The sequence below is a fragment of the Corvus moneduloides genome, chromosome 4 (genome assembly GCF_009650955.1).
Source record: "Corvus moneduloides isolate bCorMon1 chromosome 4, bCorMon1.pri, whole genome shotgun sequence".
NCBI classification, from domain to species: domain Eukaryota; kingdom Metazoa; phylum Chordata; class Aves; order Passeriformes; family Corvidae; genus Corvus; species Corvus moneduloides.
The window spans coordinates 55,558,589-55,630,677 of record NC_045479.1 but is presented as its reverse complement, the minus strand read 5'-3'; the positions used below and the strand labels follow the sequence as shown (position 1 = coordinate 55,630,677).

The 72,089-nt window shown below is 38.0% G+C and overlaps 1 long non-coding RNA gene across 2 annotated transcripts; it reads right to left on the bottom strand.

The window, feature by feature from the left end:
* Nucleotides 1-14,922: 14,922 nt before the first annotated feature.
* On the bottom strand, nt 14,923-35,973 carry LOC116443505. 2 transcript variants are annotated; one of them, XR_004239940.1, is made up of 7 exons: nt 35,888-35,973; nt 34,306-34,401; nt 31,056-31,130; nt 23,158-23,261; nt 22,363-22,449; nt 15,542-15,795; nt 14,923-15,131 (listed from the first exon to the last, which is right to left on the bottom strand). It is a non-coding gene; the product is annotated as an uncharacterized LOC116443505 (long non-coding RNA). The 2 variants fall into 2 exon arrangements; XR_004239939.1 differs by having other exon boundaries at nt 22,363-23,261.
* Nucleotides 35,974-72,089: the final 36,116 nt, after the last annotated feature.

Sequence of the window (72,089 nt, the reverse complement as noted above, 5' to 3'; positions counted from 1 at the left end):
TGTTTTTTTTTTTTCCTTCTTAAACCTATGTTCTATTTCATCTTAATAAAATAAAAACTGTGAAAAAAAATCTAAACTTTACATATAGGAAGCATATCTAATGTGAGTGCTGTAGGATTATAATCATTACAATTTCCATTGGAATCCTTTGTTGTTGGACATACTAATATGAGTCTAGATATGCTGACACACTTGAACACTGTAAGCTATTATTTTCTCCAGAATGCCTTGCAAATGCCCTGATTTTGAGAATTTTTAAGGAAAACTGTAATATTGAAGGGGAACACTGATAATTTTATTCATGCAATTAACTGGATAAGGCTGTTGCCATTATAGCCAATCGGCATAGCAAATCCCAGTTTTCATCAGGTCAGCAAATTGATCTCAGCTTGGATCTTTTAATTCCTGTTGATGGAATACTTTAACACTATTCAACTAAATACCAGGGTCATCCTGATCTCAAATTATGTGGTTATTTCCAAAGTACAAGCTGTTTCAAGGGAAGCCTAGCCTGTTTATTTACTGGTGCATGTCTAGATGTGCTTTTCAGACTTTAAAGAATTGAATCAGAAGCAATTCACAAAAGTTCAACATGAATAATTTATCCAGTTCTTACACATTTTTAAGAGGAGAAGAGACTCTATATGTTAGCATTTTGCCAATGCAATAAAAAACATTGCTAACTGGGATCTGTGTCATAAGTGTTTTGGTCACTGGGTTTGTCATGCTTGCACAATAGATGTTTCATTATTCAAAGGTATTCCAGATTGTCAAAACTCACTGAGGAGGCCAGAAAATCTGGATGCCTGCTGATTTGTGAGTGCCTTCAGTAATTTTCTTTCCCAGCCACTGCTGGCTTTGGAGAAAGTCTAATATTTTCAATACAGACGAAAATGTTCGAAATAGCGACTGCTCTGTTGTGAGATGACACGTTTACAAGATAGCTTATTTCTTTTGTGAGTTCATATACTGAACATGTAAATATTGATGCACGCAAATTCACAGATTGGAACAGGCCCTAAGGCTCCACATACTCAAGCACCCTCTTGTTAGCGCAGCACACAAGGCTAAGCAAGGGGGCAGAACAGGGGAGCCAAAATCTGATTAGTTTCACCCAGCATTATGCAGTGTCTGTACAAAACTGTAAGCCACTGTTCAAGGAGGAAGAGATTGTCTGTCTGAGAAGGTAGCATGTGTCATCCTGTACTACTAAAATCTTTCTGGGAGCACAGACCAGCACCAAATCCTGGCTGCATGTTCAGGAAAAATGAATGGGGCAGGTACTGAAATAAGCAGCTAGCATGAAGAAGGGAATGGAGAACATTTCTCCTGAGAGGGATATATAATAGTCTCCTTTATGTAGCCTAACAAAATAAAAACCAAAAGTAACATCACTGCTGCCTATAAAGGCACCAAGCAGGCAAATGCCTGGGATGAACAAAAGTCACTTAAGTCTAAGCATTAAGTTGGCACAAAAACAAAACACAAAAAGCATTCAAATATTTTGGCTACAAATTAGAAAGAGATTTCTAACAATTAAAGCACAGATGTTCAGCAATAACAGCCTTTTAATAAGAGAATTAGCACCTTTTTAAGTAGAACCTGATAAATTTACATACCCTGACAAATTTATGATGTGCCTAAGTAGGGATTAATGAGTCAAAAACTTGACCACAAGCTATAGCTCTTTTTCTGACCATGTATATACAGAAAAGGATACTTCTTATGGGATTATTCACATTATAAAGAACCTCAGGAAGTCCAACATGAAGTTGAGTCTTGAAGACCCTTAAAGAGGAAAAGAGACTGCATCATCTCTCTGAGTAACTTTTTCCAATGTTTGGCTGTATTCTTGAGAAAAAAGTTTCTCCTTACATCCATCTGGATCTCCCTGGGTTCAGTTTATGTCATTCTCTCACTGTATAATTTTGGGCAGGCTTCACTAGCTGACTCTACTTCAGCAGACATGCTGGCCTATATAATTGAGGTGTGTCTCTTCCAATTTTAATGATTTTCAGATTCTCTGATTCTATACACTTCTGGAAAAGCTTGGGTCCATCTTTTTAATAGCCTCCCCATAGGTATTTAGTGATGGGATTCTGTTTCCTCAAAGTTAGCTATTCTTCAGGGTGGACAACCCCTCTCCCTCAGCCTCTCTTCACAGGACAAGTGCTCTAGGCCTGAGCCATCATGGTGGCCAGGAGCTGAACTGACTCCAGATATTGATGACTATCTTGTACTGGGGGGACTAAAACCGATGAGAACTAAGCAGAGGGGCTAATCCCTCCTTTTTATGTACTGTTTTTGATCCTGTTAATGCAGTCCAAGAGGCTGTTGTGCCAGGGTACTGCTGGCTCATGCTCCCCTTGCTGTCCAGCAGATCGTAAGTTCCCTTTCCACAGAGCTTCTCCCCAGATCTCTGTCCTTAGCCTGTATCATCTTCCTCCCTAGGTACAGGAATTTGCATATGCCCTCTATGAATTTCATAAGATTCCCATCAGTCCATTGCTCCAGCCTATCTAGGTCCCTCAGAGAGTGCTCCTGCACTTGAGCATCTTGACTGGTCCTCCACAGTTTGGTGTCATCTACAGACTTAATAAAATTGCACATAATGCTTCCTCCAGGTCACTGATAAAAGATTATAGTGGACTCTTTGAGATCCTCCACTTGTTACCAAACTCCAGGTAGATAATCAACCATTAACCACTGTCCTCTGAGCCCAATCATGGAAAGAGTTTTTTACCCGTATGGTTGTCCACACATCAATACCGTAACATCTGAACTTGATATAATGTCATGACTTGATTTATGGCTCTACCTTCCTAGTCCTCATTTCAATTCTCTTGTTCCACACTGATAATTTGTAATTTATTGAAATTTCTAAGAAATATTTTAAGTAATGATGGGTCTAGGGATTAGAGCTAGTTCCAATTTCAGAGCTGAAATAGAAAGACAACCTTACTGCTAAGGTGATTTGACTAGGAAAGAGTCCCAAGGTATGGGTTTCTCTCACCTCATACTAGGTGTTTAAGGAGCAACCAGGCATCCTGGACTCCTGTGATAGCCAATGAAGAGAAATAGGTTCCATGAGAGAGTGATAAGTTTGATCTGTTTCAGACTTAGGAAGAAATGAATCATTGGCTCTATACCCTTATTTCTCTCCACGGACCAAAGAGTGAGTTCTCTAAATGCCTGAATTAGGACAGATTAATCTACTTTCCCATTTCCTATATAACCCAGCTATTCCTGATAGATGATCCCAATATTCTATCCCTCACTCATGAACTATATGTGCACATAATGTGTATAAAAGGCCCAAGCCATGGTAGAGAGCAATAATTTAATTGCGATAAATAGAATTTAAAGTTTGAAATTTTATAAACTGGTTGTAACAGTTAAGATGCAAGAGTGGGGATATAAATGAAGTGAACCATATTCATAATTATTCTATATTTTTCTGCCTGTTATAATGACAAGTTACCAAGACACTCCTTTTCCCCAGTGCATATGGTATGATCATCTGAAGTTTCCACAGAGTAATTAATTAAGATACTCTGTTTCATTATTAATTTTTATAAATATTCCTGTTAGCAATTCTTTGATCAAAATAAATGCTTGTCCTTCCCGTAGTCTCCAAGATGATGCTGGTTTAGATTAATTGCTTATTTTGTTAAAAAGGATTTACCAATTAAGAAATGCAGTAGAAAAAAGTTGCTGACTTCATTAAAATATTCTGCAATGTTTATGTAGCAGGGAGAATGGTATCAATATTACTGTCATGTAAAGATCAGTGTAATCTATACATTGATTTCTGAATTTACAACCTTCTTGGACTGTTGTGAAGTGCTAAGATTTTTGTTTATGTCTTGAACTTTGCTTAAAAACTTATTCCTCTTGATGGTTTGTCTTAGGATTTTCATGTTTTTTCAGCATGTTTCATTCGTATCTTGCTTTGATTTTGGTTTCAGCCAGAAGTAAAGCTACCGTTACCTTACAGAATTAAGCCCATTACCTTTTCATGAACAAAACTCAAGATGCATAAACATAACTTCTGTACATGTAGGCCAATACTTTCAGTGTACAGGGGGATAATATCAAAACATTAGCATATCAGATCTAATGTCTAAATGCATATTATTTTGCTGAATTTTAATATGTTATATTGCTTACAGATTTTGACAAAACATTTGAGTAGAAATATGTTGCAGATCTGTCTAACAGGGTGGAAATTGGGAATGAAAAACCTGCCAGCACAAAGAAATTGCCAGGCACCGGTAGAAACCATAGGGAATACATCTGAGGCACATCTTGCAAAGAGAAAGCTGTTTATGTCTCTTTATCAATGACACCCCAGAATAGCCACTTTTCTTCTATGAAAGCTCTATATATAACAGAAAAATTACATTAATCCAATTTTTTATACTTTCTGGGTTATTTCTTCCTACTGAACTGGCATGGCCCCACCTGGACATGCATGTTTTTCTGACTGAGAAAAAAATGCTTCAGCTGTGACACCAAACACACAGTGGGAAGGAGTCTATTATCATTACAGAGTATACCACATGAAATCTTGAGGGAGTCATATGAACTTCATAGCCACCCTTTTAAATATCTCACAGTAATGCCATTTGAGTTGGCATTTCTTTAATGACAAAGTTTGTGCATGCAGTTCACTATACTCAGAAAGTAGTTTTGGAAGCCATAGTTACCTCTTGAAGTGTTGTGCTCATTAGCTTGGTGAGTCAACCAGAAGGGAACAGCACAAATGTCCAGCATTTTTATTTCAGAAAATGTTATGAAATATAGAAAAACATTTGCTACAGAAAGTATGGCTAAACTTAATTATTAAAAGTATTATTAGTAATATATTATAGAATGTCATTTTAGAGACTGCCACTGAAGATCATAAGCTAAATAAAAATTTACATTAAGATCTTTTGTAGTCCTCACCTCCTCATTAAGGCTAAACACTGGAGGCTTTCCTATCCTTTTGGGCAACATGTCAAATTCTGTTCCTTATTTTGTGGCTTGATTACTCTGTCACTGATGCATGCAATCTTACCATGCACACAGCCATCCATGAAGCAGCTATCAAAAACATTCTTACAGCCTTCAGTTTAGACTGCACATCTGGTGCAAATTCTTCACAACTTCTCTGCTGCATTGAAGAAAGGGTACTTACTTGTTTCCACTCTTTGTAATGTCTCCTGTTGTTTTTACCATTTATTCTTTTTGTGGGAGTCCACCATCATTTTTCTTGTCTGAGCTTTCTTCCATACTCCCTGCAAGCCTCCACAAACATTCTTTTTTTTTTTTTGTTTTCCCTCTTTATACTCTCTATAACTGTAATACATATAAAAACCCTATAACTGCTAAACTCCAAATATGCCAAGGACAAGACCGGATCACTGTTTTTTTCTGCTTCTCTGTTAACTTGTATTTCCATTTTTCTGTTATAGGTAATAGGATGTAAAGGTAGGGATCCTAAAAGTGCTTCAGAGACCATTTATCTGCTCTGTATTTCTGCACTGACAAACACCATAGGGTCATAATGTGCCTCGGGTTCTGAACAGTGTCATGATCATAAAAAATTACAGCCAGCAACACTATTAGGAATTAAATGCAAAGCCATCTCAGTTTAGGTAGTTTTAAACCTAAAAACAAACAAACCTTGGGGATAGGAAAATAGCCCCTAAATCTATCCCTTCTGATTTTTTTGCCTATAAATGTAAGGGAATTTTGTCTGTCTAGGAAAATTTTGCCTCTCAGGCAAAATACCTATACAATATAATATTTCCATGTTGCTGCCTGTTCCAAGCTTCCCCTCCCCCCTCCCAAAGACATGTACTCCGAGCTCCTTTGTTCCAAGCACGGGCAAAGCCAAATGTAACTCAGACTCTTCAGCAGTGTCTGATTGGCCGCTCACCCCGGGTCCGCCCCCAGTCCTCCCCTTTCCCCTTCTCCTAATAAAAGATGGTCGAGGGGAGGCAAACGCTCTCTCACTCAGCTCAGCGACTTTCCTGTGAACATCTCTGGTCGTCTGTCTCATTTGAAAGCTTCTAACTGCAGGGAATTGAGCGGGCAGGGAGCTATATTTCTCCCTCTTTGCTTCTGCTGATGGTATTTGCTCTGCAGCTGATTCAGGTACCGATTCTAGAGCTATTAAAGTGCTAGATCGCCCTTGCTACCTCTCAAGGCTGCTCGAGGCTTTCTAAGGCATTGAAATACAAGCGCTAGCCGGTATAAAGCTGAAAAGATACCTTCCACATTTCCATATAATAGAAAGGATAGTGAGAGTTATTTGGTTTGGATTGTTTACAAACAGAAGTTTCTATGTTTTCTTGAATGAATAAAGGGGAAAACTCCACAGCATTATCAGGATACCAAGAAATAATAATAAGCAGAGAAATCAGTGAAGAACAATTTCTGAGTGCATTCAGTAGGTGTGTCTAATTGCCCACTCAACAGGATAAAAGTGTTTCCCTTCTACACATTTTTGAGATTATACATTGTAATATTTATATCAGCCTTTTTTTTACATTTGTGATTGCAGGCTTCCAGAAATAGTCATTCAACAAGGAATATTATTAAACATTTAATTTTTTCTTTTTCACTTGCACAATAATATTCTTCCCAAAGAGGGAATTCTCTTTCTTCTCTGATACAGTGTTGCTAATAACTATTTTCTTTCCTTTTCAGAGCTGCAGACTCATTATAAAAATGTGAGTAGCTAGCACTTAGACTTCTAAATGAAAGCCACTTATAGGCATTAGATCTATGAACCCTGAACTCCTGTGCACTCTTAGCATTGTTAATCTACAAAGAAACTGTCTTATGGTGTTGGTAGGGATATCCACAAAGCTTCTTTGTGCCACTACAGAACCCATTTTATACATAATTACATGTTATGAGAGACAGAGAACATGAAATGATTGTAGAGGACAGGCCATCCAATATTTGTAAATTCTGAAAGAGCAAGCGATAAAATTTTGTCCAGTAAATTCTAATGGCTTAAATGCCAATAATAATAAGTGCTTCTTCCTGTGATCAATAAAGATTGACAGCAAGAATAAACTAAACCAATACATAAGTGAAAGAAAGGAAAATTGTCACCATGAACTATATTGGTGAAGTTGAGAGTAAACCTGTTATCTTCTAGGTGCTCAGGCAAAAAAAAAAAATCACCAAGTGAAACTGGGAGACAAGAATTTTACAGGGCATTGTGCCAGAATACTGGTTGTTTCTGCAGAATTTACACTATCTTGGCAGAGAAGAAGATATTAAGTGGGGAGTGTAGGGACCCAGCCTTTAAGCAACTAAACCAAATTAAGACCAATATAAGATTTTTCATTGAGATTTCTTTTCCATTTAGAGGAAGTAAACAAAATCTGTCTTGTATTCAAGTGTAACAGATAAAATCACTGTTTTTTACAAGCATTTCATTCTGTCAAGTGCATACAATTATTTCCCTCTCTGATACTGTGGATAAGACACTTATAATGAATCCCTAGAATATTTCAGTCAAATTATCACCTAGGGATTACATGAAACTACATGTTATCCAGATTAAGTTAATGCATTGCACTGGATAGAAATATACCATGGATAATTTGATGCTCATTGAAGAATTTTATTTCAAGCCAAGTAGGTGAGACAGAAATGCTTTTTGCACTCTGGAAGGACTGAGCAAAAGCTCTCATGATGAACAGGTTGAAGTAACAAGGCAGTGCAGTGCTGCTGATCACTCAAAGGATTCTTCTTGGGTGGATCCCTCATCCTGTTACAAACTTGTTCTTTTCTGTTAAAGGGCAGGCATCGTAAGGTTCATGCAGCTATCTCAGAGCACGGTCAGAGAGCATGAACTCCCTCCCATCAGCCATTGCAGTGGCGGAGGTGTAGCTGCCCTAAATAATTTCAAGGGGAAAAAAGTTAACTTGTCATTTATGAATTCAGTAATGTTATATACAATAATTAACAGACCTCCTTCCATAGCATTTATGCTTTTCCCCCCTCCAAAAAAAACAACCAACCAAAAGCAAACCCTATGTTATGATAATTCCTGGCTATTCTGACAAAAGAAATCATTTAAATACTTTGTGGAAATCAATGAAAGTGTATAATACTAAAATCTCACTACTGCATTTCCACAAGATACTTTTGGCCTATTCATTGTCAGCACTCCATGCAGCTCAGTCTTTCCCTAGCCAATGCAGTGGTGAGTGCACATGTAATGGCTGTGCTACTGAAGCCTGTCGATTAGAATTTATCTGAGCAGTCCAAACAAATGCAGAGCAGAGAACATTTTTTCTGCTGAGCTACACAGGAACACTGCAGCTCCACTTAGTTCTTCCTGCTGATTGCTGCATAAATACTAACCAGCTGGAGAGCAAACTACATTCCTCAAGGACAGACAGCAGAGACCTGCACCTATGGTGTGTGGATGTCTGAAATAAAGGATCACTCTCGCAAGCACTCTTTTGAACACAGTGCCCTGCTGCTTAGGGAAAGAGTATGCTGGTTCCTGACTTTTCCTCAGTAAAGGAACAGTTCAGCACAGGATTGGGATTTTTGGTCTAAAGAGTTTCAGAGTTCTCCAATCCCAGTGCATTCATGTAGTCTCTTCTGGTTCCCAGACTGGCTCTGGTCACAGAGATGCAGTATCTATCAATAATAAGACAGAAAAAATTTTACTGCCTACATTTTTCAGAGGAAAGGACAAAATTAGGCTTTTGAATGCACTCATTAGGATAAGATTGGCTCCTTACCTACCACTACCTCAAGGGCTGATTTGTGCATAAGCACTTATAGAGTAAATGGTTAATACTTCTGCAGATGGTTCTAAAATCATAGTAGAAAACAAAAAAGGAAGTAAAACCAAACTGATGGTGACTTGAGATGTGAAAGCAATCAGTTAATCAGAGGATGAGCACAGTATAGAGCCAGATAAGTAAACTAGATGGAGCAAAAGCATAGAGAGAAAATAAAGAATATAAATTAGCAGTCTGACCCAGTGGATGGAAAAATCACAAAGTATTGTGACTATGCTAGTGAATAGTCATGCAATTTTAAGGCTGCTCTGTAATACACAAGTGCACAGGGATAGAATTCAAGTAGTGACATTCTTCTGTTTCAGAAATTACGGTTTTTAATTTTCATGTTTTTTTAATGTGGCAGGATTTCTTTGGAGATTTTGTATATAATTTATATGAGTCTCAGTAACTTATCAATTTATAATCTTGGTGCAGAGAGTTCAGAATAATAAAATGCAAATCACTTCCAAACTAGTGCCACTGTCATTCAGCCATTTTTCTTCCAAATCCCTCCTCAAACATCATTTCTCACATAAAAATTATATATTCTAACTTATTCAACTCTTTCTTTCAAAGAATGACTTGGCTACCTCTAACAGAATGAGGCCTTTATGACCCTACTGTTCTTTGTCTTGTAAATGGCAATATGCAGTCATTAAAGTCTTTAAAATTTGATGCAAATATATCTGCAATTGTTATTCAATCAGATGAAATTTTAACAGAGTATGAATCTGGATCTTGGCTAGCTGATTTTAACAGTTCTGAATTTTCAGATCCATTCATGATAATTCATAACTTCAAAATAATCTATTATTATATATCTTAATAATTTTTAGTGAAAGCACCTGAGCCTGGAAAATTCATCTGGAAATATTACCAAAGAAAAAAATCCAGTATATCCTGGTGTCTTCCTGGCACATTAAATTCTGTGCAGGTCCAAAGATGCCCAAAGGTACAGCAATGACATTTTAATCCCAAGATGAAGGATCATATAATAAGGTCCCCAAATAATAAGGAATTAAAAAATAAAGCAACCCCAAACAAACTGCTACAAACATAAAATGTTAGACTTTATGTTTAAGGTTGGAACATTTGAGTGATGTCTTGGCTTCCATCAGTTTGCCTGTTTCAACTTGGAAACTTCTCTTAAGAGTTGAACAAGCAATAACTTTTATGAAGGGAAATGTAGGCATAAAATCAGTTGCAATCATGACTTCAAGACTCAGCACATTCCCCTTCTCACAAAACGCTGCACCCTTGCAGCAAGCCATAGAGTCTAGACGGTAATCCCCAGCTCTTAGCAATATTTTTTCACAACAAGAGGCATTCAGCATTCAGTCAGAAAGTGTCTATTTTAGATTAGAAAAGAGCAAAAATAAAAGTTAAGCTTAGTTATGTTTCTCTCTCCTGTAATGATTTCTTGATAATAAAATTGAATCAAAATCCTGCAGACATTATGAAGTCTTAATATTAAATGGATGAACCTCTAGTGATCTCTGAATGCTGTAGCAAAAAAATACTAAATTGTAGATCCAGAAGACAATAGGGTCTAATAGAGGTGACTCTAGAATGTAGTCCAATTTTCTCTCCTTTCTTGCAGGGAGTGTCAGGAATTAAAAAAAGAAAAAAAAACTAAATTGACCAATGCTCTAAAAATATATAATAGCAATTAGTGGAAGGACTATAATTAAGATTTTTTATTGCAATACCTTTGTGTCATAAGACATTAATATGACAATCCCATCATTATATTAAATCATAAGACATTAATATGATAATCCCATCATTATATTAAAGTTTTTGTTTGCAGTAATATAACTTGCAGAAGCACTATCATGTGGCTACTTTCTTTAATTTCTTTTATCTGTATTATAACACTGCTTTTATTCATAGTGAAAGGGACCATATAATTTGAAGAGTCCTTGACGTGCTCATAGAAACAGAAAGATGTGTTCAGAAGCAGTCTCACTGATTCACTGGCCACTCAAGACCGAAATAATTAGCCAATTGAAATATATTTTACAGTTTTATCTAGAGGAGATATTTCTTCTATATTAACATTTACTTGGCCTCTCTTACAAAGATGAGAACTATTTGGAGAGAACTGAATTGAGGGAACCAAACATGATCAGAGGTTAATGAACCCATGATCTGCAGTGAAGAAGAGAGAAAGCAAATCATAAGGTAGCTTCATATATTTCTATTCTTTCAGCTGTTATGCTGATCATCTGGACTATTTGAATTCCCTCTCTGGTAAGGGGCTAGTTACAACATGCTTTTAACAATCCTCATTACTGGATTTCTCAAAAAGACGTTATCAGGCTTAACATAAAATTGTGCGTAATATTGTAAGTATTACATACCTGCCCTTATGTAAACAGGAGTTTGGGGGTACTTAAAATATGTTCTCAAAGGTCTAGCAAAGTAACACAGATCTTCTGTATTCACTGAATCATTGATAAAGCCCTCTAATATTTTCATCAAGTTCAACATTCTTAACTATTCTGCAGCATGGACAATTGACGAATTTCAAAATACTTCAAATATAATTAAGCAATACAGCATCTCATGAGTAAAGGAATGTATCTCTCTCTCTCTTTCATAGATAAGAAAGATCACATGGATTGATTAAGAAGAAATCCTACAAGAAAATACCAGGTTGGTTTCTATTATCTTGGTAAATAGTAAAACAAGAGAGGGGGTTGTTACAGAGATACTTTAAGAAATTAAGGAAGATGAAAACGCACACTAAAAGTCATATATGATATTCATAGCAGAAGTTGGACAATTTTTTTTTTTTAAAAAAGGGCTTTTTTTCCTAAGGTTGGGGGTAATAAGACAGCTTTTATTTAGCAACATACTTTGGAAAATGCTTCTCTAGAATAAAGGATTTGTGTGGTAGCAACATACTAATCTGGTGGATAAATATATTACTTAAACTGCAATATTTTTAAAAAGTATAAAACTCCAAATACAAATGCTGAATCTAGTGCTGTAAAGAGAGAACCACAAAAGTCAAAGACAAAATGAGAAAAAGATATTTTCAAACTTCAACACCCTGAAAAAACCAAAGTCACTATTCCTCCAAATATATCTGTATACATACATGTATGTTTATGCATGTTCCTCCAAATATATGTTTTATCTTCACTGTGGTAAAGCTAATGACTAAAATGTCACACCTTGTAGCACAACAACATGGATTTGGGATATGACAAAAGACTATAGCAATCTTCTCCATTGCTTCACAGTGTGTGCAGTAAACTATCCACAGTGATACCCACTGCGGATAAAAACAAATGTACCCGACACTTTTCAGATATGCAGTGGAGTAAATAAGTCAGTGTGTAGTAAGTGGAAAGTAATGCCAAAGAGCACTGCAGAGCTTGTGTTTCCCTCATCTCCTACTTCCCCTTCCCTTTAACACTGGCTGAGATTCACTTCTTCCCTGTCAGCTCTGCACAGCCCTTGGGTGTTGTACTGATCCTTGTAAATTCTCTCATAATTTGGAGCCTTGAATAAATACGTGGAACAGCCTCTGGCATACAGTCATTTTTATTTGCTTGTTTATTTATTTATTGGTAGTAATATAAATAACCTCCTCTCAATCACCATGCAGACTCAGTGAAGCACAACCAATGCTCCATTTATATTCAGTGGGAAAATAGGTGACAAATGTGTATGAATAAAGCAGAAAAAAACTCTTTGATTCCTCATGATCTTATTATGAAAAAAACAAAACATATGAACTCAACCAAGGAAAACGTGAGACAGGGAAATTTCATTACAGTGATGTGGGTATCTTTGTTATATTGCATTCCTTGTATAGAAGCATTTCTACTCAGTCACACACTATTTTAAGAATCTGCTACATTAATGGTACCATTTCCTTTCCCTTAGTTTTTAGAAGCTTCATAGAAGTCTTTACTTATGATTCTTTTCCTTTTGACTCTAGAGTTTTATTGTGAATTTCACAGGGAATCCTTAGTCAGGAATAGTAATTATTTTAATAAATATTTACTAAAATACCGCATTTGATTCTTTAGTAGCATCAGTCCAAAACACTTCCATGCTGCAAATTGAATGAATGTTCTGTTGCTACTGCTGGTTGTTATAATAGCTCTTCCACAAAAATGCATGCCAGTGGTTTTTTCCCCTGCTCAAAGAGTCAAAAAATATTCTCTCCTCTTGTTTCTCCATTCCTGAGTCAAAATTCTGAGGAGGTTCATTCTGCAGTTAACTTTGTCAAATCACTTCTAACAAGACTGGGCACAACTTCCTACTCATTAGTACAGATGCAACCAATCATTAATTTTACCATTGAATTTGGAGCAAATGTACACTTATTTCCAAAAATAATAATGAATTTCAAGGGCTCATAGTACAGAGGTAGTACAGCCAGTTCCAAAATAGGATCATAACTTACTCGAGAATTTTCATACTTAATGACCTACTGAGATGTGCATGTTGTGCTTCCTTTCATTCATACATGTGGTCGTGAATAAAAGGCAATGCCCTCATATCGGTGTAGTTTTTTCACATTCCTTCAGAGGAATTTCTTTCTGGTATACTGTATTTCTATTTTCTTTTTTCATACCTGTCAAGTAGTATATTCTAAAGCGTCACCACAGAACTAATAGCTTTGTAGCATGAACTCACAGACACCATTTGAAAACATCTAGTCCCAGACTAGACAGATATTGACTGAATCACATTAGTTCAAAATTGAGAAAACTTTAAATAACCCTTACAAGTAAAATCAAGCAATCTCTCAAATCTGTCCATAAATCAGCCAATCTCCTAACATTCAGGAGGAAACTATGGACTAAGGGAAAAATTAACTCTAGACTTTTCACAGGCAGAAGCTGACCACCTTACCACCAAAAGACTTTGAAGTGAGACCTTTACAGAGTTGTATTTCTAGTGGAGCCTCTATCCTGGAAGCTGTACAGTTAGAGAGGCTCTTATACCTTACAATTTACTTTTATTCTTGTCCTCCCAGTTGCTGCTACTGACACAGACTGAAGAAAATTTTTTTTGTCTACAGTAATTTCATAATAAATGCATTATAGGAGACACAGGCTTGTATCAAGTTTTACACCATATTTTGTATTCTTTTTTTAACTATGTTTTTCAGTTCCATCAGAGCTCCACCTCTTTTTTCCTATTTTTCTCTCCCTGTGCATTCCTATGTGGCACACATTTCATGTAAAGAATAGTGGAACACTGATGTTCCTGTGAGGATGAAGCAACAGTGGATAATATTCTGCACAGTGTGTATTTTCTGTTAACAGTTTGAGAACTAAACATAAAGTTCTCTAAATTCAGCAGCTCCTTATAGCACATAGAGTTAAAGGCTCTGTGCATCTGCAATGTCAGTGATGAACTAGGACCCATGAATGCTTTCTTTGTGCTAGTCATAAATCTGCTACATAAGCTGCTGCAAAGCTCAATTAAGACAGAATATTCTTTTAAGACCTGAAACTTGTCCATCCTTCCCCTCCCCCAATTTTAATCTGACAAGAAACCCATAAGTTTTATGATATACATCTGAGATCATTGAGTGATTACTGCCACCTAGTTAATTCTCAAAGCAATGAATTACATACAATTAGTATAAATGAAGGGCCAAGCCCTCAGTTGATGTATCTCACAGAAGATAATAAAAAATGTTTAGAACATCCAGTCACTTTTCCCCTAGGAAAAATTGCTTTCTGACACACATTTTTTTGTGTTTATCTAATTTTCTTTTACAGGCCCCAGAAGGCATATTGACAGGGAGGGTTTTCCCTCCAATCAACATATGCTCCTGCCTAGGATGCACTCCCATGTATGCTGAGCTTTCCCTCTGTATTGCAGCACTTTACAAAGCATTTTGCCTCCCTGTTATGTGCAGTCTTTGAATTCATGAAGAAAGGAAAAAGCCCTCTGTTGCATGCTGAGGATAGGGACAGATTGTACCAGCATGGCCCTCATGCCAAAGGAAATCGTAAGGGGTAAGACAATGATATCTCATGATTACAGTGTGGTTGCTCTGTGACTTTATCCTTCTGGTAAGAGTAAAAGCAAAACTGTGTCATTAGTGTCACATCCCACCACTCATAACTTACTTTTAATACTCACGTTTCTTTCTACCCCAGTTTTTAACAACTGCAGTGCACGTATCCTTCTGAGAAGCCACAGTAGTAAGAGGAGAGAGCAAGCCTGTGATGCCTCTCTCAACTTTGTGAGGTCTTCAATGACAGTAAACTGAAATTCCATGCAAAGTGATCAGTCCATGAACTCTGCTTCTCTCTGTCTCAGCAGTGTAGCCCAAGGCATCTGAAAGGGACCAAGTATTATTTGGCCAAGGTCCTAAACTTCTAAAGAGTACTTTGAACACAGAGCATAACTGGGGAGGAACAAGCTCTTTCCCACCAGAATTCAGCTTGTTTGGAACAGTGCCTCTTTTATCCCATTAAAAATAAATAAATTATTCAGACTATCTGCCTTGCCCCCAGATCTTTTAGTCATGCCAAAAACTGCTTGTGTGCAGTCCTAGACTACTTTGTCAGTCCTAGAAAGGAGAGAAAGCTCTCAGAAGGAGTGATGAGAACTCAGTATGTTAATTGCCTTTTTGAATGGAGAAAAATGTAGCAAAAAAATGCTTATAAAAAGAGAACAATGAAAAATTACTTGCTTTGTCTAAATGCTTCCAGTTGTTGATAAATGCTCACTGTTTAGAGACTCACCAATTTTTTTTTTAGCCTGCAGCTGCAGAGCCAGTGTTCCTCGTTCCTTGCCATGACTGTTGATCTGACTGTCTGCCAGACAATCACCAATTCCTGCTCTGCTGTCTGCTTCAGCTATTTTTTTAAGGGCATTTTTTCTCCTTTTCTTGAACCTGATGATCTCACACCGGAAATTCAGCTTTTTTTTTCCCAAAGAAGAGGGTCTTTTGTAATGGCAACAGAGCACTCTTACAATCAGCTGGGAGTTTTCCTTACTTAGGCAAGAAAAAAAATAAGGTCAAGAATTGACAGAGTTCCAGCAGTGCTTAAACTCTAGCAGCACAAAAAAGCTATTTAAGGAGCAACAAAAAACTAAAGACACATTTACTCTGAGGTAATGGTGACATAATTTTTTGGAGAATAATTCACAGTTATTTTAACCTATTTTTTCTTGCTGTATTCGGGACCAAAATGTGAATAGGATATAGATGTAAACTTTACATGGAGACAGTGTGTCTCACAAATCACTGTAGAAATGTTCAGCACAAAAATGTCTATTTACCTTGACAATAAAGGCCAGTTTGATAGTTTATTTTCTTTATTCCTACAATGAGCCCATTGAAAAACCTTCATCATTTTTATCCTGCTTCAATGCCTTACAGTTTTCTATCCCTTGTAAAGGAAATAAAGTTACTGAAGGCAATTTGGAGACTCTGAATGAGATCTTGTTTTGAAGTTTCATAATGATTTCATGAATTTATTTTGTACTGCAAATTACAGTCTCTTGATTGCTAACATGAGACTTTCAGGTTTTTATTAGCATGTCTGTGGCCAAGAGACTGGTCAAATTTACTTTAGGCTCGATTCAAGTTTCAGCAGTGCCCTTACTTTATAAATAAAAGATCCCTTTGTGATCAGAATATCTTTACCTTGCTAATCTAATTCTGTACTCCCATTTTTCATTTCCCAGTTGACTGCTCCATGTCCTCCTGCACAGATATTCTTGGAGAGGAGCTAGTGCATATAATATTGTGGGAAAGCAAACCTGCCTTTCACCACCATTTTGCCCTTTAGAAAGCCTTTTCAATGCAGTTCCTAGAAACCAAGGGTTGCATAAAGCAGTGGAAATGGTCCAGTTTCTTCAGTCTGCCACTCCCTGTGGAGCTGTATGCCTGAAAGACTATGTGACCCTTTTCCCAGATGTCGCAGACAAAAGGTAAACCAGGGCTTCCAAACTCCTGTACCAGAATTTCTTAATTACCATTTTGCCCCATTTGTTGTTAGAGTGATCTCAAATTATCCTACATGGAAGGCAGAATATGCAAATGAAGCTCAAATTTACCTCAGGGATCTTTAACTTTTGGAAAACTTTTTGTATCATCTAATTCACTTATAGAGATGATAAAGATACAAGGTGGAGGACTGTGAGGGAGGGAGAGGGAGATGGTGGAGATGGAGAGAGAGATGGATATAGTTGGATATAGATGGATATCTGTAGACATATAGATCTTCTACACTTAGTGGAGCAGAGCTGTTCACAAACTGAGAACATTTCACTGCATTTGAATACCTACTATCAAATGTGATGAATGGTCCCCTGCTGGCTTCTGTATCCTTACGGATCATAGTGTCAGACAGAATTATTCACTTTAGTTGCCTGACATATGGACAGAGAAAACTGGGTGACAGGTATCACAAGATCCTGCACGTGGACAGTTGTTACAGAGCAAAGATACTGGGGTTAATTTGCTGTTAAGTAAGAAATCAGCTTTTGTGAGCCCATCACCTGTGCAAGCTTTGCAGTTCCTGCCAGGACCTGCTCAGCAAGTGAGGACATAAGGACAGGAGCCTTAGGGAGCTGGGGGCAGGAGCGTTCAAGAAGGTTTGTTGCAATATGGAGGGTAAAGAAACATCAGCTGAACATGGCTTTAGATGAGATAGAGCTCTTATATCACTATTAAAAACTTTCCATTGGAGAGCCTGGGCAGCTCAGTTCTTCAATGGTGAAACCATTTAAATTATAAAGAAAGGTTTGTCAATAATGAAACTCTCCTCCTCAGCTTCAGGATCAGCTGCTGATTATACATGTCAGATTCCACTACTTATTCCAGAATTTTTTCTTTAGAGTCTTCCTGCCTTGTCTCCACCTTTGAAGGATATAGTGTACATGAACAGAAATGTCTCTCTTCCACTCTTCTTCTTTCCTTCTTTTCACATGAAAATAAATGAAGCCTTGAATGGAGAAACATCTGCATTACCCTTCAAAAACATCAAAAATATCAGACAGATTTTCAGTGAATGTAGTACTTTATGACAATTGTCATAATTGGCAGCATCTCTGCCTCTTTAAAAGAAACACAACGACTCCAGACATTCTCAGTTACAGCAGACTACTCTGATTTGAATTGTAACAGTTGCAAGCACCGACTGGGTAGATCATCTTGTCCTTTTTGCTGATACATTATTGTTCCCTCTGATATTTTCCTTGGTGTTTCATCCAGACTAATTTTGCTGCTCTTCTAGACAGAATATTTTGTTAGCAAATAGGACTATTGTTAGTAAATATGACATTTACTCCCCATTCCTCTTTGTTCTGTGGAATCCTGTTTTTTTCAAAAGCAGTTATATTTCTCAATACCACCTTCATTAAGTGTTCCTTCCTTCTCAGGAAACCAACACCATTTTGCATGTTCTTTGGAACTTGAGACAAATAATTGTCGGTTTGGCAAATTTGGGCTAGAACTGTCATGCAACGTTCTTGTAAAGGTTCAGGCTTGAACACCATCCCCTCATCATGTCAAATATTATCCCTCATTATTTCAGCACTTTTGGTCTTGAGATAAATTCCAGACATTCAAGAAAAAAATAAAAGTGAAAGAACTGAAGAAAATATTCGGTCCATAATTTGGCAAAATTTCACATTTATTTTTAAATTAATAAGCAGAAAACTGAGATGAAAGTTCTTGGTTATTTAATGATACAATTAGGACATTGGCTCTAAAAAATAACATTATTAAGTTCTCTCATTTTTTTTCAATAATCATTAGTTAATTACACTTCAGTGCTTTGTATAATCTAGTAGCTGAATTTGAATCAGCCCAGATATTTGTCAGAAAAACCAAAGCCACATTGATCTTCCAGAGCATGAAGATGAAACCAAAGTCTTCCATGAGAACAATAACCACCACCCATTTATGATTCACATTTGCAAAATGAAACTAAGAAGCAAATTGTGAAAATGCAAAAATAAACCAAGATCTGCTACATTTATTTTCTCCTATTTTTTCCTAAAGAATCAATATTGATGTGATTTGTGTTGTTTGTGCAGATATCTGTCCAACTGTCTCCCATGTGTACAAGTTTGAAAACAAACCAGTGGGAGGCACCAAGTCAGAATAACAATTTAATGGAAATTAAAGAAAAGGAAAAAAAAAGTAAAAGAAAACACTGGTTCAAACTGACAGAGTCAAGGTACAACCTGACACCCTGTTAGGCAGGGTGGTGGTAGCAGTCTGGTGGAATGGTGGCTGCAGTCCTCTGAAGCAGTGATCCTGTAGTAAAAGAGTCAGCTGACATTGCTCATAGGCTCATTAGCAGAAGATAGTCCGGAGGGAGTTATCTCTGAGTCATGCAGCAGGACAATGATGGGCCATTAACAGCAAGATAGTCTGGGGGGAGGAGGCAAGGAAACACTGCCCCACCTGATTTCAACAGCTCATGAGGATGGTAATAGAATACACTGCAACCCAGGACACCATGACTTTGGAAGCCACTGGACAATTTTAGTCAAGTTTGACAGAGGGATAAAGGTAACAAAGTCACTTCAACAAATTTTGTGGAAATTGTTAACTAAGCATGGGAAATAAAGACCAATTTCAGCTCTTACTGAGAAAAGGTAAATTCAGCTTGCTTATCACACTTTTTTTTTGCCACCAACCAGCTGTTTAATCAGCTAATGCACAGCTTAGATGAGCCTGGAGAAAGAGGAGCTAAGAAAGGATAATATAGGAACATAATAGGATTTTGAGTAGTTCAGTGCCAGTACAGAAATTTAAAGCATACAGGTCAATAGGAAACCACAGTTCTTTAGGTTGACTTCTTACACAACAATTTATTTCTCCCTAAATCAGCAAGTCACTTAATCTTTTGTTGTTGCTCCCTGTTTTCCCTTTCATTTACAAATGCATTCCCCTAATAAAGCAGAGAGAGGTGGACATCAGAGTCTAGAAACCTACCTAATAAATACCTAAGACCTCTATGAATGTGATCTTTGATCTAGCCACCTGATAACTGCCCTTAGCATGTTTTTTTTTATTTTCACTGCTTCAAATACTACATAATCGAGGTTTGAGCATTAAGCAGACGAATTGTTCTTTTTTACATTTAGAGTAAGTAGCGATTAGGCAAAAATGCATGCATGATTTGCTAATGGTAATCCTACAGATGCTAATTTAATTTGCATTCTATTAGTTCATTTTAATAATTTTATGCTATTCTTATGATGGAAAATATGAAAAGAAGTCTGTAAGAAAGAAGACTGGCTATCTTATTCCTGTCTTGTGCCACTGGTTTGTTTCGTAATCATGAACAACTTGTTTTACCTTTGTTTCCCTTTCTAATCTTTGTCAATCTTGTTTGCTTATGAAAGTTGCTAAAAAAAGTAATGTTTCACTAAAGATTTGGATCCAATATAACTGAAAGAATAGGACTTTTGTTTCTGTTGTAATGCTGTTTATGGTATCTTTGTTGCTATTATTACACAACTAATGCAATTACTGTAAAGAATCTTCTACAGCTCTATCTTGCTACCTTGGCAATGTATATACAGGTAATTCCCTTCTGACAAAAAATTACCATTGAGTTCTGCCTCAACTGTCTTTCATATCACAGAAAGACAGTGACAAAGTTTGGTGTCTTTTTATATAGATGAAAGACCCTATCATTTTAGATTTTTTTTTATATCAGGGGAAGCTTGCCCTTCTTGACAAAGCTTTCCAAGATTGAAAATCTATGATTAGACTTATATAGGATCTAAGTAACTCTAAAAATCATACAAACTACTGAAACATGTTAAGTTCTGATTTGTAACTGATACAAGTGATTATAAGCTGCAAAATAATTCATTGTAAAAATTTGTTAAAAATCAGTCATCCCAGTCACTGGTCTTGAATGTCTTACTACTTAATTGTAACTTTTTTTACCAATTTTGCTCCATCAATAATTTTATTAAAGATATAATTATACCCAGTAGCTGAAAATATCACAACTGTCTAAGACATCAAACACAAATGTTCCTTTAAAACAAAACACTTCATAATTTTGGATTAATATCCCTGTTGCACAAAGAATGTAGATAAGCATATTGAACTGGTTGGTAAATAATCTTCAACTAAGGTTTTTGTTTGTTCGTAAGTTTGTTTTATTATGTGGGTTTCAAAGATCCAAACTAAACCTAAGTACAACGTTGCTGAAGTGAATTAGACACTTTGCACGATTTTCTAAGACATTTTAGATATGATCCACAAAGGGACTTTGTGCACCCTGCTAGGACTTCAGAGCATATCCCCAGATTTTAAATCCACAGACCACTGGTCAGATGTTGTTAAACTTGGAAGGCATTTAATTTTCACAGCTGTTTAAATGTCAGGTGTTGTCTCATTCCCATTCTGCCTAGGTCTCTGACACAGGCCAAGTGATACCAAACTTTTTCCTGTCCACAAAAAAACGTGAGAAAAGAGAAGCAGCATCTTTTCAAACTGAGCTGCCAGCGGACTTGCAGTGACCTGACAAGAGTTCAGCCACCTTTAACCTCTGTTACATCGTGCCCAAGCATGGTGTTTAGACACAGGTGTTCTTGTTAACATGGCTACCCCAAAAGATGTACATTTTTGAAAATCACACTGCTCTCTATGGTAAGCAGATACATCAAGGTGTCTTTGAAAGTCCTTCCCTGTGAGCTCACTCTCTACCCCTTCTCTCCTTCTTGTTCTCTCAGTTATGATACTTTTTTCTACTTTTTTTCCTTTGTTGCAGCCATTTGGCAATTTTCTTTCCCTTATTTCAGAGGCCTTTCCAGATCTACCAAGGCATCCTGTTAGCTAAGGAGTGAAACAATATCCAGACATTCATTGCCATCAAAGATGAACTGAAGTACCCACTTAGTGGTGTTCTTTTAGGCTTCGCTATCAAAACTAAAGGTAATTAGTCCTTGATCTAAAATGGCGTGATACCATTAACTTCAATGAAGTTTTATATCTTTACACCAGCTGAAAACATACTTCAAATTTCAATGGCTTGTTACCAGGACCTGTGACACAAAGGCATATTTTAGATTTAGGATTTTAAATTAACACTTTTTTTTTAAGGCAGCTGATCAGTGATTTGCAACAATAGCATTAATTGGTCTCATTCTTTTCACTTATATAAGTACCAAACAATTTGTATTATTGATCTAGGAAGTGTTATGGTGATTTCTTCAGTGATTTGTTAGATTACATGCTCCAGTGGCTGTCTATTCCAGTGATTATTGGTAGCACAGCCTTTTTCCTCAATGTTCATTTCATAGTAGAATGACTACAGTTATTATCACTAGTACAATTATTATTGTGAGCATCAGATTGGTTAACAGGTTCTATAAACACAATTCAAAGAAATTTTTCAAATGAGGCAACATAAAATCACACTTTTTCTATATTAACTACTCTTATGTTTTATTAGTTGTACTCTCATTCATTCTCTTTCATGAAGAGGAAAAAAAAGGATCCTGCACACTGATGACTTAAGAGGACATATATGATGGTGAAGAAATCCCATGCTGGGGTCACACCGCCTGTCAGACTCACCTCCAGAGGCTTTCTCATGACACAGGGTAGGATGGGTGCAGTTACATCCTTCTCACTGCTGGTTTTCTCATCTGATAGAGCACTGGACTTTGAAAAACATAATGTTAGCCCAAATGAAAGAAAGAAATTAGTGATTACGGTACTATCCTTTAAGGTGGGGTAAGGGTTAAGAGTAGGTTAATTACTGTAGCATGACACTGACCAGGAAACGGATTCTTTCATTAGTAAGAAACTAAAGAAAAATTTATTTTGTGTATGCATTTTAAAGATTGTGGCCCTAGTAGCAAAAGAACCACAGAAGATTTTTAATGCTTTTGCTTTGTCTGTTCATCTTCCCCCAAGCCATGAGAATTCTGATACATCTGCAGTATCTTTTCATGGCTGGTTTTACTCTGAGCTTCCAGGTCTGTGGGAAATTTAATAAACTGTTTTGTGTATGTTTATATTTTGAAATGTGCCTAACTAACAATGACATCCATGCAATTTAGGAATGTAGTAACTTCTTTGCTGCATTGATTTTGAAGGTCAAATAGCCACTGGAGCCAGTTGGAACTATTCTGATTCAGCTTGAGTTTTAGGGTTGTGTACAGATCAGGTTTTATTTTATCTGATCCAATTCACCTGCTATCCCTGCTGAAGATACAATTTCAGGAAGACAGGACTGTGTCTTTACAGATCAGAGACAGCCAGAAGAAAATCAGAGAACCAGGGAATGGAAAGTACAGGAAAGAGTAGACTCTTCTTGCTGACACAATTAAATAGAAGACAGTTATTGAACCATTTAAAGTATCTCACCTCTCTGCAAGAAAAAGCCATAAATAATGTAAGGAAAAGGACTACTTTTCTTCACAGAGCCTGCACAATGGTAAGTGTTGAAAATCACATGCACAAGTCCCCATCTGTGAATGAAGGTTTAGTTAGATGTTAAGTTCATGAACAATTAGCAAAAAAAAAAGAAAAAATTAAAAAGTGAAAAAAAAAAAAACCAAAAATAGTAAACAAAGCTCTTGTCCCTATGGGTTTATTTAAACACAGGAGACAATACTGACAGCTTTAGTATTTTTCAACTAAATATTAATGACAGAATTTTGTATTAATGTGTTGGGAGTTTAAAATCCAGTTCCCAATATTTTCAATTCCTCTGAACAGTACTCTTTCCAAGCTGTAGTGGCATATGGTTAGTGTAAGCCAGAACTGGATGGCTGGTTCTGTGAAGTTCTTCTACACAGCCATTTTTCATCAAAACTTTCAAAAATGTCTTTTGAAAACACATCCAGAACAATACATACTTGAAAATAAGTTTATGCAAAAAAAGAGTTTTTAAGGTTTATGTTAGAGAGTTGGATATATTACCCCAAAAATTTGTTTTCTAGGGTGATGATGCTAACTAAGCTCACTCCTTCCTGCAACCATCATTTTCCATTTCAGATCTGGCAATGTAGGAGACAGGTCACCCACTCAACCAGTAAACTGCATCAAATGGCAAATACTGTTCTGTATTTTGGACAGCATGAAGATTTCTGCAGCAGAGAGTAGTTATGGGCACAGGACATCAAAGAGAAGCTCTCCTGGTTTTCCTATAACTTAACTTCCTACCTTCACAGCTTCCTACTCCTTAGATGCACAGCCCTGAGGAGCGGCTGAGTCTCTAGGAATTCTAGCAGAATTAGCTGATGTTACTAATAGCTCAGTGACATCAGGATTTTATGTCTTATAATCATGCATTATCCAAAGCCCATCAAAATGGCATTTCTAACCTATTTACAACTTAAAATGGGCAAATTTGTCCATCACCCTGATCACCACTCCACAACATAAATACTAGGAGAATATGCTGGTGCCTGTCCACTGCATCCTAGAAGAGTACTGAAGACAACATGAGTGGATTTCTGTGCATGAAGTGTATGTCTCTTCAGTCATGGTGAGGCCCCTCTGATCCTCATCACCCACATGTTTTTATTCACTCTGTGATCCAAAAATTCCAGATCCCAAACTCAAATCACCTCACAGACTTCTGTGGACAGCTTTCAGATAGAAAAGGGAAAAAAGAATAATAAGAGCAGTTGTTTTTATTAGAATCTGCTACACACAGACAGAAAAGCAGGATCTGTGAGGCCTGTGGTTGCTCCCTGAAATTTGGGTGCCTTTATTATGGGAAGAGGCTAATTACAAGCTGCTGACTGGCTGAGTGTTGGCAGATGATGCTTGTGATGAAAAGAAAGCTCAAAACCCAAGAAGTGAGATGACTGTATTAGCTCAGAAAATGGGGAATCTTCCAAAGATGCTGGCAAAGGGGCACCTGACCTTGCAGACACCTACTACATCCATCCTGTAAGTCTGCCTTCAGCCAGTATAGCAAGTCCATCACCACAAATTTGCTAGTATTTGCAACATCTATTGACCTTCCCCAGCACCATGAGAGTCCTCAGAACAGAATTTTTCCAGGATCTTTATAATCTCCTAACCTTTCAAGTCCATAAGAGACCTATTAAGCCACTCTGTGTACATTCCTGAATTTCCCCCTAGCACCATGGAGTGGATGATGCTACAGTACACAACAGTAAGCATGACACTAGAGTTCAAAGAGCTGTTGACATCTGTAATACTCACAGTGGCACTGTTAGTGAATCCCTTCACTATGGTGTCATATTTTAAAGCTTTCTAACTTTTTTTTCCACTCTGTGAAGTGCTTCCGCAAAACTGATGTATGATCTTGGGAAAACAGAAACTCAATCTGCACTGAGTTACACCATCAAGACAATGAAATCACTGTAAAAACAGAATACTGTTTTTTTAGTACTAGCTCTGCTGGATTTTACTTGTAAAAATATTTTCCATGGGATACCTAATGGTTTCACCTGACAACAGTAATTTTTAAAAGGCTGAACTGTATTAAAAGACCTCATGTCTCTCACTAATATACTTCTTGTATGTTTTATACCTGCCTCCACACAGTCAGTGGCTTCTGTGTTGAAAAGCATTTTAAGAACATTTAAAGAAACACTGTCAGCATTTCTGATATTTTCAAAGCCATTTGAATAATTGAAACAACCTACCAAATATTTAATTTATTCTAAGTATCCTTCTGAGTCTTAAAAAAATCAGAACTATAAAAAGGATACTTATTATTGAGATCCCCTTGCTCTCCAGATGACCTCCCAGCTCGTTTCCCACACTAACTTTCATCACTTTGTTTTGTCTTTCCAAGCCCAGTTCCTGTTCTTTCCTAGCATATCTCAAGGATATATATCTTATGACTGAAGGATGGAGAGATTGATGCTGCTTTTCATAGACAGGGGGGAAAAAGCCAGCACCATGCAAAGGGCTACAGGGCTTTTAGCTCCAATAAGATTTATTGTCAGAAGCTCTGTTAGAGATCAGACAAGCCTTGAAATGAAGCAGAAAGTCTTGAGAAACAAGTATAGGGCCTGTTCTGTATAGGGCCTAGAAATGGAAGAACATTGCCAAGAACCTCTACTCTGAAAAAAAGTTCTTTGCTTATGTGTGAGAACTGATTTGTGAACAGTTTGAAATTACAACTGGGTTTTATGAACTGGCTGACTCTTTTCTAATACACAACAGGTTTAGCGTATTCTTGTCTCATATCTTCTGTCTGAGGAACTGGAGGGTCACACTTATATGTCTGGAAGAAAGAGCTGCATATATGCTAGATGTCTGGTTGATACAGTGGCTGTGGTTTGTGGTCTAACAGTATGAAGGTGGTGAAATTAAGAAAATTATTAGATGGGACTGGAGTGCACTCTCTTTGACAAAGAGAGGTGAAGAGTTCAGGGGCTTATTAGTGGGGTCCTGCCAGAGGGATATCATTCAGAGAGAGTATGCAGGTGAGAAAAAGACCATCCTGAGATTAGAAGGAGTTCTGCCTTCCTCCAGCAGGCAAAAGAGTGCTCCTACTCTATCTGCAATAACCCAGTGACCAAAGCACTAGAGCAAGGATTTCTAGGAAGCCAGAGTGGAAAGAGTGTTGTCTTAGTGTGCAAGGGAAAGACAACTGAATATGAAAACCACAGAAATTAAAGTGGCCACCTAAAAATGAACACAATCAGCTATAGCTAACAAGGGAAGACTACAAACTCAGGGTAGAGAAGAGAGAAACTGCAATCTTCCTTCAAGAATTACTTGTGGAAATTGCTAAATTTGATGAATTGGGAAGACAGCAAAATGTGTTCCTTTCCTTTGAAGGCACAGAATTGTTGACACCTCAGTGTCAGGGACAGCACTTTCTTGCTGAGCCAAGTCTCTATTCCATCTGACCAGATGCAAAAAAGGCAGCAACAAATGTTGCTGCATTGAATCAGCCCCAAAGGACATCAAAGCCCAAGCACTGAGACCAAGGGAAAGCAAGGAGTCCAACTGTCTGACCTTGCAGGCAATTTACCAAATCAGAAGCTATAAACAGGCTAATTCTGATAAAATCGCGTGCATAAACATATCCTCCCAAGCAGCTGACACACATCCCTCACTGATGTTTTTGTTCATCTCAGATGTTATTCACACAGTGCAATTTGATACCTGTTTGGGCAAGCAGCCGGCATAAAGCCAGTAGTCAGGGAAAAAAAGGACTCAGTATAATGTACAATTAATGTATACGCTGAGCAGTTATGTAATTTGAAGTATACATCTGCCTGTGTCTATTTGTAAGGTGTTTTTCTTTTCTTTAACTCTGTTACAATATCTATTAAGAGCAATGTACTTGATTACTGTAAAGTAAATGTGATAAGTACTGTGATAAGTGTGAGATTCACCCATTGAGAGGTCAAAATAAACAATAGTAATTTTATAGCCTGACCTCTTGTATGTTCACAGAAATGGAAGAATCAGGGACAATAAGAGCTGTTCTTGACCCAGGTCAGACAGTACTTTCTAGTTCTGTTACTGGCCTTACCCTGGCATCCCTGCTCTTTTCCACTTAGTTATTTTATCCACATTTTGAGCTTTATCACCTGTGTAAAAATAAAATAACCTGGCATAGAAGTCACAAAGAGGGAGCCAACGTGATTGTTAAGGGTGAGGGTGTAAAAGGGCAGTGTAAGCAGTAGGGATACTAAAGAAAAGAACTCACTGGGACTTCAGTACCTTAAATAAACAACCTATGTTATTATTGTCTCCCTTCATCCCTGCAGTTCTTTACCACAATGTTGATGACTGCTGCCACACCTGAGGAAGTATCAGTGATGATTTATCTTTCACAATTTAGATATTTGTAGCTAAATAAATTTAACTTTATTATTTTCAGAGCTAAGTCCCTTTTCTTGGAAGAATACCCCTGTCTTCAGTAAAACTGCTCTCACTATAACCTTCCCTTAAGACTGTTTTTGAGCTAATATTAAGTCCATTTCACCCTTTAGCACACCACACAAAGAGACAGAAGAAATGTTCACTCCAATTCAAGAAATTGAAGAATTCTGAAATCTAACCTGCAAACAACCTTTCCACTTTCACAGCTAAATGTTACAACTACCCTTTATTTCTTGACAGCCTGCATTCTTGGGTCCCAGGTGTAAATACTCTGGAAATCTGAAATACAAGGCTTTCAACTGTATGCTGAAAGCTGTAAATATCAGGCACAATTTCCTTTTATTTTAATGAGTGTGTTGTCATGGAAACTTTGCAATGGACTCTGGGCTTCATACTCAAAACTCTTGAGGTTTCTGGCAGTTCCCTGATGGGTCCTGTCAACTGCTCTTTCACAGGAAGTGATAATAAAAATTCACTTTCCTGTTCAGTGAACCTTGAATGAACTGAAGGAGAATAACCTCAAATCCACTTGCTTCCTCTCACTCCGAATTTCATATGCATGACTGATAGTATGCTACTTAACCCTTTCAGTAAGTTTGTAAACAGCTGGGATAAGTAACAGTTAAAACTCTCTCTCGTTTCATGACCTTGAAATTAATTCTATTTTTACATGAAACAAGTCTTAAACCTGACTTCTTAAACATTTATAAATGCTGACCTCTAAGTGAAGGTGGAGAGTAAAAACAAAAAAGCCTCAACAGTTTTAAGCAGAATACTTTTTTCTTTCCAGATTTATTTTCTGTTTTAGAATATTTTAAAGTAATGGCATAATGAGGATAATATCCTGTTTTCTGATTTTTAATATATTTTACTCTGTAAATGTCTTATACAGGTATGTCACATTAGTGAGTGAAAGACAATAAAAACCCTTAAGCATCATTTTCCAGTCCACAATTATGTATTTTTCAGCAAGGTTCCTACATTCAGAAAGTTCTCCTGCTGTAAAATACCTTACCATTATGAAACTACCATTTGAGAACTATTCCCTCAAGACTTCTGCTTTTGCTGCTGAGGGAAGATTCCAGAAACCTGTCCTGAACATGATCATCAAAATGCCTGCAGTTAATCAGGCATTTATGCTTCTATGCTGCTGTTGATCCATTTGCTCTTGGTTTTCATATTTCCCAATTTCACAGCTGTCACATTTCAATGCATTGACTGTATATTAAACTAACTTGTGCCTCCCATGGCTGACTTTAGGTGCATCTGCAAGGCAAAGAACTGCTTGAAGCAGGTGATACTAGGTGTTGGCTTGCATTATTGAGTTTCAGTAACAACTTCGGGAAAATATTGCAATTCTAGCATCTCTGGCATATGTCCAGCCTCCCTGGAAGGTGAGTGACACCAACACATAGCACATTAGCTGCTGTGCCCTCATTGTCAGGTCTCCACTTCAGTGTACAGTCAGTTTCTTAGGTTAAGAAATCATTAATCTTTTTACCCGAATGTTGGTTTCATTGAGAGGAACCTCAAAAACATGCCAGCAAGTAAACAAAATCCCCCAGCAGTTCTAGCTGCCTGTCCACCAATATAATAAACAGGACAGAAAGTAGAATTGTTCACTCATTTCTGTAAATTCTACAAAATACTACTTAATTCTGCTGGGAAGTTTTATGTGATTAAAAAATTTAGAAACCACTGCTTCAACCATTTAGAAGGGATCAGATGACAAAAGGAGGAAGGAAAATGAAGAGGTATTAGTTGTCACTGACAACTCATAAGCAGTGCTTACAGGTCATGTTCATATAGGTAGAACATTAAATGGGCTCAGATCTAGTGCTGGTTTTTCTTGTTCATTTACATAAGAAATCAGGATGACCACATCTGTACACACTTATATGAAGTACATGTAAAATGGAAAAAAAAAACCATATACACATTATTTTAAGGAATTTCATTTTGAGAGAGATATAGCAGATTTGCAACCTGAAACATTGCTGATCAAGAGGAAGAAATAAAGTAGTGACACAAAATTATGAGTTACAGAAAGCTGATGTGGAGGTGCAGCAGAAGCCTCTAGTCTTGGTGAAGCCCACTGGAGGATTGAAGGGGATCTCAAGGGGATCTCAAGTGTGACCCTCCAGTTCCTCAGAAAAAGATCTGGTAGAGAGAAGCTTAGTTAAGATTCCATCAATAGAAAGATGAAAGAAATATTTAAAATTAATAGTTCACCAGTAGATGTGTGCATTTTTCTCTATGCAAATTTTAAGTACCAAGATTGCCTGCAATTCCAAAAGGTGTTTGCTAGATAACCCATCACTATTATTCTTGAAGGCAGATTCAGAGGAAATACTAGGGGTTTGTGTGGGCAGCAATGACTACATGAATTGGTCTCTTCTGATGTTAAAGTCCAAGGAAGTAATTATGATTGTGTGAATGGCAAAATCTCCAAATCCCTTCTCCAATCCACAGCACCAACACGGAGATAAAAATTCATGCTGAACTGGCCAATAAACTGCTGGATTAAGGTTCACCATTATCACTTCCTTTGAGCAAGTGTGATTTTGCAGCAGGTGCTTTTGTCTTTAGTATTGTCTCAAAATATATTAATGCCTAATTGATTTCAGTCCAGACACAGTGACAGCCCACAGAATTGTTTCTCTAGATGGGTGTAGACCTTTCCTAGGTCAATAGCAAACACTAACTCAATGCCTCACTTTGTCTAGGAAGAGTATGATATTGCCCTAAAAACACCTAACTAGAAAATACACAAAAGCACAAAAAGAAATTCAACCACAAAATTCACATGATAAATATGCACACAGTTTAACATTTCTGCTTAGGATTTCCATACTGACCACTAGCAGAAATTCTTTTCACTTAGAAAAACTATTCAAACAATGATCAGCTGCACTGAATGAATAATTTCTGGTTTCAGATACTCTCTTTCTAGAACACTACCATTTTAAAGCTTGTGTTTGCCATTTGACAGTGCAGCCCTTTCTTCATGCGAAACTTCTTTGAGATGGAGGAAGAATTTGCATTTTGCCTTTACACATTTTGAGTATTTCCACTGACTTCAACTGGCCTTGAAATCAATGGAGCTGTCACATACATAAGTCATCACAGTGTCAGCCAGACCTTTAAACAGCAACCACCATGTCTAGCTACGTCTGCAGAAGAATTCAGTCATTTACATATGGCACTTTTGAACCCACAGATGCCATACTCTCATCAGAGGCTTGAAGAAGGGTGGGAAGAGAAAGTAAACCATCATATATGTCAGACTGGCCCACTATGAAATTTAGCCTGCTTTCTGTTTCTTCTAATGAACAGCATTATAGTGAAGTTATTAGTAAGCTTAAAGATGGTTCAAATTAGTATCAGTCTTGTAATAAAACAGCATAGAAAATATAGAAAACATGGACCCTTACTTCTTTGTGATCATACATCTCAGACACTTGTCCTTCAAAGTGTTTATATGGTAGTTTCACAATGTCATCAGGATTCTGCCACATGCGTGAAAATAAAACAATTGTTACGGCAACATGCTGAGACAGTATTTATAGTGTTTCACACAAACAAACAGGTTAACAAACAATAGGAAGAAAACGGACATTAAATTACCTGAAATCAACTGAAGAGAAAAGCCAAACATATAACGGAGGGGAAAATTATGCCACTAAAATTTGCTCATGATATGTTTCTCTGCCAGTTATTACTTAAGTGGCTCTATTTTCTGCATAAATATATGCAATATGCATTGTTTAAAAATTGTTTCAAACATCCGGTTTTATTTTCAGTATTTACAGAGAGAGACTGAGAGAAGAATGGGTGGCTAAATTCATATAAGGCAAGACAAAGCTATTTCGTTATGGTAAAGGGCATCATAACAGTAACACATAAAAACCAAGACAGACAGGTAGAAGAATAGTTATAAAAATCATTCTGACACTAGTTAACATCACTCTGAAGAATTATGCAATTAAGCCTTGCAAAATAAAGGGAAAATATATTTATGTTCATTCACACACAAGTGTTTTGAGCAAATGAAAAGTAAAAAAACCCTCAGCAATTAACAGGGTGATTAGAATATTATAAACTGGTGGCTATACCACCTACTAGATGAATTCCTTATCTCGTTAGTTAGGTGATAGAAGGGAATAAAAACCTATTTTGCCACACACATGTAATCTGATTACATGGAATTAGTATGGCATATTCTGGACAAGGATTTTACATTACTGAAATCTGAAAAAGAATTCAAAAAGCTATCTAATTGGAAAACACATTATATAAAATTTGGATGCTTTGAAATAGGGATGGATAACTTGGATATGATCCAATATAAATTCTGAGCCTGGGGTTTTACGTTTTGAAATCTACATCATCATCTTTTAAACAAACAAAAATAGACAGAAAACAGCAGAAATGATGCATGCATATGTCCACTGGCCATACAAGTTATGTATCTTGCGGTAGTTTTTAGGCAAACACAAATAACTTTAGTTAAATGAAGAAGTTTTGCTTTTTACAGCTATACAGAAATTCAGAAAGATGGTATCAGATCTTGAATTCTTTATATATGCATTTTAAGCTACATTTATTCAATGCTGCCACATTCACTGCACTTAGAATTTACACTGCATGATGCTGTTTGGCGTGGAGGAATACCCTTGGTGCAGGAACTCCTGTGTGCAGCTGCAGTGAGAGATGCAGGCTGAGCTCTGGGGGCAGAAGCCTAGGCCTGAGCACAGGCTTTCTCACCCTTGCACTGTAAGGGTATAAAAGCCCATGGGGGTTCCTTTGTTCAGGGCCCCTTCTCAAAGTCACCCAGCTCAAGCTGTTATTTTGTTATTTAGTTATTGCACAATGACTAAATCGTTTTAGATTCAATCATCTGAGACTCTGCTCTGGGAAACCTAGGGTGGAGCCAGTAAGGAGACCTGGTCTGAGTATGTATGGGGTGTGTAGGTGCAAAGGGGGTTTGATCCCATACCACTGCCTTGAAGCAGTGCAAGAGTGACTACCAGAGTGGATGATTGGACAGGGAAGGTTCCTTTACATTAGAAGAATAGATCTCAGGATCTTTTATATGACCTGAATGATTTAAACAACACATACGAATGGAAGACCTGTGCTGCCACTTTTGGTTGTCACGACTGGACACAAATGTATCGCATTCAGGCACGGCAGCTCATCTAAGATAGTAATTTAAACACAAATTCCCCTCCCAGGAACTGAGGCAAATCTTGATCTTAAATGTTTGTACTTGACAGTTGGCCTGATGCTGGCTAATAACTAACTTTAACTAAAACTCACACTACTTTAACGTTGCCAGTTTTGTATAACCAGATTGGAAGAGCAAGAAGTTCCCTGTGTGCATCCCTGTCCCAGCTTCTTGTGTGTGTGCCCTCACACCATTTCCAGGCACAGCTGAGCTGACACAATTCTTTGTGGGGCTTCACTGTCACCAAGATCACTGAACTCACCTGGTTTGAAAATAAAATGGTTTTTTATTATAATACCCCTTGGGGTATCTTTGACCTGCATTGCTTCATTGTTTCAGTCAAGACCCCAACGTCATGAAAGCTCATGTTAGCACAGCAGAGATGAAGAGGTTGGAAATGCATTAAACTGCTGTCGTCATGGAAGCTGACATACTGTGAAACTACAATTTGAGGAGATCAGCATAGGGTATTTTCCCATATGAAACTGATATTGTACCACATTAAATATCCTGAATCTCCAGCAAAACTAAATTTTTTGCCATTGTAGCCAATGGGAACCAGATTTGCACTGCCCATAGCAAACAACTGGTAATAAACTGCAAAACAAAAAGCCCCTAATTTTAAAAAGTTAAGTGAAATATATTGAAGATCCCTTCTTACAGGGAAAAAAAAATGTTTAATATAAATTTTAATTTTTTCCAGGATTTCTTTTAAAAACTTCTAATTCAAATCATTAGCATATGACTGAAAGTGTCAATCATCCTATAGATTTCTTTATACCGATGGGGATCAAAAAGTATACCAAGCATTGCAGAAAGTAAACATGAATTTAATCCTAATTTAGGGTCCTTAATTCTCATTTAAGGTGTTTTACTGTATTCTATAAGACTAATGGAAAAATCTGACCTGGGAATCGACTAAAAAGTCAGGAAAGATAAGGATATACTTAAGGCTGGTCAGAATGCTTGTTTCAAATGTCTTGTCAAACCAGCATGATTTCTCAGCTGTTCATTGTGAAGTGCCTGACGAAGGTTTTTTCCATTCAGTTTTTTATTTCCATCTGCCTCTGCATTGCATAACATAAGCTGTCAGGAGTATTGGGGTTTAACTCTGTACTGCATAACACACTTTTCCTTTAGAAAAAAAGGTCTATACTAAATAAGCAAGATGTACATTGAACAGATTATGAATTGGCCATGGGCAGCTTTCAGTGTGGGAACTCAGTTTAATGGTGATCAGTACTCTACGTTATTGAGCACCTCTGTCATTGATCAGGAATTAAACATAGTATTGATTCCAGTGTATTTTGCAAAGTCATTCAGAAAGAATGGATAATTAGTGGATCAAGACAATCACATAAAGAATTCTTGCATTGCTTAGTAAATTCACAGAATTAATTTAAACACCACTGAACGCAAGGTAAAAAATCTAGAAAGATGCAGACTATACTTACAGGATGATGGACTATATCCTGGAAAGCTGAGATTCGGCTGGGAAGTGCTGGATGAGAAATTTGATATTCATTCTCAGTGGTTTGCATAACAGTCTACTGCAATGGCAAAAAAAAAGCATGCTTATAACACTGCAGAATCGGTTAAGGCTAGCATTTTCTTATTGTTATGTTTTAAAAATGACATTGACTAATCATTCAGAAAACAAGCCATAAATATATTTAAAGGTGGAAAGAAATATCTGTGAGAGGCTGTAACAAGTCCTTCTGTTTACTTTATAAAAATGCAGACAGAAAGGGGATTTGAATGTATTGTATAAAACCTTCCTGTGGACAAATTCTCTGAAGAGTGTCTAATCCAGTGGCAAAAAACTGAAACCAGACAAATTCAAATGAGAAATTATGAGCAGTCTTCTGAAATTGGCAGGGATAAGTTAATGGAGGAAACTATCAAGAGAAAACGTTTATTCCCTAACTGTTGATGTGTCTGGATGGAAAGTTTGACTCAAAAAAGCAAGTTATAGATCAGCATCATCCCTGATTCAGCCCAGAGCATGCCCTACCGGATGAAATCTCTCCATCTGACATATCAAGGTAAAATGCATGATCTAGTGTTTCCTTTTTGCTTTAAACTGTTAAAATGCCTGCTCTCAGTGCCCCAGGGCTTTTACATCACCCAACCACAAAAATCTATTGTCCTGTGGTAACTGAACTGCTATTTTTAACATTGTTTTCAGTGTTACGCTTAAAAAGGTACAGGTCTTAAATCATTTTTCAGTAAAAAGAAACATCTGAAGCCTCTTATATTGGAGATCAGAGATTGTTGGTAGACAAAAGAAAGGCACTGATCCATTATCAGGCTTATATTTTCATTATATTCTCTGATTTAGAAGACCTCTACATATTATTCTTAAAAGACATGACATTATAACCTCAGTTTTTCATTAATAAAACTGTATAGCTTCAAATAATAGCATGGTTTTCCCATGTAGTTGTCTGGAACAGACTCCTCTTGCCTTAGTGGGAGGGAATTTTCACACATATATATATATATATATATCTATGTAACTCTAATCTGTCATGCCCTTTCCAGTACTACTTTTTTTTTTTTGTAATGTTTAAGGTTTTCCTAAAAGGACAGTACTTCTAGAAAGTAATGTTCGTGTCATATTTAACAATTTAAGTATGGTATACTTTAAATAGTACAAGTACACAAATGTGTGATTTAAACCAGCTATATTGTAAAGCCAAGGCCTTTAACACTCGTGATCTAGATACCAACTGTCATTAAAATACCACTCAAATGGTACTCAAATTAGTCTCAGAAAGATTTTGGGCTGCACCATGACTCAAGACCTGAAGCCTTGCCATGTCTGGATTTGGGTTCGTGGCTCTGGTCCTGGAATCCACCTCACGAAGACTGTACAACACACACTGGAAGGGTTTTCAGCCACTGGGAGCTGGCAGAAGGGGGTTTTACCCCTCGCATGCCGACACAAAGAAGCCCGGAGGTCAACGCTGAAACCCCTCTGGAAGGCGGCACTCAGTGCCCAGCACACAATGAAAACGGGGCAGAGCTCCTCACCCAAAGGGGCTGCATCCTTCTGTCGCTGTTCTGCAGGCACGCAGGCGAAGGCAAAGAAGAAAAAGAGAGGGGACTCTCCGTATGTGTTCCACACAGGTTTATTCCCGTGAAATGACAGGGAGAAAGAGGCCAATTGGGGGGAGGGTCCAGGGATCTTATACTGGGTACAGAATAGGTGGGGAAAGGGATCTCAGCCAATGGGATAGAGACAAGCAGGTGGGGTTGACAGGAAGGGAACCAATGGGAACAACACATAGGAGGGACTCAGGGAAGGATCCAATGGGGCATTGAGGAATAAAGAACTTTCTAGAACTAATACATATTAAAGAAGGGAAATGAATATACATAACTTCATACATAAAACTAGGAGACAAAATATTAACCAATCAGGGGAAAACATGCAAAAGGTAGAACAAGGGAATCATGGGTTCTCACCATGACTGAAAGTTATGTGCTAGACTTGGGTTGCTGACCACCACAGCTGGTTGTCTGAGTTCTTCTCAGGAGACAGAGTATCTGCAGCCACCTGCACCCCTACAACACACCATGAAGACTGGGGTGGGACACAAGCTGGGAACAGGACCACCACAGCTAGTGCAAAGAGCAGAGGATCAAGCTGGTCAGAAAAATTACTGAAGAGTATCACCAATGCGATTCTGCCTGTCCCCTGAAGTTTTCCTTACATACTAGACTGGGCTTTCTGTCTGACTGCCTTTCTTGAACATGAGTCTTCTAGCCCATCATCAGGCAGGGGGATGACCAGCTCCCTTCTCACTGTTAGGTGTCCAAGGGGAAGCTGGGGGAGGTGGCACTGCTTGCCTCTTGAACTGAAAGGTTCAATGCCACTCACCACTGGCATCACTGCAGAAAGAAATGCAAGACTTCAGATAGGATTCAGGGGCACAAAAGGAGATGACTGGCACCTCCTAATGCAGAATCCACCAGGCGGGAAAAGACCTTGATCAAGAGGGCTGAACTAGATGAACATATGTCTAGAAATATAAATCTTGGCATGAAGTACAAGATATTTTGGACAGGCACTACAGCAAATTCTTACTTGAGGGTTCTTAGACTACACAGGCCTTATGGTATTAAATTGGAGCTCTCATATATCTTGAATAAATGTATTGTTATTATAGCTGCGTCCCAACTTGCCACATTCTCTCTTTTAGGTATATTGCTTAGTTTCAGCTGTAGTCTAAGCCAGAGCTCTTTCCAAAATCTAGTTACACCTCTCCACATTGTTCCAGTAAGAATTCAGACTGGGTAATGTGCATTGACAGACAAGATTTCTGGCTTTCTTTCCTCCCTTGCATTGTCAAAAAGGCAAATGAGATACAGGAGAAGGGCCAGGGCATGCCAAGGTCCATTCACACTTCAAATAATCATACCACAGAGTGTCTGTGATGTCCCTAAGGCCTTCCCTTCCTCTTTTTTCTCCTAGATGGTGATGAGGAAAACAGATTTTGAAAAAACCTGGAAGTATGAATTCACACACGGGATAAATGCTTTTATATCCCTTTAAGCAAAGCAGATTGACAGCTTACTCAAAAAGAAGCGCTTCTAAACACAATGCTTCATTAACCAGCTGAAATGAAAACTTCTTTCTGCAAATAAAGTGGCATCTTCTTGAGAATTATATCCTAGGAAAATGCTGCAGCTGACATTGTGCAAAAGTGACAAAATATTTTGCCTGACAAAATCTTGATAACATTTCATTTTATGTTTCAGAGATTTATACTCATGGATTCATATTTTCAAGGCCAGAAGGCCCCATTAGATGCCTTGCATGAAACACATCTTTGAATTACAAATCCTTATTCTTGTACAGTTTTCAACAATTTCTGTTCTACCTAACACTTATCTTTCAAAGATGTGTCGAGTCTTGAGCTGAAGAACTGGGGATGTTATTTCATTTCTTTTATGTTTTAAAATTTGCTTTGAAATACTTGCAACCAATTTCTTACCTTGAAACTTCAGTAATTTTTATGGATACTTGGAATATTTAAAATACTTGGGAAAAAACTGAACAGATTAAATATTTACTGAAAGAGCAGCTAATTTTTAAAAGCTGAAGGGTTAGTGGCAAAGATGAAAATTGGAAAATTTCATTTTTGCAAAGCAGAAAGTGCATAAATATATATAGAGAGTATACTTGGATTAAAACCATTTGCACATCCAGTCAGACTTGGGGAGTTTGCTTCACTTTTCTGCAGACATTTTTAAATGAAGACTGATAATTGATGAAGTAGTTTGTCAGACAGAGCCACCTTAATCCACTGGGTGTGCAAAATTACATAGCCCTTCAGATTCCCAGTTGCAGGTACACACCAAAGTCTAATACGTGCCTTCCTTGGTGATATCTTAAATTAGTCTAAGGTGACACTACAAACTCAATCCCTTAACTGCATAAAGAGTTTTACCGCTGCAAGTACAGCACTGAGTTTGTTTCCTTCAAATTTTCATCTTTACATGGAAAATTAGTCAAGCATATACTTGTTTTTGCCACGTAGGCATAAAACTTTATGTACATAAAACAAGGATGCAACTGAATAGCAACCAAACTAAACTTGTGAACTGAATCCGGATCATGAAGAAAACTGTAATGAAACTTCTACAGACCAGCAGTTAGAGTAGATGCAGCTAAAGATTTTTTTTAGCAGTTAAAATATGCAAGTATAATTTCGAGATTCTCTTTAATTTTTCCTCTGACATTAATCTGACGAAATACTCAAATGCTTAATTGATGTGATAATGTAATTCAGATCTCTTTGTCTGTGGGTTAGGTTTAATGTAACAAAGGAATGCTAACAATTCCAGAAATGTTTTGGATAGCTTCCTTACTGGTCTTAATTGGTGGCTTTAAATGGGACAGTAAAGGAAAGGTTTACAATAGCTGCTTTCATATAACTTAAATACTTCATGGAATTCATCCAGGATATGTAATGCAAGGAATTTTTGTATTCTCCTCTAGTGTTCAGTGAAATGAACAAACAGAAAAATATTTACCAAGAAAAATGCATAATCACAGCCCACCAATATATTTTCATTAGTCTCTGCCTGATAGTAGATTTTTATCTTCTGCATGACAGATGAAATTAGGCTCTGAAAATTATTATTAAATACTTCCTTCCATATGTTAATATACCAGCAGAATCAAATATAGCTTTGTTTTCTCTGTCTTTAGTACTAGTTTTCCATTCATTTAGGATTTTCCCACTTTAAGGATGCTACGAGTTTTCATTAAAAAGCCATTTTCCAGAAAGTTTTTTCTATTTGTGCCCATTATATTACCAGTAATATCAAAAGAAGGAGGGAGTGTGGTAAGAAGTTAAAATAAATGTGTCAAGATTTGATAGACAAGTGCTTTCTCACACCTAATACTGAGAACTTTCTTTTTAAAATTATTTAGAAGAAGTAAATTAATAAATTTGAATAACGGTGGGAGTAATTCTATTTCTTGAGTGCAAAACAGTGGATTAACTACTTAGCAAATTATCTAATAATCCTTTAACCACACTTTCTAAACAATATAAAATGCACAAAATTTTACAGAGTAATGCACTTGATCCTGTTTATACTTGAATGAGTTTGCAATGTCTGAGATATACATCAGAATAAAGACAGAAAAGAGGACAAACACATAGAAAAATGGCAATTTTAGCAAAAAATGTCATGCTGAAAATGCACTTAGTGACTCTGCAAATGTGCAAAGAAACAATGAGGCTTGTAGATACGCTTTCAATTTTTTTGTCTACCAGAATAAAAGGTTTACCAGATTCTTATCTACTATCATAGGATGCACACAGGGAAAAAAAAGTGATCTCAAAAAGCTTCCACCTGACATCATACCACCACAAATTAATTGAAAATTGTTTATGCTTTCTTCTTCACTTTTGAATTCTTTTGAATTAAAATCAATACCAAAAAGACATTGGCAAAAATTATAATTGCCATTTCTTTAGTATGGAGACAAGATTTAGGAAATTCATTTTTCATAGTTTATGAGCCTAAATATTGTACAGGACTGCCTTAGCAAACATCTGCCCAGGACAATAGATTGCTTTGTCCAATAGATTGTCCAGTTGACAGAACAAGCAAAGTCTGCCATTGTTTATACATAATATTTTAACAACGGTCTCAAGTTAAGTATTATGTTTAGAAATACAATAATATGGAAAGGATTATTATTTAACAATGCAAGATACTTTTATCACATATTCATTGTTTTACACACTGCTTGTTTTCATTAGATAATAAAATCAAAGGAAGTCACAAAATCCACATAAGGCTAAATTTCTCAGATAATTCAGACATAGCAGTATATGCACATGCAATTATTGCAGTTACATTAACAAATCAGATAACTGTATACACAGACACAGCGAATTATGCACACTTGCAGATATGATTATGCTGTCTCTATATCTGTTAAGGTAATTTCCTACATGTAGAAACTAGGCATGCAATTGCATTTGCATTTTAAACAGGCATACATATGGCTAAATAGTCATAAAATCAAGCTCAAAATCCTTAACCTGTCATTCACAAGGAATACTATTGACTTAATCAAAATATGAAGAATTAGAGTAATGGAAAACACATGACAGTTTCCTTTATTATATTTGTAAATCTTTATAGGTCTGAAGAATCATTCCTTAATAATCTTTACCTGTGTGAAAACTATCTTTGTGTAGGAGACAAAATTTTTTTCTATTTTGTCCAGACAAATATAATTTTTCATGCAACATTAAAGAGGGTGTTATGGTCAGAATTCACCATGGAGTTCCTCTGTCTTCTGCTTCTACTGTTGCAACATATCTTTTTATTTGGATATATTTTACTAGCTTCTGTGCTCAAGGACCAGGCTTCTGCTGGTGTAAACTGCAATAGGATGGCTAATTGTGCCAGTCTGTCTCTTTCCCAGGTTACAATGGGTCAGGCCTGTTTCTTTTAAATTTAAAATCAAACCTTCTTGTCTTGGGTTGACAGATGCCAGGTACCCACAAAAACCACTCGCTCACTCCTCTGCTGCAGCCAGACAGAGAAAATTGAACAAAGGGTACAGGAGTTGAGATCAGGACTGGGAGAAGACACAAGGGCAAAGCAGTCTCAACTTAATATGAAGTGATTTATTGCTAACAGGATCAGAGCAGGATAATGAGAAGTAAAATAAGCACTTAAAACCACCTTCTCCCCATCTCTCCCTCCTTCCCAGCGCTACTGCCTACCCCAGCAACACAGGGAGATGGGAATGGGGGTTATGGTCAATTCATCACCCATTGTTTCTCCTGCTGCTCAGGGAAAGTAGTTGTTCCCCTGCTGCACTGAGGGGTCCCTACCATGGGAGACAGTTCCCCGTGGACTTCTCGGACATGAGTCCATCTTATATGCAATACCTCTCTGAAAACTGCTGCAATGTGAGTCCATCCCACAGGCAACAGTACCCCTCAAACTGCTGCAATGTGGGTCACTCTTCCAAGGGGTGTAGTCCTCCAAGGACAGGCTGCTCCAGCCTGGAAGCAAGGGCCCTGTCTCTCCACTGGGTCTCCCACTGGATCACAGCCTCCTCCAGCCATCCCCCTGCTCCAGCACAAGCAGCTCCTCCACAGGCTGCGGGTGGATCTCTGCATCCCCCGTGGATCCCCATGGGCTGCAGGGGCACAGCTGCTTCACCATGGTCTGCACCATGGGCTGCAGAGGAACCTCAGCTCCGGAGCCTGGAGCACCTCCTGCCCCTCCTTCTTCACTGACCTTGGTGTCTCCATGTTGTTCTCTTCATATGTTTTCACTCCCCTCTTCCCTAGTCACAATTAAAACTCTGCCACAAGTTTTGTTTTGATTTCTTCTTAAATTTCTTATCACAGAGGCGTTACCACCACTTCTAATTGGCCCAGCCTTGGCCAGCAGCATGTCCATCTTTAGAGCCACCAGGGATTGGCTCTGCCGGACATAGTAGAAGCTTCCAGCAGCTTCTCACAGAAGCCATTTCTGTGCCCCCCCCCACTACAAAAAAAAAAGCCCATGCAAAACCAATACACTTCTAAATTTCTTACTCCCATGGTTTTCTGTGAAAATTTTGCAAAGTGTAAGAGGCAATTATGCACTTCTTCTGCACTGTCAAAAGGTTAGGGAATCTTACCACTTTCCTTAATTGAAACAAGCATGATGTTCTAGTCCTCACTGTCCTAGAAGATTCCTCAGCTAAAAGTTTCCATCCATTTACGTATTCAGAGATCACTTCAGTAAACGAGAGCATAACAAAATAACCAGGTCACTAACAGATAAACACAGAGCAGCACAAGAAACAAGTAATTTTGGAGGGGTAGCACTGTGTGGGCTGGGAATGAATGGCTTGTAATGAGGAAAAACTGGGACAGATATCTTAATGTTTGAGTCTTCTTGTGTGTCAGGAACCGGACTTTTGACATTCATCCCTCTAATACATTGATGTGCATTTTAGAAAGTTTGGCGCTAGGAATATTTTCTCCTCTTCATGAGAATAATCTGGGGTATTCCAAATACCTGCCAACCACTCTGCCCAAAACAGTTATTTCTTCTAGGGTGTCAGTACCTGGAAGCCTACCACAAGTCAGTTGTGTCAGTGAAAATCAGAGAACTCACCCAAAATACAACCAAACAAAATTTGCCTCCAAAAGTCAGTTTTGTTGTATTCCAAATACACTGGAACAGCTATAGCAACAACAAACCCTCAGCTTTTACTAAGCTTCAATATGGAGTTGATCAGCTTAAACAGCTGCATTAATAAAGAGTTTGGAAACAGCATTCTCTCACGTTATACCATCTTTTATTAAAAATTAGCACACAACATTCTCAAGTGTCCCTGAACAGAGCATTCTCAATATTCATGTAGCATGTTTATTATGTCGGTACAATTAATACTTTCATGTATATACTGTTAGTATACTAGATCATTAAGTGCTTTTAAGCATTGTTCCAAATCCTTTCCTAGAGCTGAGGAATCTTCTCACATTCCAGCAAAAAGCATTCTGTCCAGAGTCTTCATCTTGACTGAATTCAGAAGTATTCCCAGTTTATATAAGGGCAGTGTTTCTGCCAGTATAACCATTTGGCTTAAAGTGCAGAGCACAAGTATCACTACACATCTACACAGCTCAAGGTGAGAATTTCCTCTATAGCTTAAGTTTGCTTATGTTTACTTTTTTTACAAATTTATTTACTCAAAAAGTCCCATAATGCACAACACATTCATTTCATAGGATGGTGCATTCATTTATCAAACACATTTCAATTACACTATTGGTTGGATATCACTTAAAATTAATACCCTCTCTTACACCATGTACTATATTTTTTTATATTTCAATTATGAACACAATCCACTGAAATGTAGACAGTGAGCTTGTACAGGAGAGAACAGTTAATTACTTATTCTACAAGGTTAATGAATATTAGCACAAAAATTCTCAGCTATTTGACACTTTGGTTTTTTCTGCAGGGAATGCATAAGCACAGTTCAGAGTGCACATTTTTGTCCAGTGTTAGGACTGAGCTTTACTAAAGGCTGTCTCCTTCAAAATTATTTTGGAAGGGTACTGAGAACAAATATGAAAAATAGCAGTATGTTTGTTTTTTAAAAAAAGGATTGCACTTTAAATGATTGATCATAAATCAAGTCTTGTAAAACAATTTAGGATTTTTTTCCTCCTATTCAGCAATTGTGATGAATTCAGACTTTTTGAGTTTGTAATCCTCTAGCTAGCAGATGATCTTTGTCCTTTTTAGTTCATGGCCTTTCAGGTAGTATGTTAACGCCCTCTGAAGGCAATGTCTGCATCTCATTCCCAGTGAAACCTCTGTGATCAGAATGTTGTCTCTGAGAAAATTACTGTACAGAGTTGGGAAAGTATGGAGTGTAAGTAAGAATAGAAACTAGGCAGAACTGTGAATTTTTGCATGTTTTTCCTTTTGAAGATACTAATATAAATCTCCTGAAAGATGAGACGCATAACTCAGTTAATACTGTATTGTTAATTAAGAGTTTGTTCTGCATGACAACAACTGTTTGGGATTTTCCTTCTCCCATCATCATTTCTCTTATATCTCTGAGGAGAAGATGAATGAATTCTTTAGCATCCCCAAGCTAAGATTTCTTGAAACATTTGAAAAATTTGAAACATTTTTAAAACCTTTAAGTTGTTTTTAGTTGTGACTTTTACATGTGTGTATCTTAAAAAACGTGTATGTAAACATAGTTTTAGTATGTTTATCATGAAGTGTAGAATGTTTTGCAATCTAGGTCATTACTTTCAGTAAACCATATATTACAATAAAATAAGGTAATGGGAATCATAAAAACAGCATCACTCGAAACTAAATGAATGGGATAGGAATGAAAGTAGAAGGGTGAAGGTAAAAGAACATCTTAAATGCCTTGCATTTACCAGTGTTTGTGTAGTATCATAGTTCTGATTTTTTATTTTGCCAGCTCATAAAGATCAAGAGAGCACCAAAGGGTCAACGCATGTGTACTGACAGGCAGGTCAAGCCTTTTTCTTTGCTTTTCTTTTTTAAACATTGAATCAAAGTGAGGACAAAGGCTGGACATTTTTACATTTAACAGAGGAAATAAATTATTAAACTTCTACAGAAAAGGTCAATGTATGACTTGCAGAAAGTGTCCGATTGACAGTCTTGAAAACCAAAATCCTTCTTTAGCTGTAGAATAAATGTTGTTCAGCAGCAATTATGGATACTAGTCTTGATTTTTCTGCCAGTTTTAAGTGGCATAATATCACTAATTTCTACAGGAAAAAACTGCTTCATTCAGGTTTTTTAAAAAAAAAGGGTTTATTACTTTCTATCCTTTTAAAATGCAAGCAACCTGATATACCAACAGTACAGATACTGAATAGGCAAAGACACATAAAATCAGGGGGTTTTGTGATTTCCATTTATTCTGACATTTTTCTGACTAAGAAAATATAAAAAAACCAAAATGTTTTAATGTCCTCAGCCCATCCATAGAAGATAAGAGCCAACTTTTTTTAACAGAGTTTTTGAGTTTGGGAGGGAGAAGTGGGCAAATAAGAAAGAGGATGAAGGATAAGTAGAACATAATGGACAGAATCCTAGACATGATACATTTTTTTCTGAATGGGAAAAAGTAATTATTTAAAGTGCAAGATTGATTTACACTATTATATGTCCTCTGATATAATCTGTGTGTATTCTCAAATACAGGCATTATGCCCATAACTGACTGGCTTCATGAGGGGTTTTTGCATCAAATTAAAATTCAGATTTTTTTTTTCATTTATTTGCAGGTAATATTCTGCCTTGATGCCCTCCTGCCTCTACAGAAGTCCATGAACATGAAATTTAACACCATATGAAAAAAGCCATGTACTTGTTTTCTATAGACAGGTTACACCTGGTGATGGTTGATCACTGTGTTCTCCCCTCTGTGAACATATAGACAGAAATATCAACACTTGGTGAAGATGAGCTTGAGCATAAGACTCTCAGAGGCCTTCTGACTCACATGGTTTGGCTGTTTCCTATTACAGACAATCGTATCTTATGTATACTTTTATAAACTAAGTAGATTCTACTTCAATTAAGCTGATTCCATTACTTCTATCAGAAGGACATTCCTCATTCCTCTGATAGTTCTTCTAATTTCTGACTTAAATTTTATAATGAATCTTTGGTTTTGTGCCAGCAATGTCCTCTAGATTAATTAGTTCTCCTCCCTCCGTGCTGTTTATTCCCCTCTGATGCATTTAGAGAGCAATCGTCCTTTCTCAGCCTCCATTCTGTGAGTTTAAGCCAAGATATTTTTATTTGCTATTGTAAAATGTGCCCTCTGGTCCACTGATCACCTAGAACAGAAATTTATTTTTGTTCTTCAGTACAGAGACTGCTTTCTGTAGTTGAATATTTTATTCAGTTTCTATTACCTCAATCTTTTCTATTTCTTTCTTCAAGATATCCCAGCACATCTCTGATTGGATGATGATTACTGACTTCGTGTGTTCAGCACTATTTATAAAAATCAATGACTTCAGCACAAAAAGAAAATCAGTGAAAGTATTAAATAATTGTTCCAAGATTGATCCTTGAGAAATTCCAGTCATAACTTTCTTCAGGTTTTTTCTTAATGGTAACATGGTGTCATTCTTTTCAACCAGTCTCAGTCTCACTTTCCAATCTTACTACTAATCCATTTTGTTGGCTGGTACCACAGCACTGGCTTTACCTTTTTAGAGGTATATTAGGCCTACTGTTTTCCCTTGTCTAAAAGTAACAGCTCTTTTGTAAATGAACAACACCTGGATAGATTAGTACAATCTACCTACAACGAACTCCTTTAATATTTGCTTTCTTTTCCACAGAACTTCGCATCTTTTATTGTTCTTCCACTTAAAATTTTTATAGACTTGCTTAAAAGTGAGGTTGGCTAAATCCTTTTATATTTTTCCAAACTATTTCTTCCTCCTCTATTAATTATACATACTATGTATGTTATCTTCCAGTAAGATTCACTTAGGTCATTACTTTGTCTGCTCTTCCAGTGTTCTAGGATATCCAGAAGCAGAACTTCAGTATAAAATATGGAGTTTAAGGGACATAGGCTTATAGTGCATCTCTCTTTAGCAAAAAACAGGTGACTGTATGACTTTTTAGCTGATTTATGCATAGGCCTAAGTCTAAAAGCATCCTTAAACTGAATAAATTTCTACCCAGATATAGTATTGCAACATCTCATCCACAATGTAGACACCACAATTTGTGAACTTACCTGCTACTTAATGCATGATCTATTTGGCTATTATGTAGGTTCTTTCCTATTATTTTTCAAGAAGAATAAGACATTGTGCACATGTTTCTTGAGTGCACCAGTGAAAAAGATTACTAAGCCACTGCTTCCAGTAATGTAGATAAACATACAGCTTTAGCCTTCAGCTAACTTGGACTCAGTAAAAAAGAGAAAACAGTTATGAAAACTTATTTGCTATGCAGTCTGTTAACCCTTACCTGTAAATAAGCCTCACTTGTCCAACTGAGATCAGAAATAGAATATATAAAGCTGAATGTCTGGATCTGAACAGCGATGTGTACGTGAATCACTGTTTTATCACAAAAGGAAAAAGCTAATCGTTCATGAGAGAAGAAAAAAAAAGGGCCATTAACAATCTGCTTCCCACTTCGTTTAACAGCAAGCATCAACAGGCACTGGTTGAAATGGAGCTCACACTAACCTTTCTTGCCTTCTGTCAGCTCTCCTTTTCCCAACAGGGTGCGGGGAAGAAAGAGGAGAAATTTTTAAAAAAGGAGGGAGGAGGAGCTTCAATTGGCAGAATGCATAAATACATGGGAAGAAGAATACCAGCTTGTTATCTTACAGATCCAGGCAACTGCCACATTCTGGAACTTTACACGGCAACTAAAATTATGTACTACTTACTGTATAACCAGGAGACTATCTAAAAAGTCTCAGCCACAGCAGAGTAGCTTCAGAATTTATTTCATAACTGAAAAGACTGCCTGAGGGTGCCTTCAAATAAACTCCTTATGTGTGGGCTCAAAACAAACGTGGCACTGTTGTATTTATAGATCATTTCTGGAGTAAGTCTAAAGGAGGCTGCATGTTCTGCTGCTTAGAGCCAAAGAGCTGGGAATAGGCTCTCCAAAGGATACCATGTGCTATTCCCAGTAGTGCCATTAACTGACCTCTTTATGCCTCAAGCTGCTCAGCTGAAAAATTGAAGGCTTTTTCAAAATAAAATCAAGAACTCTGAGAAAACCAACAATAGCACGGTTTCAGGCAGGTCATGAAGTCAACTGATGGCAGTTCTATTCCTGGCTCTGAGCTGTACTCAGCTGAACCTGGACGAGTTATTTAGGGCAAGCTCACACCATAGAGCTCAGCAGAGAGCACTGAGTTGCCTCAAAGGAAACCAGGTTCAGAACCAGAAACTAGATAGTTGCAGCAGGATATTGTTCCACCTGAGCTAGCTCACTAATTGTCTCTAATTTGGGCTAATTAACCCAAGCAGACAGGCAAGGCTAAATCAGCTAAACTGCCTCATATGCACAAGCAAATCTCTGAAATGCTTTGCTGTGTGTTGGACAGCTATACCAAGCAGCCAGGATCTTTCTTAACCCAGCTATGAGCTGTACCCTGAAGTCACAGCACCTAATAATTGTGCACAATTTTTTGTTGTTGTTTTGGGGGGGTTGTGGGGGGTTTTTGTTGCTTTGTTTTTTGGGTTTTGGTTTGGCTGGCTGAAATTTCTAACTCAAGCTTTTTTTTACACAAGTAAGGAATCATGTACAAACTCAGTCTTAAATACGAAATGTGGATTTACTTTCCCATAGAGGTAATATTACCATAACTTTGAGCAAGAACAGCAGTTTCATTAATAAATTAAATATAAATAATTTATATTTATTATATAAACTTATTTTAAAAATTAAATATAACTTCTGTAAATAATAAGAGCTAAATAAAGACATTTATTTCTAGAGAACATGAAAATTATGTAGGTTTTGGAGCTGTTGTTGATGCCATGAAGATTTTTGCCTTTTCTTTTATACCCCTGTTATACCTTTTTACAACTTCTGTATTCCCAGTGCTTTTTGCCTACATTCTTGGACTTGTTTGTCAAGCTAAGAGACTAAACATTTTAGAAGCTTCGTAGCTAGGGATCAGTGTGCCCCAGACCCCAAGGTCCTCTCCAGAACATATTTTGTAAACCAAGATAGAACCATCCAGGGGAAGGCTCCTTGGGGAGGGGGGCTCACTTGAGCCTCTCATTGGGGAATCTTTGATAGATATTCTAATTAGTAAAACCTATAATGTTATACCCAATGTTGGGGGGGCAGAGACACAGACAGAGAGATAGACTTGGCGGGGTGCATCTCGATGCATATGACCTGGACGTGTACACCTAAGGATCCTTAAAATAAATACCAAGGTAAAATCCCTTTTCCCCTTCTAACTGTGTTTGACTCTTGATTTTAAGACCAAGAAAAGGCATCATTGTCAATACTTGAAAGTTGTAAGGTAGACCAAAATAAGCTTTTTTAAAAGGATTTTCTTTCAAACCTCCAGCAAGTCTGAGTGAAATCAAGCAAAAATATGAGGGGCTTGCTATTCAATGTTACGCTTTTCTTACTGGACCTGAGCTCAGTGTTGCCACTTCAATCCTCCCCCATTCAACTACTCATATGCTCTACTCGGATGTATTGGCCACTGGTTTGAATGGCATGACTTAAAGGAGAGACTGTTGCCAAACACAGCCTTTTATTCTCTTCCAGTGCTCATGTGCATGTCCTAAGAGTAGTCAAGAGGCTGATGCCAAAGCTCACTCTATGAATCAGTAATTGGGCTGCTCCCTCACAGCACAATCTATAGCACTCTCAGACAATAAGGAATGAAGGCAGGGGGAGGTTAAGGTATTAGCTCTAATAGAGTTTGTCCTAATGTTTTTCATAGAAATTAGATTAGTCACAAGACCTTTTCTGGCATTTTAAAATCATCTAATAAGGGGTCTTCCATTTTTGCTCAGATATAAACTCTCTCTTTCTCTGCTTCTCTTTCATTCATTTCAATTTGCTGAAAGCAAGGAAGAAAAAAATCTAACTCTGTCCATTAGGATGTTTCAGCTGACTGTTGTATATAGACAGTTGTTATTAAAAGCATCCAGTAATTTCAAGTTGGTTGTAAAATATGTGCTCTGACATGTATGGCTACTAGACATTAGCTAGTCATTTTGAGCCTATAAAGTGTCCCTGTTTTTCTCATTTTCTTTGTTCATAAAACGATGATGATTTTGGAAATCCATTGGTAGGACTTATAAGTCCCAGTGTTAGCATGGAACTCTTAGGTTAATAACCAACCATTTAACAGTGGAATAAGTCATACATCAGCAAGGATAGTATTACAATCTCCTCAAAGCAAGAGGACCACTGGAGACTCTGTTTATACAGGAGCACTTAACAGGAAACACAGATTTGGGCTTGAAGGAATGAGGCTGGGGAAAGAAGGATACAAATAGCAGCTCTTAAAAAACTTGACACTTGGAGAGAAGTGATTAAAGGCTTGCTTGTAGAGAGATTATTTTGCATTTTAAGTTCACATGAGAAAAGATTAAAGGAAACCTTAAACAGTATGATTTCGAGGCAAAAAAATATGGCGAAGGGCAAACAGGAACTTCTGAGATAGGACTTTTCCAAAATGTAACACAGGTAACATAAATTCTCCATTCTTCATTTCACGGGTACCTTTAAATACTTCCAGCAGAAACAGAAGCTGAAAAAAAAAGAAAATATTGACTTGCACAAGTATGTCAAAATATCATAGTGTACCAGAAAAATAAGGAAAATAATCTACCTCTTTTTTTTAATTCCTTGTACTAATTAACACAAAAAATACTTGTCTAGGAACTTATCCACATATTGATATGATACGTAGTATGCGAAGTAGCACTGGCCCAAACCAGAAAGCAGCCCAACCCCAAAATAACCAAATAGCATCAAGAGTCAACTATGATTTTCAAGATTGGAGCTGACATCTCAATAGGTGTAGAAACACTGCTTTATGTAATGGTTAGCCTGAGACTCAACACCACACTTCACTGCAAGGTAAAAACATGCTTTGATTAGCCTTTGTAAAATCGACTGCAGTAGTGTCCTACCACTATTTTTTTCTTGACTTCAATGCGAGATTAACAAGTAACCTCCACTGAACAAACCATTCTGTGATTCTGTGATACTCCAGAAAATTCTAAAGGAGAGGTGATATAGCAAGTTGTTGAGCTTAAGGGAAATTTAAGAATTTTCCAAGGTTCCTAATATGGTCTGACCCATACACAGCAACCTGGAGTGGCTCCATCAGGAAATTTTTATCCAGTGCTTTGCTACAAGAAGAAAACTTTGTGGCACTGGGATTGACAGCATTAACAGCATTCACATGTACACCTAGCGGTCACAGAAAGCCTGCTATTTGAATTTACATTGAAAGAGGGCTATGCAGTTGGCTCTATAAGACAAAAGAAAAGGAACTATTCAAAGCCAGTGCCAAATTATAACATCATTGGGAAAGTGCGATGAACTCATAGCCGAGTTAAAATTTGGAAATGGCACAGAGCTTTGGGTTACAGACCGTTACTATATTTTGGTAGCAACTATGCCTAAAAAATTCCAGAAATCATAATCCCTTGGTATTCACTTGAAACATTAATCCAAACCCAGATAGGAATGCCTGGTGGTTTTGTTGGTTTTGTTTTCAAGTGACTTGTCCTATAGTAAAACAACCCAGTGGTTTTGCGCTATAGTTGTATAGTTTATAGTTTAATAGTTTTATTGTTAATATGGAAAATAAGATATTCAGCACTCTAACCAAAGTAACTTAGTTTCAGACACGCTTTGATTTTTGTCCATAGAAATTCTTGCTTAAGGTAAATACAAATTTGTACTTCCATATATTTGTATCAAGAGTAGTATTGGATGTTGTTTAAAAAAAAACCACAAAAACTGGCAGTTTCCTGAAACTCCTTATGAAGAACATGTTAGCAATGTTGACAGTGTGTTGGAAGTTACCCTTTGTGAGCTGGAAGAGCTCACCAGTAGTGCTGATGAGAATTTTCAAATTAAAAAATCTCATTGGAATGTGGTGATTTTTTTTAACCCAAACACTTAATCCAATACATCTGCAGTTGGCAAGATCTCACTGGATTCCTGCCAAAATTCCTGGAAGGGTACCAGGCTAGGGATTGAGGACCCAGTGCTGTTAGTGTTTCAAGTTTTGAAGATAACCCAGCAAAGCAGAAATCCAGCCTTTTTGCCATCTGTGTGGCAATATATATTTCTTTATAGTCACTCCCAAACCTCTGAAGGTAGAAGTAAGATAATATTCCTCAGGATACTACTTTGGGAACTTATGGTGGGTTTATATAGTCAATACACAGCAGACATCCTTGTGGCCATGTGCAGCTACTATTCACTTATTGCTGTTTCACCAGCCAAGAATCACCTGCCATTAGTGCAATTAGTGACATTAGTGTTGTTTAAACAATTAAGTCCCTCTTCTACACAGGGCTTGTCAGCTCAGGCACAGCACTATGGAGCTAACTGCATCTGATTACCCTGAGCAGCTTAACACTTTTTAAAATGCCTTGTTCTGTTTTTCTGTCTGCTGTTTGTAAGATACCTACAGTCTTCCTGATTATATTCCAGACTCACACATGACATTAGTAGTCTGAGCTTTGCTCCTCTAGTCAAAGAATAGAATCAACATATGGCAAACATGGTAACTCACAACTAGACAGCAGATTTCTGCCTGCAATCAGGTATCAAACATTCAGAAGAACTTTTAGACAATAAGCTTATTATACAAACATTAAAATTAAATTCCAGTCCCAAGTAATTCAAGAACAATAGTCTATGCTCAGGCATCTGGGACACGTAGAAAAGCTGTTATTTACCACAGATTTTTCTTTTCCATCCTATATATGGCTTTGTACATCCTCATCAGAAAGTCATAGGTAAAAGAATTGAAAATTAATTTAGCATGCTTTGTCAGTTACTGCTTGATCCAGAAATGACTTATGTTAAAGGAAGAATTGTGCTCTCTTCAATTGGCTTTAGATCACCACTGTGATGATGAAGTTAGTACAGAAGATCTACAAGAAATGGAGGTGTTGTTATTCATTTTTTAGAATTCTAAGTTTGAAAAGTGAAATTAAAAGCCATTCAGGCTGAAGGAGGAATATTCTTCAAAGTCTCTAAAATGAAATTCAAAACTTGAGCATATAAAATAGCAAGAGATTATCCTACCCTTTTGAAATAAGAAGAATGTTCCCATTTAATCTCTGAATTATGAATGCAAGAGCATCTGATCCATAAACCCACGTTGCTGTATTCTTTATTAAATCTAGAAGTTTAACAAGCTTATCACAAGATGTTCCCTTGTTATCTGTTCCTGTCCTTTTTCCCCTATGTATTTTTCTGAAGAAAATATTAGAGGAATAAAATACACATATCATGGCTAAAAATGGCTAAAGAGTCATTAGTTAACTTTTTATCAAGTGTCCAAAGGACAGCAAGTAAGGAATGAAGTAGTGTTATTGTGTGATCATGAAAGAGACTTCATATGATTGTTTGCTGTGATAAAATGACTAACTAACTCTGTAGCTGATGAGAAACTGGTAGATGTCACTCACTCAGCTTCAAAAGGACTCTAGATATTCTCCCCAACAGCACTGTTTTATCCAGGTTGAGATGTTATGTTCTGGATGGACAGGTAGTGCACTGAACATTGGTGAGTTCATGGAGCTGATGGTTCACACTTTGAGGCTGGTTACAAATGACGTTCCTTAGGAGTCTGCTATTGCCTGAGTGTAATATCTTTGTCTGGATATCTTGTAATATCTTGGTCTGGAAGAGATGGAATTCACATTCATACAGTCTGTGGATGACAGCAAAGAGCTCCATGGATCATTAGGTCACCATCTAGGAGCAGAAGCACCTATCCAAACTGGAGTAATGCAACAGCAGGAAGTCTATGAAATTAACCAGGGACAAATCCCTACTCCTGTACATGGGATAGGACAATGTACTCAGCTGTACAGGCTGAGACTGACTGTTTGGGGAGCAGCTCTTCTACAAAGGATCTGGGGGCTCTACAGACAGCTGTCAGTATCCTGGATGCACTCCCCAGCTCTCCCAGGGTTTGGATGCCAGAGGGGGCTGCATTTGAGGGCAGCTGACTGAGCTTTAGTGGCAGCTTCAGTGGAAAAGTAGCTGTAGGAAGACACAGCGGGACTTCCAACCCCCTGACTCTTGAGAGCCCCTCTCAGTCAAGGCTCGCTCTCTTGGCCACAGACTGACCTGTCCAGGCCTGTGCCTGTGCCTGTCCATGGCCCCCTGACCCTCACCTGATGGATAAGCCTGATGGACAAGCTCTGACTGATTTCTAGCCTTGACCTAGGACCTGCCTTGTCACCATGGACCTGCCTGGCCACCACCAGGCTGTGCTTGAGGCTGGGCACCATGTCCAGGCCTGCCCCACTCACCCCTCTCTTGTAGTGTGGGACAGACACTGGCTGAAGAGTCCCTCCCCTGAAAGCCCAGGCATTGGGCTCAAATTCCAGCCTCCCATTCCCCAGGGAGCAGCCAGCCCTCATTGTCCCCTGACACAGACAGCTGAGCAGGAGCGACTGTGTGTCCTGGCAGCAAGGAAAAATAGCAGCCTCCTGGACTGTATCAGCAGGAGCACACCCATCAGGGAAGGGATTGTATCTCTTACTCCATGACCTTTACCAGCTCTGAAAAACTGTGTACAGTTTGGAGCCCCAGAGTTCACAGCCAATCAGTGAAGTGGAGTGAATTTAGTGGTAGGAGACCAGGATGGCATTGCGGTAGAGCACTTCATGCACTTGCCCCATGAGGAGAGGCCAAGGGCTGGGATTTACAGTCTGGAGCAGTGATGGTTTCAGGAATAGAAACTTTTCATTCTTCAGAGATTTTCAAGACCAAACTGAGTAGTTTGGCCAGGATGAACATGCTTTGAGCAGCAGGTTGGATTGACATGTCCTGAGGTCTCGTCCTGAAGTCTCATGCATGGTCACATTGTCCTGAGAGAACATGCTTCCAGGAAGTAATGCTCATTTCTCTGTGACCTAGCAAGGACAGTGGGGCATAACACCCAGGAAGGTTTTTGATAATGGGCATTGAATGGAAGAAACACCATGAATTTGAACCTCTGTGTTGCAGTGGGGATACTGCAACATGCATATACCAAACCAGGAGTCCCGTGGAAAGGAAATATATATGGACAGACAGATTCTTGCTAGATGTTTCAGAGATGTTTATTTCTCCAGCCGCATGGCCGGAGCTCTGCCCAGGAACTGTTCCAGTCACGGGACCAAGGGTCCTTCTGCCCGCGCAGGGAACACAAACCAACCCATGGGAACGAGGCTGAGCAGGGACAGGGAAGCCCCGTGTCTGTGCCCTCAGGGCCCCTCTCCCAGGGCTACACGGCAGGGGAGGGACCCCAACACCTCACCCATTTTATTTTAATAAAAGGAGAATGAAAACAACTGGATAAACATAACAAGAACAGTTTCAAAACAAAACAAGCCACCCTCCTGAGTCTTTAAATGTCCAATCAGATTCTGTGGAACATCTTAGGGCTGACAGAAGGGAGACAGAACTCTGAGCATGCTTTGTGGGGAAACTGAGGCAGGAGAGGGTTTAACTTCTTCCCTCCCCCTTTTCATCCCCCACTTGGCATTGGAAAGGGATTTTTGGGGAAACAATTGGCAAAAGCATGGTTTTGTGAGGGAAACCATGGATGAAAAAACGGATTGGGAATACACTGGGGGTAATAGGACATAGGGTAAAAGGGAAAGGTGGGATTAGGAAAGGGAGACTGTAGGGGGGGTTTACAAGGGAGATACTGTCTAACATGACTACGATTTTTTGCATATATACTGCCTTTCACAGAAACACCATCAGGCCCAGTGACCTGCGATGCTTGTAACCCTTTTCTACCTCGTATAATTTTGAATTCCACTACCTCTCCATCTCCCAAGCTTGGGATGCATTTTTCAGGGTTATTCTTTTTAATAGCAGTTCTATGCACGAATATGTCTTGCTGGTTGTCACACCTTGTTATAAAACCATAATTTTGCTTAACATTATACCATTTTACTATCCCTAAGGTCTTAGTTACTATGATCTTTTTCCGAGTGGCTGCTGTTTTCTGTCTCGCCGCGTCTTTGCTCTCTCCTTCAGTCGCTCCCGTGTTGGAATTGTCGGGGCTGCTCGTGCCTGTGCGCTCTTCCCGGGGTCGCGTTCGGGGCTGTGCGGGCCGGGCCGGGCCGCGCCGCTCAGTTCTCCGTGCGTCGCCTCCTCTGGTCGCAGCTTCGCTGCCGATGCCGGGCGCTGTACCCACGTCTCGGCCGGGCCCCCGAGCGACGACTCCCCCGCGCCCTGCTCCAGCGCGCGTCTCGGCTGGGCACGGCTCCGCTCCACCGCCACCGCCGCCAGCTGCCGCCCGCGCGCCGCCCCTCTCGGTCGGGCGTTCACGGGGCTCGCTCCACCACGCGCTGCGCAGGGCCGGGCGGGCACCGCCGGGTCCCGCCGCTCCCGCCGCTCCTCACTCTGCCACCGACACTGCGGCTCGCTTGGCTCCGCCCGCGCGCGGGAACTGCCTCGCTGCTGCTCGCAGAGCGCTCGGTGCACGTGGCCTGGGCCGCACAGTCCCTGCGCCAGGCTTCCCTTCGCCAGGACACAGCTGACATTGCTCAACAGTCTCGGTAACTAAATAATATTCACGAAAATATTCTTCCATCGGCATATATTTTGACTCCAATATTAACTGTGTCCAAACGGTTTTCCAAAAGCCCTTGGTAAGAATTAAATCCCAAGAAACATAGAAAAAGTTCTTAAACAACCATGCCAGGAAGTGTTTCAGTTCTTTTTGAGCTTGAATCAAGCTAAAATTTACAAATCGTTGTTCAAGAATCATTTTAAGTTTAAGATAAATGTCCATATGCGGCTCTGAGAGCCAAGAGTCTTCCCACGGTTCCTCCATAGTTTAGATATGGAATAGCAAAGCAAAACCAAGAAGAGGAATCCAAAGTTTCCAGGGTTTACTCACACAAATCAGTCGCTTAGGGATCAGGGATCGTTCTGCTCACAATTCTCCACCATTATGTTGCAGTGGGGATACTGCAACACGCATATATCAAACCAGGAGTCCCGTGGAAAGGAAATATATATGGACAGACAGATTCTTGCTAAATGTTTCAGAGATGTTTATTTCTCCAGCCGCATGGCCGGAGCTCTGCAGAGGAACTGTTCCAGTCACGGGACCAAGGGTCCTTCTGCCCGCGCAGGGAACACAAACCAACCAATGGGAACGAGGCTGAGCAGGGACAGGGAAGCCCCGTGTCTGTGCCCTCAGGGCCCCTCTCCCAGGGCTACACGGTGGGGGAGGGACCCCAACACCTCTGTGCCTTTGGCAGTATTCAATTTACACTATAGATGTTAGGCTGCTCCACTGGTGTTAGGGCATCACTGGTAACTATTGACATTTCATGTCATGCCTAGAGAAAATGACATGGAGGACTAGTGCTTGAAACATGGAAGGTTAGAATATCCTTCAGATCAAAGCCCTACAGAGTCAAAATTTCCAATATGGCCTTTCTCACTGTCAGTGCACAGCATCTCAGTACATCTGGTCTGGAAATCTATGGGCATCTATCTTCTACACATGCACAGTAAATCAAGAATTTTTAGGACATGCTGAACCTCCTGGACATGCACAGAACAAACCACATTGCACATCTGCAGATGGTTTGATGCACGTGGAGCTTGTTTGCAGTATTGAAGAATACCAGATGTGTGGTTCTTGATTGGCAGGTTATGACCTACTAGGGCCTGGAAAAATACATTAAGTCTTCAAAATCCTTGTATAGAAAATCTCTGCCCAAAATAACCAGAACATGTCCAGGAAAACTTAAATATACTGTAACACTTCCAGAAAGTTTTTAGCCACTGCCTTACTGTCTCCCAGCATCCAGCAGTGGCATGTGCTGTATGACTCCTGAGCAATGATAGATAGGAAAGGTCTACTCTTTCTCCTCACATGTGCAGGACCTGCCTGCTAAAAGGAATTTACAGTTTCCCCCACTTTAAGAGATTAGAGATTTTGCATCAAATTCAACAATATTCCAAACATAGAACTGAAAACTTCTCAACAGTACCAGTCAGTAGGTACTTACAGGTGCTTACACAGCAGTCCAAAGAAATAGCTTTTACATGTGCCTGACAGTCTTACCATATACAGATCTCACTGCCCACATCCGTTTAACATGGAGAGCCATGGTTCTCTGCCCTTAGCTGATCTAAAGACAAGAAAAAGTAGTAAAAGTCTATAAAGCTGGGAACACCTGAAGAGTCCTGCAGGTTTTTGTGCATGTCATTCAGTGCCTTGAGATTTGCAGTCTCTTGGTGACTCTCTACTTGGTGACATGGTCATAGCTTCCTGTTGTTACCTACAGGTCTCTCTCTTAATATCGCCTATTTTCTTTCCACTGGTTACTGCACAGTCCCAGCAAACTCAGCTTCAGAAACTCAGTGGCAGCTGCCACTACAGTTAAGGAGAATAGAACCAACTAGTATGTTGAATGGCTTATTCAGAGATCCTGTAAGAAAGAAAACTACAAGACTACTTCTACAGCTGCGTTTCTGCATACTGGGACAAAAACAGGATGTAAGTTTTTTGTGTATGACTTTTGTCCTAGCTGAAGCCAGCCTGGTATTACAAGCAAAGGAAATAGGAACATGAAGTAAAGGTAATAAAATAGAAAAAACTTTTTTCCTGAAAAGGCAAACAAACAAGTATGCTAGAAGGTGACATCAAGGACTGCTTCAGGATGTCCCCTTCCTAAAGGAACTCTACTAGAAATGAAAAACAGCCCAATTATCCTAATTTTAGAGGGTTCTTCCTTTCAGTATAGCCAGACAAGGAAAGACAGGAACTAAGCTTGCTGTAATAATCTATTCCTTCTGAATTTTCCAGGTCTACATGGAGAGGTAATCACAGCAAGAATTTTGGATTTAAAACACAGCTATTGTCAAAGGGGAAAGGGCATTTTTCTTTCTCCAGTACTGGCCATATTCTTACAAAAGAAAACCATGGCTACAAGTACTTAAAGTATGTTATTACTTTAAGTTATCACAAGACAAGGGTTTCATTGCCATGAAATAGACATATATAAATTTAATTTGCTGCAGGCTTCATGTTCTTGTGCATGTATAGCACTTGCTTGCAGGTTGGTTTTGGGTTTTAATACAAGCATCTTAATAAGTCATCTGTGTAGCTGGTTCTGCTATTCACTTTATGTGTCAAAAATGACATGCATTCTGCAGTACAGTCAGCTTTAAAGAATTATATTCAATGCAATATTTGTTTTCCTGCACATTCCAGATCACTCTAGGAACTGAACAAAATGAGCTAACTAAATGTAAACAAGTCATCTGTGTTCTGTGTGCCTATAGTACCGTTGCCTCAAAGATGACAGTAAGCAAAAAATACTGAAAGTGTTCATTCCTATTCCAAGCTTGTTGCGTTTTTTCCTTTTTTTTTTTTTCACAATGACTGTTACAGGGGAGACTTATATTTAGCAGTGACTTTTTAACATCTGTTTGCTAAAGCAAATAATGCAGGCAAAGTTGTGGCTAGAGATAGTACATAGAAACAGCAAGGCCATAGAAAAGGGAAAAAAATGCACGCTTATGCTGAAGGATCCTTTTGTTTAGCTCTTTTGAGAGAGACCTCGGTGACCTTAGAAAACCTCCAGCTGCAGCCCATGAAACTGGGTTAGGAGGCTCAGCAGAGGACCTTGAGAGCCCTCTACAGGCCATCCGTGCCTGGTAACGCCAAGAGCCTGATCCTGGTAGCCCTGCTCTGCTCGTCCTCAGCTGCCTTGATGTGTGGATGAAAGACGTGTTTTATTTGCTATTTATCACAGTAGGGGTTTTGGTGTGCAACAGTAAGCCATCCCTTTAATGATGCCTTCAGCTGGCAGCATTGTTCTGATTAAATAACTACTTGCCAAAAAAGGAAAAGAATTTGTCCTCTCTGTGAATTTGTTATTTCATTAGGGTTCCTCAAGAGAACTCCAATAAAGGATTTGAGTGTATTAATCACCTTCCACAACCTTCTCACGTAATTAGTCTTTAAAAATGTTTGCTACCTCCTTAGTAGTACATAATTTGATGGTGTTCAGTGAATCAGCTGAGGTTCAGACTCACTAACCTTTAGAAGTTCGGCCTGTCTGAGCTCATCAGTCTGGGCCCCCAGTTGAACTGAAAACTGCACTTTTTTCACTCTTTGTGGCAGGTTTATGGTACAGCACTGCTGGATGCCTGCCATGAAGGAAAACTCAAAACATATAAATTCTTCATAAGGCAACGCTAGAAGGTGGCACTGAGAAAAAATGCTCTCATGCTGTCAGAGACACTGCGAGGCGAGCAGGGGCAGCCCTCAGCCTAAGACAGATGTAGCAACCATTGCTCCTGTTTAATTCCCTAAATGGGTAATCCTAGTTTATGGGGCCCCAGTGGTGGAAATCTTGCTGCAATTCCTCTGAGGGTTTGTTTTTTTTTTTTGGCACAGACTGTGGGCACTCAGAAGATCATTGCGGGGGCCACACTGACAATTCAGATGCAGACCCCTTGAAATAAACGTAAAGTGCAATTTTCATTGAAGAGACATACTTTTTAATGAGAAATTTCACAAGGAATATAGCTAAAAATATTACCAGTTTATTTCATACATAAACTGGACAATAAAGCAATTTAATGTTAGAAAATATGAAGTCGCAAACGTCTCAAACATATTTGGCATCACCAGGTAACACAGTTCACATGCCTTGTTATTTCTTCTTGACATTCCAGTTCCATTGGCTTTGTTTCTGGTAAATTAAGAAAGCTTGTATCTCTCTGAAATTCCAAATAAAAACTCCTGGAATATCCCCAAAGTGGACTGTGATTCTGTAATTACATATTCACAGGCCACCTTGGGGACATTTCAGGGATTTGTATTTGGCATTTCAGAGAGATACTTGTAAAATACCCAAACTAGAGCTGCTTGGAGGACAAGGATCTTATTTTACTACATTTTTAAAGGTTTAGACTTCTGGTATTTTATTGTGATACTGGCCTGAAAATTATTTTGCAAAAGAGATTGGAATTATAATGCCGATTTTTAAATTAGGTTTTTTTGATCTTTAGGTTTAGTTCATAGTTCTCTTCTGGTACTGGACAGGTAGACTCAGAGGTGCGCTCTGACACTATGTAGTTCGGGGTTCAAGGACAGTGAGCAAGAAAACTAAAGATACCAGGGCAAGAAAACTAAAGATGTCAGCTTAAATCTATGCTCTTCCTGCATCCGTGTGCAATAATTCACCTGAGATCACATTCAATGAGAGAAAATTGTGACAAGGACACTAATATCCTGGACTGGAATTCTTTAAAATACGAAAACTCCATCAAATAAATGCAAACTATGACTATCATTTTTGCCAGTGTGCAGTATACGACTAAAAAAATGACAATAAGAATTTAAATAGAGAGACATTAGTCCATCTTAATCCAGTGCAAACTACCTGCAGGTTTTTCTGCAGGTAAAAGGTTGTTTTTATCTATATAAGCTCATCCCTGGCTCTCAGAAAAGTAGAAATACAAAATATTTGCAGAAGGGAGCCCATCTCTTCAGTCAAAAGGATTTGTCTCAATTTCCAGAAAGGGCCTCGTTTGTAACTCATTTATCATTTTACACTCCTCATGCATAATAGGCAGCACTTGCATTAGCAAGGTATCCTGCTTAATTAAATTGCGAAAGAGTTCCCTAAAGTCAGTAAATGACAATGTATTATATTTTGGTATTTCTTGCCATATGGCATAAAAAAAACCAATTAAAAGATGGACATGCCTGAAACTTCAGCAGGAGCGATATTGCATTCATTTTTGGGCCAGAGGCAAGGGCTGGTAAAAGGCAGACTTTACACACAATAGTTCTGTCTTACAGAAATAGAAGTAAAAGTACACTTTTATTAGTGGACATTTATACATTTATAAAAGGAGAATAGATCAGTGTGTTGCTATGGATCTATGTAATATGTCTTTTAGGCAAATGTGAGCTCAAAAGTCAGTTCCACTGCATCTACTTGACAGAAAACAGACTGGCCATCTCATAATGATTGCTTATCTCTTTACTAAAAACTCTGTTAAATGAATTTGCACCATTCATGTGTTTGTGTTTATTTGTATATATAGTAGTCATCACAGTGAGTGATAATGAGTATGTGAAGCCAGTTTAAAAAATATCTGAAAACACTATTCTTCAGCTGGTTCCTTTTAGTGGTGAGCATGAGTCTCTGAGATAATAGAGTTTCTTATTTGCATGTGCCTAAGACACTGTTAGGGCTGCTGGGATGCAGAATGAGTCCTGCAGATCCTGCTGGTAAATGCAGAACAACTCTTACTTATTTTAAAGAAATAATTGAGTGTCCTACTGTAACTACTGTAAAATTTTGGGGTTTTTTTACAATCAGGTCAGAAACCTTTAACATAAAGCAAGTTAGTGTGGTATGGACAAAACAAAAGACATCTATTTTAATAATCCTCTCTCTGCTGAGCAAGGAACATAACATAGCAATGCACAAGGTCAGGGGGTTGGATTTTATTTTCAATACCTGAGAAAGCAATTAGCTTTAAAAAGACTCCCCAAACTCCAATTCTCTAACAGACTCCAAAATTCCAAATCAAAATATGAACCTGCAACACCTATCAGGGTCCCTTTAAGAATATTCTTCATAGTGATGGAAAAGGATTTAAAGTAATCTCCTTATGGCTGATTGTAAAATCTCAGTGACTGAGGAAGACATAAGAATTAGCAGTAACAGTACACTAAAATTTTACAACATTTTTACTTACCTCTGTTACTAATAACACATCAGAAGAGAGGGAAAAGGAATGGAATAACACAAAGTCTAATATTTCTTCTTCCATTTACGCAACTTGTTATTCTTCCCCTGCTTCGAGTTGTGAGAATAGAAGCTATTTGTTAATGTTCTTGTTCTCCTCCTGGCTCATGTGAAAGGGCAGACAGATAACATCAAGTAGCTGTGCAGGGATACTGCATGTACTTTTTCACTCTACTGCTTAATGATATGGGGTTTAATTAAAAATTTATGGTGTCATATTTCCCGTGATATTATTGCCTGCAAAAGGCTCTGCATTACACAGCCATATTGACCATGTCATGTCCCAAGCAAAACACACTAGCCTCTATCTGCTTACATCTGTTTTAAGCCCCAAATAAACAATTTTGCGTAACGTCTCACTTCGGAGCACTGAAATTGTCCTGTCTTATGTCTAGGAGAGTGGAGAAAGGTCCTGGAGAAACCATCCAATGCAGTCTCCTTCTGTCAAGGACCTTGAAGTTTCCAAAATGTCTTTGTACAGTCAAAGTATAGAAAAAAGTGTAAAAATCATCTTAAAACATGAAACTGGTTAAAACAATAGCTATAGCACAGGTAACAACTGGCACGGTTACAAGCATTTTTGTTGTCAGGTTATCAGGAAACCTGTCCCTATTTCTGCAAGCATTATAATTATTCACAAGCATGGGATTCAGCACCCTGATAATCTGTGACTGTCCCATAGGATATACTTTCCCCCTACATGCTGAAAATGAATCTTGTTACAACTGCTTACCTAAGAATTGCAGTATTTTTTGGTTCCATGACAGTATGCCTGGAATAACAAATGAGAAACAGCTAATAATGAGTGAACTTTCTAACAGGTAATCATTCATACTAAATTACATTCAGCTCTAGGCTTTCATAAGCATATTAAAATATACTATATGGGGACTGAATACCTATAGTACATATTATTTCACAAACGAAACCAATTTAACCCTTTTTCAGAAATACGTTTGTGAGTCATATTTTTAATATTATGTCAGCTATATGCTTTTAAATACAGGAATTGTTAAATGCTACAAAGGCAATTTTAAGGGTTTATTGTACCTATAAATGCACACTCAAGGTAGGTTGCAGCTGTAAACCCTTATGATGCAATCTCTACCTGTACAATATTCTTTCATATGTTACTGTTATATGTCTATGAACCCTAAAAATGGAAGCTTCATATTAACCTTACCCAGGGAATCTACATAATTTGTTACACCACCTTTCTTCCATTATCATTTTGAAATGTTTGCTTAAAAGATAGATGACTTTCAGTACATAGTTTTTATCACTACTTCTATTGTGTTAGACATTTTACTTCCTATATAAGAAAATTTTATGTCAATTCCTCTCTGGCTACATTAATAAATGATATATTGCTCTTTGATATTTTTAAAATATTGAAATACAAGATTATCTTTTTCTAAAAAAAAAGGAATACCTTTTATTAAAATAAAAATATTTGCTTATACATTTATGCATTTATTTAAATAAATTGAACTTCCATGAAAAAAAATTGTCAGAAAATCTCTGTTTGGTTCTAAATTCTTTTCCGCTTGGGTTGTGTTGAAATTATGTCTTCCATGAGTACAATAAGATCTACATCTTCCATCTGGAAGGAATCCTTGAAATGTTTGGCCAGACAGTGCTTTGGGTAAATATATTTATAGAAAACTTACCATAATTCAAGACCAGTATGTCTCTGACCAATAATTCTGGAACCCAGAAGTTTTAACTGACATAGTTAATGTCCCATTGTGAAGGGACATGATACATCTCTCTCAAATAAGACCTCTCAGGACTGCTAAAGACAGAATCACAGGTTAGTAAATCCTCTTCTCTTCAGCAAAATAGTGATTCCTTAGCCTTTATTAAATTTAGGCCACTAAGATGAAGTGCACCATGGAAGCCAGAAGCACTAACGGAGCTTCAGCTCCCTCCAACTCCTCCAACTCCCAACAGTGTCATCCGAAGTGCTGTACAATTCTAAAAATGTCCATGGGGGCTTCAGTGTGGTTATGAAGCCTACCTCATTCACTTAATGGGCACATCCAGATTCTGCTGGGCCTGATATGTGTTAATCTTAAAAAAAATTTGAAAGCTCTAAAATTAGCAGTGTGTGACAAAAGTTGTCATTTTGAAAAGTAGTCCCTCAAGACACTTGATAAATCATGGACAAGCAGATTCAGGTGAAAATAATAATTCTCTTTCTCTTGTCATGGGTATGAATTTCTACTCTAAAAAAAAATGTTTCCCCTTAAATTCCATAAACACAAGGAGTCTTTTTATGAAATTAAGAAGGAAGGAGAGAACTCAAATGGTTTTAATGTTCATTTTAGCCTTAGATGCTTTCACAATTTTCCCCTTTATTCATTGTCTGTCTTAACAAAACATAGCTCTTTCTAGTCCTTCTGGCCTCCAGTAGCAGTAAAATTCCCCTCAAAGTGCTGACCAGACCTGTGGCACAGTATCTCCATACCAGCTCACTCCTGTGGAAACCTACGTAAATGCAGGACTTTTGCTAAATCAGAGTCTGAAACTTAAAAAACATAAAGACAATTAATCCTGATACGTTTACTGATACATTTACATAAAGAACAGAATTTCTGATGTACTATTTTCCTTGGCCTCTCTGTGAGTAAATTGCGGATGTGGCAAGCACAGTTAAGTGTGGATAAGTAAAGTTGTTTCCTTAGAGACATTAAAAGCAGAAACTATAAAGCAGCATATCCTCCCAACTGATGGGACTTTTTAATGGTACTGATAACACAGAGAACAGACGTAAGTAGTCTCACTGTTTGTATGCACACAGCATAGTTCCCCAAAGAGCTGAATTACTTTCCATATAAGATCATAAAATCTAGATAGAATCTCACAGGGCTGCCATTAGGGAAGAGGGCACGGCTATGACGTTCCAATATTAGTATTATAAGCTAAATATAGCAGCCAGCATTTCTGGGGCCCGCTTGTTCTTGTTTCTTCTGTGATGAATAATTTGTCTCTCTTCTTCACGTTAACAGTGAGTTCATGTGTATTGGAAAGATGTGATGGGTGCAGCAAGTATGCTTCTAGCAAATGCAGGCCAGAGCTCAGACCAGTAAGCCATTCCTTTGCCAAGTTTTTCAAAAACGGGAGCCCAAATTAGGCATACAGAAAAGTAATTCCTGAAACCACTGAATGTACAAAAGCACTTCAGCAGGACTGGGAGACAGGGAGGGGAAAGAGAAAGTTTGCATTTATGTAGAAATCAATTTGATGAAAAGCCTTCATGTTTATCTCTGGATGTCACAGGAAGTAAGGGACCACAAGCAGACATTCACTGTCCTCAGTGATCAATAAGTGATGTTTTGTTCCAGTCAACGGGCATAAATGCACTGACTTCAGATTACTGAGTCGGTTTTATAACTGCTCTATGTCTCTGCAGCCACCTGCACCGTTCAGGGTATGTTGAGTCTTTTTAGGCTTTACAGAATTTTATAACATAAACTGTCACCTGAAAGCAAAAAATTTCATGGAAATTTTGGTCACTGAAAAAGGTGACACACTATTTCCTGGTTTTTGCTGCTTTCTAAAACCACTTTTCAATTCTTCAAAATTGATATGCAGTGTTGTATGATTAGGAGAGTAATGAAGAGGCAATGGGCTAGGTCTCTGCCAAAACCAGTCAGGGCACAGAGATTGGCAGAGGCTGAGATTGCCACAGAGATTTTGTCTCTGTGATTATAGCAGGCACTAACATTCACAAGCAATATTCTCAATCAGTATCTCCATCACACACACAGTGCCTTCAGTCATAGCATGAAACAAGTTTTGAATCTGATCTCCTGTTACAAGTAAGTTTCACAGATGATAGACAGCATATTAAGACCTTAAAAAGTCAAAGAAAGCAGAAGGACCAACAGCCTTAAGAGGGACCAGCAGTCCAATAAGTAACAATAATGCCTTATAAGTATCTCAAGAGAGTTTTTAGAATACTGCTCTCTTAATGGACAAGAGAAAACCTAGGAGAGACAAAAAAGAATGGAAAAAACGTTTTTTCCATGCTGCTACTCAGGAAAGAAACCATTTTTATTATTCCTTCTTTCTTTCCTCCTACATTTTTGTTGGTTTTTTATTCAAACAGGTTGGGAAGGGTAACACATGAAAAGGCAAATATTGTAGGAGAAATACAATCTATCACTCATATATACAGGAGTCAAATGTGGCTGCAAAGAGCAACTATATAAGCATTTGTCCTCTGGATGCTTCTTGAATAAACTGAGGTTTAAGAGCTTTAAGTAAATGTGATTTCCCTGATGATTTTCTGTTTCTTAGTTAAAACCTCTTTTATTCCTTGACCTGTAACTCATATTCTTCCTTCATCTTTGACTGAAAATAGTTCCATTGTTATCTCAGCTTTCCTAAATTAAATCATGTTACTTCTCCCTCATTTCTTGTTTGTTGAGTACCATAATAATTACCCTTAAAAACTGGCACATTTGTATTTTGAGGGCAAGAAAGAGAGTAAAATTTCAGATTCTGTAGTACTAGTATGGAAAATATTAATCTTTTTTTGCCTTTACAGTTTTCAGTTTTTCTCCATATACAAAGCAACCTTGGAACAGCACCATAATTTCAGAAATGAATAAAATTTGTCTAAATTATGCTTAGTGGTTATTAAGAAACGGGCTACCTTAGTAATTTGAAAACAGATTTTTTGGGGCACTTGACTTAGGCTGGCTGTATAACTACACTAGATCTCAAATACCATTAGTACAAGCTAATGTACTGCAGAGCACAGAGAAACTGGACTCTATATAAACAACCTTTGGCCAAGGTATCTCAGAGACAGAGACACACAGTGCTGCAGTTACCTCTGACTTTTGCGGAACAAGACCCTTCAAACTGCCTTGTCTCTTTCCTTCCACCTCATCCTTTCTCAGTATGCAATTTGAAGATAAAGTGTAATTCACTTTTATATTTAGATATTAGGGGTCAGTGTGTTGTTTTCACAAGCGTGTTTTGTTCTATCAGCTCTTTACCTGTTTTGTCTAAAAGTTTAAATGTTCCTTATTATGTATCATAAGTGTATAGCAGAAGCAGAACACAACTGTTACAAGCAGGGTAAGCTTTCATAGACAGCTCTAATCGAGCACAATAATTAAGAAATTTCAGAATGAAATATAAAATAACTTTTCTTCACAGCTGTTAAAATGGGAGAGTCCAATTTATGTCTGTGTGTACAAATGATAGGAAATTCATTGAAAGATGTTTGTATCCACAGATAATAGTAGCACAGTTTACCTCCATAAACAGTATGGGTCTTTTACTGCCTTTGACATTCTGGTATCATTCAAACCTTTTGACAGGTTCAACATGACTACAAAACATATTCCCATATTTCTATTTTATACATACATTAAATGCCTTTTTACAGAATATCGTCTTTTTGCCAAATACTATTGCACACACCACAGTGGATTTTGCAGACCAATATGCTTAGGAAAGAGCAAAGCACAGGTGGAAATCTGTTTGTAAAAATAAATCTGTTGTGTTTTAGGAGCTAGTTTTTGTCAGTGTAGTACAGCACAGAGTGTCATATGGCTGCATTTGTCCATCAGTGTCATAGGAAAGAAATTAGGAAGCCACAATTTAATCCACTTCCCCCTTGCTTTTGGGTCTCATTTGCTACTGCCAATCACATACATCAATCCTGCCACAGTTGTGTAGATCAAGGAACCAAGAAAGCTGCTTGCATCTTACACATCCTTTCTTCAGAGAAGACAAAAATACACTTCTGGAAGATCCAAATCATGTAAATAGACATATAAATTTAAATGGTCAATTCCTTGCTTCCTTCTGTGCCCCTGTGTAGCTAAATCTGTTCTGTATTTTTTACCTGGACTCTGGTTTTGTTGCACATATGTGGAATTTCAACAGCCTGATTAAATCAGAAATTACTTTTAAATATACACTTCTGAGCAAGAATGGGGGCATAACTAAGGATAAGCAGTTTTCGTCTTAAAGAGAATTCATTTGCTTGATCATGTTACTGCTCCACCTTTGAGTTTATCATTGCTGTAAGTAAAGTGCCCACATATCAAGACCACATATTCTCTCCACTTATGTTCATAAAATTAGGAATTAACTCATTGAATTTACATCTAAGCTGATAGCAATGACAATCCGTATGACAGCAACTCTAATGAAAGTTATGTTTTCTGAGTGTGGCTATATGATCTAACTAGTGTTTAGATGAACTGAATTGTACCATTGATTTGTGCTAGTGCTATACTTCACATGATTTTACTCTTTGGAATTGATCCAATGTAAAGTTCAATACCTGACAGACTGGGGGGAGGGTGTTGTCATCTAGTCTGCTAGGTTTTCATCTATGAAATAATGTGTTTAAGGGATGCACAGGCTCTTTCACACAGAGAACATTGCAGAAAAATTTCTCTCCAAAGTTGCATAGCCAATAGCATTATTCCAAGTGATCTGGTTTTGCTAAACATTGTATTTTCCCACAAAGAACAAAAAAAAAAACCCAAAAAAACAGAAACTGGAGGAAAAGAGAGCTGCTTAAAATTCAGACTGCTTAAATTATTGTATTCACTGATGTCTTAGCAAAAATCAGGACTCTGTGAAGTTCAGAGTGGATAAAGTGGGAAGTGAGAGTAATTCTTAAATAATGCTAGTTTACTGTAATATAGAGAAAAAATCTATTTAAATAGTCATAAGTTACATAACTGACATTTTAAATAAACAGCTTGTTGCTAACAGCCTGACAAGCCTCTTCAAACTGAGGATGACAGTGCTAATGTGAGGGTGGGAGAATTGCCTGTCATGTATTCTTGTCATGGTTGATGGGAAAGGGATTCATCTCACCTAGATGAACTCCAGAACTCCATCAGCTATGGGTGGATTTCAGCTCCAAAGCCAGACATGCAACCAGGTGTACATTCAGTGTCTTAGCTAAGTTATAGTCTTTCCTAATCCAGTCAGAGAGCTACTGAGATGGTCAAAAGTGAATTCCAGGGTGAGATGAATAACTTTCTCACTTCTGCTCACTATATGGACTAGATCTGACATTCATCTCTGTATAACCTTTGGTGTTGAGCATCATCTGAGATTCCCCAGATGTCCAGGATGTCAGCTGAAGGCTGTGAGGTATGGCATGGCACCTATAGGCAGCCCACACCCTTTGGTTACAGTAGTTAGAGATTATACTGTGTACCCTGGGGCTCCTCAGGTACCTGTCTTAGGCAACTGAGTTGCACTCTCATTGATTATAGCAAAGCTTTAAATTTAAACAGCTGGCTCACATGCAGTTACCTTCCTGTGCACATGTAAATTTAGTGTCCCAGTCTGTCTTAACATGGATATCTAATGCTGTTTGAGTTGTTCAAGCAATTTCTAGCTCCTTCTGGATTCTATTTACACCACCAATCATGTTCACCAGCTTTGCAGACATCTGAAATACTCTAGGCAAGAAATTGCACAAATACATATGTTTGGCCATTTGAAGCCTGCCTTCAGCTTCTAATCTAAGCTAGTTGTTTTAATTTCTTCTCCAGACAACAGAAAGGCATAGATACTTCCATAAATCTATTAATCTTACTTGAATGGTTTAATATATTTTAAAAACTGATTCTCTACTGAGTACAGTGGATAATAACACAACTTTCTGAGAGTAAAAAAACAATTTTCAGGTAGACAAAAGTGGTGAGAGGGTCCAAGAGACCTAGCATTATTTCACAATGAATCATTACCAGTACTGACTTAGCCTGTGTTGTGGGGCATCTGAGAACCTCAGTACAAACAATTTACAGACCACAAACAGCAGAAAGAGTTGTTAGGGAAAACAAGCAGCAGAACACATTGGGTGCTATTACCATGAAGACTCTAAAAAATGCACCAGAATACATAATCCTTGTTTATGAGTTGTGTAGGCTCACCCAAAGAGTCTTTTCTGAGTGCAAATAGTCTCTGAAAAAAGGGGTTATTGCAGAATTCTCCTTAGGCTATATCATGGTGTTAAGTTTTCTCTAATTTAGCTTGTATTACTTGTCTCCAATATCTGTTTGAATAAGGGAAACCCCTTATCTCCAAAAGTCTTACCTCCAGGTCGAGGGACTACTGTGTATTTGAGCCTTAGCCTTACATAATGCACTGTAAATCTACAGTCTGGTGCCTAGACCTGTGCTTGCTTTGCTTTCACTTCATCGTAACAGGAGGTTTATAAACTCCAAAGCAAACACTGCCATACACCCACCAGGGCTTATCGCAGCAGATCAAGCACAGGCCCTTCAGACCAGAACTTGTTTGTATCATCTTGAATTGACCATAGGCAAAGCAAGTTCAGGTCTTCTCCAAAGAGAAAATAAACTTTCTCATTAATTTTAGTCAAGTCTGCAACTAAGCATCACTTGTTGTATAACTTCAAACATCTCAGAATGTCTGTTTCCCTGTGAGGTTTCATACCATGGGGACAGAGTACTCTGACAGTCTTCACTGCTACCATCCTGCTACAGGAATCACGGGCACCTTTGAACACCATTTCACTGCATGAGATAGCTAGACCCATGGGCTCCTTGAAAATCTGAACTGCAAAAAAAATATAGTATCTTAAAGTTTGCTAAACTATTACCTTCTATTACACTATTGTAATATTTTGAATTTAAATTCTGTAATATTTAGGAAGACAGTTCAGACACAACAGGGCAAAACTTCCATTTACCCAGACAGAATTTTATCATCCTTCAAAGACAATCAAGAAAATACTCTGCCTTCTGCTTGCGTACTACTGCCTTTGTCACCACCTTACCTAATTTTGTAGGTGGACATTTATCCAGGTCATAAAAATCACCTAAAAGCTCCTTCTGGCTCATAGAGTTGGGGTTTTTTTAACTATAGAGCTACATCTGTGTACATCACTACAAATAATTGAAAGTAGTATATGTTATATAGCTATCTGGTTTCATTTTAACTTGGAAATCAGTCTTTGGATTCAAGTGAACTCGTAATCTCATTTTCCTGGAATATTAAGAAAGAACAGTACATCAAAAAAAGCAGAAAGAAATCTGTTATGTAACTCCAAAGCAGGGGGAAAAGAAGAATAATAAGGTTTAATCAAAGAGGAATCTTTTTCAGTCAAGATTTTAGTAGAAGTTTCATTCGACAGTTCTATGATCAATGTTTTATTCAAATTTAGTAATATAAAACCCAATCACAGAGAAAGAGCTTTGAAAAATACAGTTAATAGCATCTTTTCCAATAATTTATCATGGCACATGCTGAACAAATTTAATGTAATATAGCTACAAAAATGTGCAAAGATTAAAAAAAATTATTTGAGAATGAGTCAAAATTATTCAGTTACATTATTATATATTTTTGGAAATTTGATTTTGTCAAAATTTTTAACGTGAATGTAACATTTGTAATTGTAAATGAGAAAATTAGCATCAGAGCACATTAAAAAAATAGAGGAATCATTATGCTTAGCATGCGTGACTCACTGAAGTGTGGTGAGTAGGAGGTTCTGTGTAGTAACCTGAATTGTACTGAAGATACAGTACACTTTTTATGGTTTTTCTCTCTCTCTCTCTTCAGAGGCTCATGAACCAAACCTCCATGCAGCACAGATGAATAGGATTTTGGATATTTTTCTTAACCAA